The sequence below is a fragment of the Pelecanus crispus genome, chromosome 1 (assembly GCF_030463565.1).
Source record: "Pelecanus crispus isolate bPelCri1 chromosome 1, bPelCri1.pri, whole genome shotgun sequence".
In the NCBI taxonomy this organism is placed as follows: Eukaryota; Metazoa; Chordata; class Aves; order Pelecaniformes; family Pelecanidae; genus Pelecanus; species Pelecanus crispus.
In genome coordinates this window covers 173986720-174058808 of record NC_134643.1, presented here as the reverse complement: position 1 = coordinate 174058808, position 72089 = coordinate 173986720, and positions in this window count along the sequence as shown.

The window sequence follows — 72089 nt, the reverse complement described above, 5'->3', positions numbered from 1 at the left end:
AAGAGCAGGTGGATGAAACAGGGACATGAATATAGGGAGGACTATAACCTCATTGACCTGAATATGTATTCTCAGCCTGTGTCTACATTAACAATTAACTTTGTAAAACAGAAACAGGTCACAGAAGTTTGATATAAGATCCCTGCATCTATAGTGTGCACAGTTAGGGTTTTTACTTTGGGTTAGTTTTTGTCTGCTCTCTGGCCTGAACATTTGGTTCAAAGTTGTCCAATGAACAAGTCACTGGATCTGCCACGGTGCCCTGATTCTGGCTGGAACAGAGTTCACATTTCACTTCATCTGAAAGGAACTTGGCTTACATGCACTAATGCATGTGATTTGCAGCAATGCACAGTAAGAGAGGATGATTAGGGGACTTGCCTCAAAATCACAGTTCTCTGAACTAAAATGCTGACACATTCCTAGCTTCAGCTTGTACAGCTTAACAAATGTGCTTCTAGCACACGGACTAGCACACTACACTTGCTTAAGTGCCTCTATAATGAGACTAAACATAAAAATAGTGACTAAAACAAAATTTTTTAATGGAAGCAGTGATAAGTCATAGCTCCAGTTCCAGAGCTTGGATGGCTTACTAAGCCCCACATGGATATTGTGGAAATACCCTAAATCAATATCTGAGAGAAACTTCAGAACACACCAGCTCTCTCATCTTCTTTTACAGAACAAGATTTCAGAAATTAAGTCAGTCAGGAGTTCTCAGTGCTAAAACTAAGTACTTGGCCTGGCAATTTGGAGGATCAGGCCTCTAGGATGTACAGTAGAGTAACCTACAGTAGTTAAGTGCAACCTGGACAGAAGAAAAAAGGACATTGAAAGTAATGCACACATTATATTGATACTTGTACATGACAATTTTTTTCTAGATTCTTCCATCAGGTCTTTAATTAATACATATTTTTTTTAAATGTTGACAGTTCCATAAAGTTCTGTGAATTAAAGTACCCTCTGAGCCATTAGCATATGTCCTGGGTAACATGATTGTATTTTCCTGTATAATTTCATAGATATATATTTCATGACTTCTATTTCTTTCAAAAGGAGTTTGTAAGTATGAGTGTAAACTGTAAGCAGTAATAATAATTATTAACTACTTATTTATTAGTTGTTTGTAATTAAAGATGTGTTTTGTATGTAATATTATGAAGTGATCTCAACTAAACTAGTGAGATTTTTTTCCTTCAAAGGAAAAAGACAACTTATTTTGCTTGCTTTCAGTTATAGCTTAAACAGTATTTTGTGAGCTTGAAAGTCTGACCTTTTTCACTCTTTATGTTACATGCAACAAGAATTCAAAGTTCTCTTTTGTAGTCTGCAGCAGTCTTTTTAAGTAGCATTTTGCTATAAACAATATTAATGAGTTGAGAATTTTGAACTGCACAAAACCTCTGTTCTAATTAATAACCTGTTCTCTAGTGCTCTGTCTCTAATTGCATGTGATGAATGTCTGTTGATGAGAGCATAGAGAGCACAGGTAGAGGTATTCTTCCTATCATGATCTGTTAATCCTGCATAAGAGCCTGAGAAAGTAAGTTTTCTAATGAACTGTATGGGCTCAGTCCAATTATTGAAATTAATAGAAACACTCCACTGTTTTTGACAAGATATGAATCGTGCTTCAAAGTCATAAAATAGTAGAGTTTGTGATAGCAAGTGTTGCATGAAAGCAGTTTACAAACAAAAAGAGTTTAAGTGTCCTAAATTAGTAAGTGACTAACTCCAGGAGTACAATTTGGAAAACTTTGTTTAACTGTGACTAGTGGAAGATCCTTGCAGGTACTCCCTGAGATTTCAGTGAAAGGAATTCCTTCCCAAAAGTTGACACAACACAAACACAGAACCTGTTGTGTGAAACACAGACTCTCTCTATGCTGTAAATGCATCTCTCACCTACATTCTCCAAGCAAACCCCTTAACCCCCTATCCTTTGTAAACCTCTCCTCATGATATTTTGCAGAAGTAATTCTGCAGATTAACTGATTTCATCATGATTCCTTCTCAGTCTAACACTAGAGAGACTGAATAATAAAACAAAAGCAGATCTATTTACTGAGTCCCCAGGTTTAACACGGAAGTAATTTAAAGCTGAAAGCAGAATTATATTTCTTCATTTTGGGCTTCACGCTTCTTAAGAACAGAGGCCTACAGTAGAAGCTTTCATTTTCTTCTTAAGCCCTGGCTTAAAAAGCCTGATGCACTCTCTCGAAATCCTGAAAGTATGATGTTAAATATTGTTTTCCTGCTCTACTGCATTAGAGGAAGTGCCCACACTCATTTTACATACATTCTATAAAGCCAACAGTCTAGCGTGTTATTGATTTGATAGAAAGCACACGTGGTACTTCTGTCACATCAGCATAAGTAGGGGACGTGAAATACAGCATTTTGCGCAGACAGCTGTAGATAGGAATATATATATTGGCCATACACTATAAAATATAAATATTCCTGGATCACAGTGATCTTTACTATCCTGAGTACCTACGGCAAGGTTCCTTAGTGGCGAAAAAACTATTAAATTGTTCTGTTATTGAATGTGCTGTTATTCAGTGCATGGAAAGGTATTATGCTATTTAAATCATCTCAATGTCTAAACCAGCTAATGATTCACAAGCTGTTTTTCCTTGCATCTGATTCTACTATGCAGCCTAATCTGCAAGTCATGCATTTATAATGTCTAACATACACCAATGGAGAATGTAAAACAGAGAAACCAGCACAAAGAAGAGGCATCATTTCCCTGTTTACATAATAGGGTCATGATTAGAAGTGTCTCTGTAAGTTCTGGATTAAATAATTTAGACTTTAATGGTTGAAAACCACTTCTCCCATTTTCGAGAAGAGTAGCCACTCTAGAGAGATTTGCAAGCAAAGATTGAGATATTTTATCATATTTTCTAGTTTTTCAAGTGTACCATGTAAACTGAATGATTACAGGAATATGACAGAGACTAACTCTGCAAGCTAATGAAGTTTGAGGAACAGCAAAAAGTTGATTTTCAGTCTATATTCTTCATTTTATAGAAGTAGCTTATTCCACATCTCTTTAAAGCAAAATCCTTATGCATTTTGCACAGAGACCAGACCCTCAGCTTTTGTCCTTTCCTTATTTTTAATTCACTGAGTCTTTTTAATTTTCTGAGTCTGGGTTTCCTTTCTGCAAAAATGTTTCAATCTCAGAAGGAGATGCTGGAATAATCAGCATATCACTCCTCCTTCATCCAAAGAACTTGTGTCTCAGTCGGCTAGGATGCCCTGCTTGGAAAACAGAGAGTGTGGGCTTATACTCTGAAATTTAGGAAGACATGCAATACAGGTCTCTCACTTTATGTCCAAAATACTTATGAATGTACACCTTAATTTTTTCCAACAATGATATTAAATGAAAGTGGCTGTGACTGCTGTGTTTTATGCTGAAAGTGATGCTGTCATTTTGTGTTAAGTGAGTTAGTTGCAAGCATGCTGGCTTGATTGGACCCCTTTGGGAACAAACGCTGAATTTCAAATAACATGAGGCAAAAGGTAGGTTGTGAGATGCTAAGCTTTGCCCACATAGTGGCACCTCTCAGCACAGCTGCATTGTGCATTATGGTTCAGATCAGAAGGGGGTTTTTTTGTTTATTCATTTTTTAAGAAAATTGCTCAATTGTCCTCACTGTGCTAAGGTGCACTCTATGCAGTGTTCTCAGAGTGTACACAATGGACATCTTTCAGATTATACCTTACTGCAAGAAGTGACACTAACAGCTAAGGCATTTCAACTGCTGATGAGTTTTCAGTACAGAGAATCAGGCTGCAACTAGGTCAGGATAAAACATTGCAAAATGCATGTAATGTGGACGCCAGGTCCTCAGCACTAGTTGTTTTGCTGTACTCTTCACTGAGTTACATTTACTACTAATATAGATAGAGCCTTAAAATTACAGAAGTTTTGGAGTGTAGGGAAATTCACCAATTCAGATGAAGGTATCTAGGGAATCTCTGTTGTCGAAGTCAGTGAGAGGTGTTGGGTATTTGTTTTTGTTTTGGGTTTTTTTTGTTTTTTAACAATTACTCAGAATTTTAGGTCACTGTATTCTGTTTTGTACAACTTTAGATGTTTATAAGAATATTTATGTCTAAACAGAGATGATTCACCTAATGAGATTATGCTTAAAATGTTATTTTCAAGAGAGATAGCCTTAAGTCTTTTTTTCTGAAAAGGGGTTTAGCTTTCCTTGAAAATAACACATGCATTGAGGAAGAATTAGAAAAACCTCCAGAGTCTGTTAGTTGTTAAGAATCCTCCAGTAGATGGAGACAGAGAATAGGACTTTTTAAATGTTGTATTAAAATACTTTTTCTCAATGGCAGAGTTCATGTATTTCCTGTCAATCTTGTTAGGGTGTTTATCATAACTGTTAATAAGTTGCACTCTGATAACGTGCTCAAGAGAGCACAGGCAACAGTGCCTAGATAAGAATTCAAACAATCTCCACATATAAAAGGTGAGTGGGACTAGTTAGCAAATGCACTAAGAATCAATTTCCTGCTTTTCTGCCTCTCATTTCAGTAACTGTCTTAAAAGGAAATGCACCTTTATTGGATGTTTCCTGTATAGATAGGTATTTGTAAATTTGTAAATTCAGATGAGTAGATAGATTATATCAATTTTAATTTGAAATAGAATCATAGTTTATTTTAACATGCAAACTGTCATCTGCATGATTTGAATCTTCACCATAACAGTGGGCTTTTTTCTTCTTTATGTATGCTTTTCATTACGCATAATAAATACTGTCATAATTTCCTTCATCTTTCAGTTCTTTTATCAAAAAGCCTAAGTTGGTTACTTTACTGGCAGATTACTTTTCTTCTGTGATCTCTGCAGCAGCAGGAGCTTGGATACATTAAAATTAGAGGGAAGACTATGGGAATATAAAGAAGAAAATAAAAAAAAAAAATAATCCATATAGTCATAAAAAGAATATCGTATTGATGGAACACAAAATACAAGGTCACTCCTAATCACATGTATTTTTACATATGCAACCATTCAAAAATACCAGTGGGTGGCTTCCCAAGAAGTGGTATATTTTATCTGATTAGCTTCCTTAAAACACCCACCTGAAGACAGACACCTAGCCTTGACATAAAATATTGACTCTAATGTTATTCAGTGGAAATAGGTACAAACTCTCGTTGGAAATGAGCTTGCTTCTGAAATAAAGAGTCATTTACATGAAAACATCTTAATTTTATATTTTCCATTCATTTATGTCTTGGTTTTGGCTGGGATAGAGTTAATTTTCTTCCCAGTAGCTGGCATGGTGCTGTGTTTTGGATTTAATAGGAGAATAATGCTGATAACACACTGATGTTTTAGTTGTTGCTAAGTACTGCTTACACTAGTTGAGGATGTTTCAGCTTCCCATGCTCTGCCAGGTGCAAAGGAAACTGGGAAGGGGCACAGCCAGAATAGTTGATCCAAACTGACCAAAGGGCTATTCCATACCATATGACATCATGCTCAGTATAGAAACTGGGGGGGGGGTGGCCAGGGAGCAGCGATCGCTGCTCGGGAACTGTCCGGGTATCAGTTGGCGGGTGGTGAGCAATTGCATTGTGCATCATTTGCTTTTTATCTTATTATTACTATTTTTCTTATATTGTTATTATTACTACGATTTTACTTTATTTTATTTCAATTATTAAACTGTTCTTATCTCAACCCAGGAGTGTTTCTCACTCTTACTCTTCCTATTGTCTCCCCTATCCTACCAGAGCAGGGTGGGTGAGTGAGCAGCTGCATAGTGCTTAGCAGCTGGCTGGGGTTAAACTACGACAGTCCTTTTTGGCATCCAACGTGGGGCACAAAGGGTTTGAAATAATAACAGATTTACCAGAGTGTATTAAGGAATCTGTTAACAGTTACCGGTCATGATATTAGTTCATCTGATCTGCACCATGCTCCTTCTTTTGCTGTACATGTTAAAGATTGGTGTTGGGTTTTGCAGCTTGCTGTGCTCTGCAGTGATTAATGATGTTTTGCCTGGGAGATTTGCTATTAAAACACTGACCTTGAGCATTATTTGGTATTTGGGTTTTGTACTGAAGCCATTACTGTACTTCAGGTACCACCTCATGGAGAGAATTAGCAATTATACTTCTTCCTCTGAGAGGTTTGTTGTGGAGGAAATATAGAATGGCACCTTCACTACTTTATTCTATGATGTTTCCTCCCTCATTACAACAACTTTTCAGTATCTTGAACATCCCTGGGTAGTTAAGACACATCTACTGGTATTTCTTGGGAATATTGTTTTGGTTTTAATGAATGTCAGTAAACAATTTAAGACTATCATCCAAAGCTCTGTCCCAAGGCTGGGTAGTTACAAGTGGCAGGGTATGTGGGATAGTACAGGCAAGTACCTAGGACAGTGGGCACCTCCAGTGTTTTGAAACTTCACCCCTGAACAACCGCAGAATCCTGGAAAAGTAGGAAAGTATTTGGAAAAAGTATGTTGTCACCCTGGCAACTCCAGAGAGACATAAATCACTGCAACGTGCTGGGGGCTGGCCCATGCCTATCGAGCCCTGTTCAGCACTATTCAGTACCACCGAGGGAAAGAGGAGGTCTCTGGATCTGAGGACAAAACAACAGGCATTGCAGCCACTCCAACCCCCACCACAGGCACCATGGCTAAACCAGAGAACCAACCCCTGCAGGAATCAGTTGCCCCCATACACAAGAAAAAATACACAAGAAAATCAGCTCGTTTAGTAAGGGATGAAGATGAACCAGGGCTGTCACGAGAACAGGAGGAGGAAGAACCCATAAATGAGATGGTAACCACCCAATCCCTATCCCTGAGTGAGCTGCCAGATTTCAGTTGTCGTCGTCCAGGCAAGGACATTGTCGCCTGCCTGCTCCAATGCTGGGATAACGGGGCCAGTAGCCTGGAATTAGACGGTAGGGAAGCCAAGCAGCTGGGATCCCTTTCCAGGGAAGGAGGCACTGACAAAGCAATTGGAAAAGGGGCACAAACCCTCAGCCTCTGGAGGCAACGCCTGTCAGGTGTGAAGGAAAGGTATCCCTTCAAGGAAGATGTCATATATCGCCCAGGCAAGTGGACCATCATAGAGAGAGGTACCCAGTACCTGAGAGAATTAGCCATGCTGGAGGTGATTTATGATGACCTGAACAATGAACAGTTATCTAAAGATCCAGATGAAGTCAGGCGCACACGACCCATGTGGCAGAAGGTGATCCAAAGCACACCAGCCTCATATGCCAACTCATTGGCAATACTGTCCTTGAACGATAAAGCAGCACCAAAAGTGGATGAAGTGGCTGGCCAAATCTGGCCATACAAAGAAAATCTCTCTTCCTGCCTTGTCTTGGCTGTAGAGAAACTGTCCTGGGAGTTCCAGGAGTTCAAAGAGGATATGTCTTACTCCCTACCTGTATCTCATCCATTAGCAGTAAGCGTTCCTCTGCTCAAGAGAGAGGATATAGTGGATACACACCACGGGCCACCCTGTGGTTTTACCCATGTGACTATGCAGAGGACATGAGGAAGCGGGATGGAAAATCTATGTCAATCCTAGAGGCACGGGTGCGTGAGTTGCAAGGAAAAACTATTACAAAAGGAGGTTCTTCGAGGAAAAGTACTGCTCCAGTTTCCTGTGGACAGTTCCCCAGACAGATTAAAAAGGCTGATTTTGTTTCTGATTTTAATGAAGGGACTCCTGACTCGCATTTCCAAGGAGTGAGTAACCAATACTATGACCAGGACTAGAGGGGCCCTGCCTCCACCCAGGTGCAGGAAAGGGACAACCGGGTTTCCTGGACTGTGTCGGTTCAATGGCCTGGCACATCAGACCCACAGGAGTATAAGGCTCTAGCGGACACCAGTGCACAGTGTACCCTAATGCTGTCAAGCTATACAGGGGCAGAACCCATCTGTATTTGTGGAGTGACAGGGGGATCCCAACAGCTCACTGTATTGGAGGCCAAAATGAGCCTAACTGGGAATGAGTGTCAAAACCACCCCATTGCGACTGGCCCAGAGGCTCCGTGCATCCTTGGCATACACTACCTCAGGAGAGGGTATTTCAAAGGGGTCTCGTTGGGCTTTTGGTATAGCTGCCTTGGAGACGGAGGAAATTAAACAGCTGTCTACCTTGCCCGGTCTCTCAGAGGACCCTTCTATTGTGGGGTTGCTGAGGGTCGAAGAACAACAGGTGCCAATTGCTACCACAGCAGTGCACCGGCAGCAATATCGCACTAACCAAGACTCCCTGATTCCCATCCATAACCTGATTCATCAACTGGAAAGCCGGGGAGTGATCAGCAAGACTCACTCACCCTTTAACAGTCCCATATGGCCAGTGCAGAAGTCTAACGGAGAGTGGAGACTAACAGTAGACTACTGTGGCTTGAACAAAGTCACGCCACTGCTGAGTGCTGCCATGCAGGACATGCTAGAACTTCAATACGAACTGGTGTCAAAGGCAGCCAAGTGGCATGCCACAACTGACAACACTAATATGTCTTTCTCAATCTGTTTGGCAGCAAAATGCATGCCAACGTTTGCTTTTACCTGGAGGGGTGTTCGGTACACCTGGAATCGACTGCCCCAGGGGTGGAAACAGAGCCCCACCATTTGCCGTGGACTGATCCAGATGGCACTGGAACAGGGTGAAGCTCCAGAACATCTGCAGTATATTGATGACATCATTGTGTGGGGCAATACAGCAGAAGAAGTTTTTGAGAAAAGGAAGAAAATAGTCCAAATCCATCTGAAGGCCAGTTTTGCCATAAAACAGAGTAAGGTCAAGGGACCTGCACAGGAGATCCAGTTTTTAGGAATAAAATGGCAAGATGGACATTGTCAGATCCCAATGGATGTGATCAACAAAATAACAGCCATGTCCCCACCCACTAGCAAAAAGGAAACACAAGCTTTCTTAGGCATTGTGGGTTTTTGGAGAATGCATATTCCAAATTACAGTCAGATCGTAAGCACTCTCTGTCAAGTGACCCAGAAGAAGATTGAATTCAAATGGGGCCCTGAGCAACAACAAGCCTTTGAACAAATTAAACGGGAGATAGTTCATGCAGTAGCCCTTTGGCCAGTCCGGGCAGGGCAGGATGTAAAAAATGTGCTCTACACTGCAGCCGGGGAGAATGGCCCTACCTGGAGCCTCTGGCAGAAAGCACCAGGGGAGACTCGAGGTCGACCCCTACGGTTTTGGAGTTGGGGATACAGAGGATCCAAGGCCTGCTATACTCCAACTGAGAAAGAGATACTGGCAGCATATGAAGGGGTTCGAGCTGCTTCGGAAGTGGTTGGTACTGAAGCACAGCTCCTGCTGGCACCCCGACTGCCGGTGTTGGGCTGGATGTTCAAAGGGAGGGTCCCCTCTACACATCATGCAACTGATGCTACATGGAGTAAGTGGGTTGCATTGATCACACCACGGGCTCGAATAGGAAACCCCAGTCACCCAGGAATCTTGGAAGTGATCATAGACTGGCCAGAAGGCAAAGATTGTGGAGCATCACCAGGGGAGGCGGTGACATATGCTGAGGAGGCCCCACTGTATAATAAACTTCCAGAAAATGAGAAGCAATATGCCCTGTTCACTGATGGGTCCTGTCGTCTTGTGGGAAAGCATCGGAGGTGGAAAGCTGCTGTATGGAGTCCTATACGACAAGTCGCAGAAACTGCTGAAAGAGAAGGGGAATCGAGTCAGTTTGCAGAGGTGAAAGCCATCCAGCTGGCTTTAGATATTGCTGAACAAGAAAAGCGGCCGGTCCTTTATCTCTGTACTGACTCATGGATGGTGGCAAATGCCCTGTGGGGGTGGTTGCAGCAATGGAAGCAGAGCAACTGGCAGCACAGAGGCAAACCCCTCTGGGCTGCCACATTGTGGCAAGATATTGCTGCCCAGGTAGAGAACCTGGTTGTAAAAGTACGTCATGTAGATAGATGCTCAAGAGTCAGGCCACTGAAGAACATCAAAACAAGCAGCAGGTGGATCAGGCTGCTAAGTTTGAAGTGGCTCAGGTGGATCTGGATTGGCAACATAAGGGTGAGCTATTTATAGCTTGGTGGGCCCATGACGCCTCAGGCCATCAAGGAAGAGATGCAACATAGATGGGCTCATGATCGAGGGGTGAACTCAACCATGGACAGTACTGCACAGGTTGTTCATGAATTTGAAACGTACACTGCAATCAGACACACTTCTCTAGTATGAAGGACAATGGCTAAAATATAAATATGGGGAGGCCTGGCAGATTGATTATATCATGCTCCCACAAACCCACTAAGGCAAGTGCTATGTGCTCACCATGGTGGAAACAACCACCGGATGGCTGGAAATAGAACCCATGCCCCATGCCACAGCCAGAAACATGGGGCCTTGAAAAGCAAGTCCTGTGGTGACATGGCACCCCAGAAAGAATCACGTCAGACAATGGGACTCATTTCTGAAACAATCTCATAGACACCTGGGCCAAAGAGCATGGCATTGAGTGGGTATATCACATCCCTTACCATGCACCAGCCTCTGGGAAAGTCGAATGATACAATGGACTGTTAAAGACTACCCTGAGAGCAATGGGTGGTGGGACATTCAAACATTGGGATACACATTTAGCAAAGGCCACCTGGTTAGTCAACAGTAGGGGATCTGCCAATTGAGCTGGCCCTGCCCAATCAAAACTTTTACGTACTGTAGAAGGAGATAAAGTCCCTGTAGTGCACATAAAACATATGCTGGGGAAGACAGTCTGGGTTACTCCCCTCTTCAGCAAAGGCAAACCCATTCGTGGGATTGCCTTTGCTCAAGGACCTGGGTGCACTTGGTGGGTAATGAGAAAGGATGGGGAAGTCCAATGTGTACCTCAAGAGGATTTCATTTTGGGTGAAAATAGCCAATGGACTGAATGTTATGATGTTAATTGCTATATAATACTGTATGTCATCTCTTTTATGGTTGCTATATGTCACATCAATGGTATTACAGTAAGAATCACCCAGATTAATGAAGAATGAACTTTGATAAAACCGAGCAAAATGCAGCAGTGTTGGAATCAGAACTGGCTTGAGCATGCAACAGTCCACAACTACACACCATCTCTCCTGCCCTGAAAGACTGTGATGACAAATGGAGCCCAAAGTCGTGGACTAAATGAACTCAATGGGCATTTTAGAGCGATGGCCTATAGACTATGGGAATGATATCTGTTTGTATATATCAAGACAGAGAAAGTGGTGGTGATTAATTACAACTTATCTTCTTTACCTCAAAAACCAGGAGTCTCTGACTAAAAGCTGTTGCAGCATTTTTTTCCTTCTTTGTCCTAACACTCCGTCTTACTACCATTTCTTCAAAGAAAGTTTGCAGAGAGGTTTCTTTTCTTTTTTTTTTAATCTCCTTGCATAATGAAGTAGTACTTTCTGTCAGTAATAAATGAGGAGTGGTGTACAGTGACATAAGGAAAAGGTAGGACCTGGGCATGATGTAGATGGTATAGAATAAGGGGTAGATACTGTCCTGGTTTTGGCTGGGATAGAGTTACTTTTTTTCCTAGTGTCTGGCATAGTACTTTGTCTTGGATTTAGGATGAGAATAATGCTGATAACGCACTGATGTTTTAGTTGTTGCTAAGTAGTAGCACTATTAGTAGTACTAGTCAAGGACTTTTCAGTTTCCCATGCTCTGCCAGGTGCACAAGAAACTCGGAGGGGGCACAGCCAGAATAGTTGATCCAAACTGACCAAAGGGCTATTCCATACCATATGACATCATGCTCAGCATAGAAACTGGGGGGGGTTGGCCAGGGAGCAGCGATCGCTAAACTAAAAGCTGTTGCAGCATTTTTTTCCTTCTTTGTCCTAACACTCTGTCTTACTACCATTTCTTCAAAGAAAGTTTGCAGAGAGGTTTCATTTCTTTTTTTTTTTTTAATCTCCTTGCATAATGAAGTAGTACTTTCTGTCAGTAGTAAATGAGGAGTGGTGTACAGTGACATAAGTCATTATCAGAGAATTTCATATATAAGTATGTATATATATATAAGCAAGGGAAGTGTCTTTAAAGTTATACATAACTTGCCCTCAACTTTTTTCACCAAACATAATAGCCTGGTTTTCTGTCACTTACTGAGACATGAACTATTTTGGCAATAGCAAGAATTGTCATGAACTGATGCATTCTCATCTTAGCAAGAGTTCACTTAACCAGAACATTAGGGATTTGGAATATGTCAAGGACAGCAAATACAGAATGTTTGTTTTTCCCTGTGTCTTGCTGCTCTAAAGGTCAATCAATCTCCCTCTTGTACCATCCTATACTGGGATTCTGGCATGGTTTTACAAGCTTAACAAGTGATCTGAATTTGTTGCCCTCCTTTGGGCTAGAAGCACCTAAAGTAATCAATCAGAGAGGAATATTTGTTGCTTTATTTACGAAGTGAGCATTCAAAATGATTTTCAATACTTTCTGCTGTTCTCTGTTCCCTTTGTTGTTTCAAGCATAGTTGGCACCATCTGATGTTTTCATCAGCTTTCCTGAGCCAAGCCAAAAGTGCAGTCCTGACAAAAGGTCTTTCCGATGACAGAAAGAGATGCAGGAGAGATTGATCACTACAACAGAGGCCTTCTACGGTCTGAACGGTTTCTGTTTTTCTTGCTTTGTCTATGGAGCTTAGATGACTGAACGACCTCCTCCTTTAGAAATAATAAGCCCAGGTCAAATACAAAGCAAAATAACTGGCATGGAGGGGGTGGAAGCTAAAATAAATTGTAGACTTTGAAATCATAGTCCTTTAACAGTCCTCATGGCTGTAATCTAACCTTTTTCAGGACCATATGTCCTAGTTGCATTAGTATAACCACTCAACCCATTTCAAAGTAATGTACTCCAGGTCTTATCAATTACATAGTGAAAGGATTGGCATTTTCCTCTGACCTCAGAGTTCCTCCTTACAGTCTAACTGCTGCACTGTTCTGTGCTGCAGATAACAGCGTTTCTTGTTTCCACCTTCCACCTTTCCAGACTGTCTTCATTTTGTAGCAATTGTTAACTGCTTTGGAAGTACTTTTAGTGTCAGCAACATTGAATATAACGCAAAAAACTTGTAATTGACAAGTTATTTTAAAGGGGCAAGAATGTTGTTTGCTTGGGAGAGCAGAGTACGCTCTCCAGATTTCTTAAGAAATAGCATAATCCTTGTGATCACCTCATCCTAAGTGGATCTGCTGTTTCTAGCTTGTCCTACAGTATCTGATTGCTTTTGCCAGTGAGTTTCTCCCAAGTCCAAAAAACTGTTACTGCTCCTTGTCCTCTTCCTCTTCCTTTCAGTGTCTAAACACTGATGCCCCAATCATACAACGCTACGATTGTCTTCTGCGGAGCCTGGTTTGTGCTATTTTTCTTTAAAGGAAGCAACACTAGTAAAGTTCATAAACATAAATTTTCTATTCTACAATGATCCATGCAGAACCAACCAGAAAAGAAAGGAGCATTTACTTGTATCATGCTGGATATGTATCCTTGGTGTGTTTTTTTTTCCTAAGAATGTCAGACATGTAAAACAGTTTTACATTTGACAGGACAAGGAATAACGGATTTAAACTAAAGAAGAATAGATTTAGACTAGACATTAGAAAGAAATTTTTTACAATGAGGGTGGTGAAGCACTGGAAGAGGTTGCCCAGAGAGGTGGTAGAGGCCCCATCCCTGGCAACATTCAAGGTGAGGTTGGATGGGGCTCTGAGCAACCTGATCTGGTTAAAGCTGTCCCTGCTCACTGCAGGGGGGTTGGGCTAGGTGACCTCTAAAGGTCCCTTCCAACCCAAAGCATTCTATCATTCTATGATTTCCTTACTATAGCTGTGTGCCGTGATAAACACTAATCTTTTCAAAAGAAATAAAATAAAAGATTTTATGAAGGATTTTACAAGATTTCTAGCAGAATGTCACTCTCACTTACAGTAGCATAAGATAAAATATCTATTTTGGACCCTTCCTTCTTGTTCTGGCTCTGCAGGATTTTTATTCAGCTCCTCTATGCTTTTGTTCAATTGACTATAAATGCTTCTTTTAGCATTTCTGTATGCCATAGCAACTTCATGAGCTGCAATAAAATGCACCTTGGAGGTATTATGTTCACTTACAAAATAATTTAACTAATACCCTTGCCTTTATAACTTTGCTAACACAGAGTACAGAACATCAGAGAGAAATGTCAGCTGTGTATTTCAACCAGCTTTGGCCTTTCTTCTATGCATCCTGAAATCTTTACTGCCAATACTACTGAATTTTGTGAACTAGTGATGAGAATAATGCTGATAACAAACTAATGTTTTAGGAGTTGTGTAGCAGTGCTTACATTAAGTCAAGGACTTTTAACCTTCTCATACTGTATATTATTATATTGTTATTATTACTATTTTACTTTATTTCATTTCAATTATTAAACTGTTCTTATATCAGCCCAGGAGTTTTTCTCACTCTTACTCCTCCGATTCTCTCCCCCATCCCATCGGGGTAGGGGGAGTGAGCGAGCGGCTGCATGGTGCTGAGTTGCTGGCTGGGGCTAAACCACGACATGAAGCTAGGACCAGCTAGGCAGAAATGAACAAGCTACAATTCTTCCTCTTCATTGACTATATACAAAATATAGAACGAACAGCTTCTATTCAGACTTCCACAGCATCGAGTGTCTAAAATGTAAATGAAAAACTCTGCACTAACAAACTCATCAAGCATTCATTGGCTAAAAGTAGGGCATCTAGCTAAAACCAGCTGTTTACATTCAATCTGTAGTGAGCAGAGAAAGAAAGGTAAAAATGACAACTGCTTCTCTGCTGCCCCTTCTACATCACAACAAGGCTCAGGAATGTCTCTCTACTCTTTCACATTCCTACAGAAACGAAATTTTACATGGAGGCTGGAAGGGAGTTGCTGTATGTTTCATTCAGATTTGCAATGACAGATGGAGACTATGACTGTGGGAGATGCCATTGAGCAAACCTGCTTATAACGCAGATGTACTCAAACGCATCTATAGAGATAATTAATAAAATCTATTTTTCTACTTATATTTGAAATTTATTGTTCTGGTCTTCTAGAAGTACCTATTTTTAGAGTCAAGACAATTGCTTTAGATTAAATGCCCAATTTTAGATGGCTAGTATTAGGTAAAATAAGCCTGCAGTGACTACACAGCTTTTAAACTTTTAGAGCCTTTCATTGCATGATTTTGGCAGGTTTTCTTTAAATTTAGAGGGGCTCATACTGAAATGTGAATTTCATGTAATTTGTAACTGGAACCTAGTGGACAGATGTAGCGGTGAATTAGTATTATTATCCTGGATCAGATATAAATTCCTTTCCTCACTACTTTTTTTTTTTTTTGGTACACTATCACAGGTCACAGTCTGCTATACTTGTAAAGATTATGTAAATTCTTGAACATGAAAGTAAGTAATGCACTATTTACTAAGCAGAATAAATCCTTGAAAGCTGAAACTTCTGGCAACTGGCACCTGGTTTATATGCTTAGTTTGTGGGGGAGGTGGAGCATCTTGGGGGTTGATATTGATATCATTATGTATATTGCTTACTACAAATTTGGAAAAAGAGTGTAATTACTCTTTTCTCAGACAAAAAGAAGTCATATTAGGGTTTATTCTGGATAAGCCCAGAAGGTCTCTGCTGTACTTCATGCAGAACAAAAGCTTTATGACAGAACTAGTAAACCCTAGCCAAGATACCTTGCCAATGTAGTAGGACTATATTGCAAGGATTTCTCTTAACAGGAGGAAAAAAAAAAAAAAAAAAAAGAAGAAAAAAAGACAGCAATACTCTCAGCCTCATTATGTTTTTCCACATTTTCATAATCTTCATCCTCACAAACTGAGTTTTTACTTGAATATGTATACCTGCAGCAAAAAAGCAATTATGTTCTTTCCACATTGTCTGAATATTATTTTAGATCACATGGAATATTTCACTGATGATGTTTTTAGAGTGTTGATTTCTTAACTCTCACAGCTACCATAGGAAATTTTTAAAAATACTTGATTATGCTACTCCAACAATTTATTAAATTATGCAAAACATTTATCAGCAATACACAATTACTGTGATTCACAGTATACAAGGTGTGATTATGAAAGTCATTTTGTAAAAAGAGCAAATCAGCATTATTTATATTTATGTTGTTTGAGTGTTGACTTTTTTGGTTATGCTGTTATGCTTTAAATTTTAAGGTCAGCCCAACTTATGGAAATTAATTTTCCTTCTTAAGTTCATAAACCCTGAACTTCATTAACTTAATAACTAAATAAACACAAAAGGCCAAAAGTAAAAAAAAAGAAAAAAAATAATTTTTCTTCAAGAAACTTTGGGAATCTCAACATACAATCAAAATTTCTAAGATTAATAGTTAAAATGCAATGAAGCTTTTCATTCCTTCAAGTTATCACAAAACATAATAAAGAAAAACATACAAGATAGAAGCAGTGTTGCAGATTTATAAAAATATTTTAGTAATTTTACCAGGAACTCTATTTCTAGCCCTTCTTTGCATTTTCCTCTCTAAAATGTGCATCAAACAATAAAAATCTTTAAATTCATCAACATCTTGGCTTGACCTTTAGAGACATGTATTTATCAAGATCAGCAAGGAAAAAAAGCTAGTTCATATATATGCCTCAGTTATCTGCTTACTTAATATCTAAAAAATAATTTTTGAGTACTTAGCCTATATTTAGAAAAAGAAGATTCATAGTAGAGGTACCTTTGTTCCCTATGTAGCACATGGAAAGAATTAGCAATTTACAGCTGGTTACAATGGTTAGACAGAAAAATGTGCCTGAGTCTGAAATACAAACGAGGCAGAATGCAGTTGATAAGAGGTAGCCAGTAAGAAATACTTAAGAAGAGGGTGCATATCAGAGGCTTTAGTTCAAAGTTGCAGGGACAAATTTCAGCTCAGCTTAGGACCCTGATATAGCTATGTATTATGGCTACTAAAAAGTTCTGGATTTTCTCTATTCCTTTGAAACACAGACTTGGAAGAGAACATGTTCTGAGTGGCAGCAGACCCTTTTCCCAAAACACACAGGTGGATTCCCATTCCAGGTTTCATGGCTTTTCATGTAAATTTTATCTTGTAACCACTTAATGAAAAGTACACAAGCTGATATGACAACAAGGAAAGAAAATCTCAAGTGTCATACAGAATCCTTCTCCGCTGGCACAAGGAATCTCAAAGATTTTCCCGCATGTAGAACAGCCTCTACAGCACACACAGAGGGAGTGGTGATGGAGCCATGCTAAGAAGATTTCCCAGCAGTGGTATGCGAGTTTCATGCCCGCTGTGTGAGACTTGACATAGCTACCTAATTACCTGTAAAAATCTATGGTTTTAAATCTTAGTGAGAGTTTACTGGCTGTATGGCATTTTGGAAACAAATAACAGCATGTTAGGTCACTGTGAATTGATAATACTCTTGCAAAGTCTAATTGTGCATCATATTTATGACAATTATCAGGATAAAGGAAAGCTAAACAGGATTTTCTTCCCCCTTTTTTATTTCAGCAGAAGGAAGGCAGACTGTTCTATTCAACTCCACATCTTCTTTGTGTTTCAAAGAATATTTTGAGCTTTGACATTCATGGGTTCTGTGAATGAACATCAACCATTACATCTTCAGCATCCCACATGACACTTTGTTATACGCTGCTTCTTTCAACCATGTTGCAAATATATTTTTTTTTTTCCCTGTAGCTTATACAAGTATTAATATGGAGCTCTATAAAAAGCAGGTTGAAATGACATGAAATGGCAAATCACCAGGGCAACAGGGAACTATTCACAACCTTACAGTGCTACTTTTCCATTTCAGAAGCTCTAAATAGATACTCCTGTTGCAGAAATAGCCATAAAGCTGGAGCGAAAAAGAAAATATTTTCAAAAGCCAGTTAGAAGGTGTGAATCAAACTATTGTTAAGACACTTTAGTTGTGTATGTGTTTGTTTACCCAAAATTTACTGTGTCCTTTGTGCAGTTAAAAGAGTGAATGACTTCAAATGAAATTTATGAAAATTTTACAAAGCTTGAGGACTATTCTTGCCACATTGTTGTTCTGCCAGTAGTGAAAGACTGTTTCCACTAAAACATTCCAACCTTGCTAAATCTCAATATGTAAAGCTTAAAACATGCATACTTTCTAAATGTTTTGTCTCAGGTACTTTGAAAGCTTTTATCTCATTAATGTTACATTTGTTGCATGTGACTTTTAAGATAGCTCATTTCTTTGTGGATCTGGGATAAAATTTCCATGTGGTTGTGTTTCCATGTGAGTCTGTGAACACATTAGATAAATTCTTCCAAATCACAAATCTTCACTAGTCTTACAAGTCATGAGCTTTGGATTTAAACAAAAGACACATGAATGGACTGAACAGTGAAAGAATGGGTAGAATGCCTGGAGGCTAGAATACATATCCCCTGGACAGGCATGAGATCATAACTCAGTATAATGTCTTTTGCATTAGACAGCCTAATTACTACTATCTTTAGTGAGAATCCTGCAGGCAGATAAGAAGAAAGAAAGTCCTTATATACTGATTTGAATAAAGTTGCATTCAATGAGCTGTAGGAAAGAAAGGCTATGGAAAGATATGTTAGAGTCCGATGCGAATTTTCTGAACATGTTAGTGATTCTTGTGGATTTAGGTGGGCGACAGAGATGCTGAGATTTTATTTTCTTTAAGGAAAATGAGAAAGTCATTAACAAAAAAAGTGTATGTATATCTGTGTGCAATATATACAAGAATATATTAAGACTGAAAAAAATAGAAAACAAATAATTAATGTTATTTCAAGCAATACATTTATGATCAATATTATTTTAACCTAGAACTGAGTTTGGGATATTAGGTTAGATCTGCCCTCAGATGTTGCCAGTCCAGATCCACCTGAGCCACTTCAAACTTAGCAGCCTGATCCACCTGCTGCTTGTTTTGATGTTCTTCAGTGGCCTGACTCTTGAGCATCTATCTACATGACGTACTTTTACAACCAGGTTCTCTACCTGGGCAGCAATATCTTGCCACAATGTGGCAGCCCAGAGGGGTTTGCCTCTGTGCTGCCAGTTGCTCTGCTTCCATTGCTGCAGCCACCCCCACAGGGCATTTGCCACCATCCATGAGTCAGTACAGAGATAAAGGACTGGCCGCTTTTCTTGTTCAGCAATATCTAAAGCCAGCTGGATGGCTTTCACCTCTGCAAACTGACTCGATTCCCCTTCTCTTTCAGCAGTTTCTGCGACTTGTCGTATAGGACTCCATACAGCAGCTTTCCACCTCCGATGCTTTCCCACAAGACGACAGGACCCATCAGTGAACAGGGCATATTGCTTCTCATTTTCTGGAAGTTTATTATACAGTGGGACCTCCTCAGCATATGTCACCGCCTCCCCTGGTGATGCTCCACAATCTTTGCCTTCTGGCCAGTCTATGATCACTTCCAAGATTCCTGGGTGACTGGGGTTTCCTATTCGAGCCCGTGGTGTGATCAATGCAACCCACTTACTCCATGTAGCATCAGTTGCATGATGTGTAGAGGGGACCCTCCCTTTGAACATCCAGCCCAACACCGGCGGTCGGGGTGCCAGCAGGAGCTGTGCATCAGTACCAACCACTTCCGAAGCAGCTCGAACCCCTTCATATGCTGCCAGTATCTCTTTCTCAGTTGGAGTATAGCAGGCCTTGGATCCTCTGTATCCCCGACTCCAAAACCGTAGGGGTCGACCTCGAGTCTCCCCTGGTGCTTTCTGCCAGAGGCTCCAGGTAGGACCATTCTCCCCGGCTGCGGTGTAGAGCACATTTTTTACATCCTGCCCTGCCCGGACTGGCCAAAGGGCTACTGCATGAACTATCTCCCGTTTAATTTGTTCAAAGGCTTGTTGTTGCTCAGGGCCCCATTTGAATTCAATCTTCTTCTGGGTCACTTGACAGAGAGTGCTTACGATCTGACTGTAATTTGGAATATGCATTCTCCAAAAACCCACAATGCCTAAGAAAGCTTGTGTTTCCTTTTTGCTAGTGGGTGGGGACATGGCTGTTATTTTGTTGATCACATCCATTGGGATCTGACAATGTCCATCTTGCCATTTTATTCCTAAAAACTGGATCTCCTGTGCCAGTCCCTTGACCTTACTCTGTTTTATGGCAAAACCGGCCTTCAGATGGATTTGGACTATTTTCTTCCTTTTCTCAAAAACTTCTTCTGCTGTATTGCCCCACACAATGATGTCATCAATATACTGCAGATGTTCTGGAGCTTCACCCTGTTCCAGTGCCATCTGGATCAGTCCACGGCAAATGGTGGGGCTCTGTTTCCACCCCTGGGGCAGTCGATTCCAGGTGTACCGAACACCCCTCCAGGTAAAAGCAAACGTTGGCATGCATTTTGCTGCCAAACAGATTGAGAAAGACATATTAGTGTTGTCAGTTGTGGCATGCCACTTGGCTGCCTTTGACACCAGTTCGTATTGAAGTTCTAGCATGTCCTGCATGGCAGCACTCAGCAGTGGCGTGACTTTGTTCAAGCCACAGTAGTCTACTGTTAGTCTCCACTCTCCGTTAGACTTCTGCACTGGCCATATGGGACTGTTAAAGGGTGAGTGAGTCTTGCTGATCACTCCCCGGCTTTCCAGTTGATGAATCAGGTTATGGATGGGAATCAGGGAGTCTTGGTTAGTGCGATATTGCTGCCGGTGCACTGCTGTGGTAGCAATTGGCACCTGTTGTTCTTCGACCCTCAGCAACCCCACAATAGAAGGGTCCTCTGAGAGACCGGGCAAGGTAGACAGCTGTTTAATTTCCTCCGTCTCCAAGGCAGCTATACCAAAAGCCCAACGAGACCCCTTTGAAATACCCTCTCCTGAGGTAGTGTATGCCAAGGATGCACGGAGCCTCTGGGCCAGTCGCAATGGGGTGGTTTTGACACTCATTCCCAGTTAGGCTCATTTTGGCCTCCAATACAGTGAGCTGTTGGGATCCCCCTGTCACTCCACAAATACAGATGGGTTCTGCCCCTGTATAGCTTGACAGCATTAGGGTACACTGTGCACTGGTGTCCGCTAGAGCCTTATACTCCTGTGGGTCTGATGTGCCAGGCCATTGAACCGACACAGTCCAGGAAACCCGGTTGTCCCTTTCCTGCACCTGGGTGGAGGCAGGGCCCCTCTAGTCCTGGTCATAGTATTGGTTACTCACTCCTTGGAAATGCGAGTCAGGAGTCCCTTCATTAAAATCAGAAACAAAATCAGCCTTTTTAATCTGTCTGGGGAACTGTCCACAGGAAACTGGAGCAGTACTTTTCCTCGAAGAACCTCCTTTTGTAATAGTTTTTCCTTGCAACTCACGCACCCGTGCCTCTAGGATTGACATAGATTTTCCATCCCGCTTCCTCATGTCCTCTGCATAGTCACATGGGTAAAACCACAGGGTGGCCCGTGGTGTGTATCCACTATATCCTCTCTCTTGAGCAGAGGAACGCTTACTGCTAATGGATGAGATACAGGTAGGGAGTAAGACATATCCTCTTTGAACTCCTGGAACTCCCAGGACAGTTTCTCTACAGCCAAGACAAGGCAGGAAGAGAGATTTTCTTTGTATGGCCAGATTTGGCCAGCCACTTCATCCACTTTTGGTGCTGCTTTATCGTTCAAGGACAGTATTGCCAATGAGTTGGCATATGAGGCTGGTGTGCTTTGGATCACCTTCTGCCACATGGGTCGTGTGCGCCTGACTTCATCTGGATCTTTAGATAACTGTTCATTGTTCAGGTCATCATAAATCACCTCCAGCATGGCTAATTCTCTCAGGTACTGGGTACCTCTCTCTATGATGGTCCACTTGCCTGGGCGATATATGACATCTTCCTTGAAGGGATACCTTTCCTTCACACCTGACAGGCGTTGCCTCCAGAGGCTGAGGGTTTGTGCCCCTTTTCCAATTGCTTTGTCAGTGCCTCCTTCCCTGGAAAGGGATCCCAGCTGCTTGGCTTCCCTACCGTCTAATTCCAGGCTACTGGCCCCGTTATCCCAGCATTGGAGCAGGCAGGCGACAATGTCCTTGCCTGGACGACGACAACTGAAATCTGGCAGCTCACTCAGGGATAGGGATTGGGTGGTTACCATCTCATTTATGGGTTCTTCCTCCTCCTGTTCTCGTGACAGCCCTGGTTCATCTTCATCCCTTACTAAACGAGCTGATTTTCTTGTGTATTTTTTCTTGTGTATGGGGGCAACTGATTCCTGCAGGGGTTGGTTCTCTGGTTTAGCCATGGTGCCTGTGGTGGGGGTTGGAGTGGCTGCAATGCCTGTTGTTTTGTCCTCAGATCCAGAGACCTCCTCTTTCCCTCGGTGGTACTGAATAGTGCTGAACAGGGCTCGATAGGCATGGGCCAGCCCCCAGCACGTTGCAGTGATTTATGTCTCTCTGGAGTTGCCAGGGTGACAACATACTTTTTCCAAATACTTTCCTACTTTTCCAGGATTCTGCGGTTGTTCAGGGGTGAAGTTTCAAAACACTGGAGGTGCCCACTGTCCTAGGTACTTGCCTGTACTATCCCACATACCCTGCCACTTGTAACTACCCAGCCTTGGGACAGAGCTTTGGATGATAGTCTTAAATTGTTTACTGACATTCATTAAAACCAAAACAATATTCCCAAGAAATACCAGTAGATGTGTCTTAACTACCCAGGGATGTTCAAGATACTGAAAAGTTGTTGTAATGAGGGAGGAAACATCATAGAATAAAGTAGTGAAGGTGCCATTCTATATTTCCTCCACAACAAACCTCTCAGAGGAAGAAGTATAATTGCTAATTCTCTCCATGAGGTGGTACCTGAAGTACAGTAATGGCTTCAGTACAAAACCCAAATACCAAATAATGCTCAAGGTCAGTGTTTTAATAGCAAATCTCCCAGGCAAAACATCATTAATCACTGCAGAGCACAGCAAGCTGCAAAACCCAACACCAATCTTTAACATGTACAGCAAAAGAAGGAGCATGGTGCAGATCAGATGAACTAATATCATGACCGGTAACTGTTAACAGATTCCTTAATACACTCTGGTAAATCTGTTATTATTTCAAACCCTTTGTGCCCCACGTTGGATGCCAAAAAGGACTGTCGTAGTTTAACCCCAGCCAGCTGCTAAGCACTATGCAGCTGCTCGCTCACCCCCCCTGCCCCAGTGGGATGGGGAAGAGAATAGGTGACAGTGTCCTCACCTGGACTATGACTGAAATCTTTTTGGATATCTCGCAGCTCACTCAGGGATAGGGATCAGGTGGCTACTGTCTCATTTACAAGTTCTTCCTCTTCCTCCTCCTTCCTTCCTTATGATGACCCTGATTTTTCATCATCTTTTACTAAATGAGCTGAATTTCATTTCCAAGATTTCTTCTTGTGTATGGGGGTGACTGATTCCGGCAGAGGTTGGTTCTCTTGTTCAGTCGCAGTGCCTGTCATGGAGGTTGGAGTAGCCACAGTGTTTGTCACGGGCGCTGGAGCAACTGCTGTGCTTGCTGGTTTGTTTTCCCTCTCTTCTCCCTGAGAGTGCTGCATAATACTGAGCAGTGTTTGGTAGATACTAGCCAGCGACCAGCACAATGAGATAAGTTGTGCCTCTTTGGAATAACCACAGCATTTTTTTTTCAAGAATTCTATCTCTTCATCAGGATTCTGCAACTCTTGTTAGGGAGTGATGTTCCAGACCACTGGAGGTGAGAAGTTCTGTAAGCACCTGCCTGTATTCTCCCACATGCCATGCCACCCATGACCATCCAGCCTCAAGGTAGATCTCTGAGTGATTTTTTGAAATAGTTGTTTAACCCTAAGCAAGACCTGAAATACATTCAGGAGACATAGCAATAGGAGCTGTCTTGAACATCCTAAAGATATTCAAAATTCTCGAAAGCTGGTGTAACTAGCCTGAAGGAGAAAGGGAAGGTGAAAAAGGGGGGGAAAGCATCCCCCACATCTTCCTCATAGATTGTTTCTTCCAGGAGGAAAGGTGAAAAGTGTGATTACTCATAGTTTCCGAGAGATGGCACCCAAGGTACAGAGATGACAGCAATACCAAGTACCAATACCAGAGTAGTCTGTTGACCAGTAATGTTACCATATCATGTTACACAGTACAACGAAAGAATAATCGTGATCCACCTCCCAGAAGTGATAAACAATACCGCAGGGAATATGTACTGAAAGTAAGGATTTATATATTACAACCATGCAAACAAATAAAACAACACTGTGACCAGTGACTGTTGAACTAATATAATGAATGCTTATAAAAAAATATGTCTTAGCATGCTCTGGTCAGATCTGTCATTAATGCAACCCTTCATGCCCCATGTTGGGTGCCAAAAAGGACTGTTGTGGTTTAACACCAGTCAGCACCCAAGTACCACACAGCTGCTCACTCACCCTCCCCCCTGGTGGGATGGGAGAGAGAATCAGAAGGGCAAAAGTGAGAAAACTCATGGGTTGAGATAAAAACAGTTTAATGATTGAGATAAACAAAACAAAACAAAACAAAACAAAACAAAGTAAAATAAAATAAAATAAAATAAAATAAAATGGTAATAAAAAGGGAATCAACAAAGAGAAAGAGCGAAACAAAACCCAGGAAAAACAAGTGATGCAACTGCTCACCACCTGCCAACCGACACCCAGTCAGTCCCCAAGCAGCAATCACTGTCCCCCTCACCGACTCCCCCCAGTTTATAATCTAAGCATGATGTCATATGGTATGGAATACCCCTTTGGCCAGTTTGGGTCAGCTGTCTTGGCTATGCTCCCTCCCAGCTTCTTATGCACCTCCTTGCTGGCAAAGCATAGGAAGCTGAAAAGTCCTTGACTTAGTGTAAGCATTACTTAGCAACAACTAAAACACCAGTGTGTTATCACATTATTCTCGTACTAAATCCAAAACACAGCACTATACCAGCCACTAGGAGGAAAATTAAGTGTATCCCAGCCAAAACCAGGATAACACCGTATTAAAAACTGACCTGTAGGACATCAATCTAGTTAAGTTTGAGGATGTGTCTCTGTAGAATCCCCTAGGATGTCAGAGGGAAGAGTATCTCTGCACATCATTGCAGATTCTTCATAATTACTGCAGGGATATTACCAGGAGAACTGCTGCAGGGAACAAAAAGCCTTTGGGTCACATATCTTGTATTATTCACCTGATTATATCAGTGTGACACACTGTTGCACAGCCCATCACACTGTCGCCTGTGGAAAAAATGAAGTGCTATGAAAATGAACATTTGAACATATGGAATGATTTTCAAATGTAGTATAATATCCATCTGAGGAAGCAATTTGCATAATGAGTCTCAGAGATCATGATTCCCATTGCACTTTATCCACAGGATCTGTAGGGCACACACACATTTAAACACATTATAAAGAATACATTAAATTAACCAAAAGATAGATTATGGCTGATCACAGTGGGAGTACGGATGTTCTTAGCACTCACAAGGAAAACACTGCCCCTCAGCCTTCAGCTGTTCAGGTGCAGAAATTAATATTCATTGTCAGTTTTCAGACTGAAAATTGATTTCTAACTGCTTCAAGTAGCATTGCATATCTGCTTTTGCTTTAGTTAAAATCACCAAGTAGCAAGGACAATAGTTCTGCATCAGGATTAGTGTGTTGTCTTCTAAATGTTTGCTTCTAAATGTTCATGCCTAAAGAAAACAAGGATAATGGTGTATTGGCTCAAAGGCATTGCCTGAGGCTGAGGAATTTACAAGTCAGTATGTACAAATTCACACCTCAGGATGTCAGGTTATGTGACAAAAGCTCATCTACACATCCACAAAGGAGCACAGGGGCACAAAGGCAGGTGAAGGGACACCCTGTCTGGGCCCTTCCCAGGGCTGTCCCAGGAGACTCCCAGCCCCAGGGCCAGGTGTGAAACCCATCAGGAAGAGTCAAGGGGAGCAGCTCTCCAGACCACCTTTAGGACTGCGGGGGGGCACTGCCTAGAGGTATGGGACACATTATGGGATGCAGGGGAAGAGCATTTTGGGATTGCACAAGACTTACTATGGCATGCTTAGGGGATGAAGAAAAGGTGGGGAAAGGGAGGGAAGTAGGTGAATTAGGGAGGATCAGAAAAAGGAAAATAAAATGACAAGGTGATAAAAAGGGCTGGTTGCATGTAAACACATGGCTGGTTGGTGTGCTTGTCTGGCAGCGTTCTGCGTCTGATCAGTGCAGTCTGTCCTACCTTATGAAATGCCATTTCTAACTCCTTTCCAGTTGGATGGACTCTCAGTTCAGTGTTAGGGGGAGAGGGAGGGACGGAGTCTGAGTGCCAGCCACTGGAGTCAGACCACAGGTGAGCGGGCCCCGGAGTCATGGTACCAGGAACTGGAGAGACTGGAGTGAGTGGACTTATGTGCCAACAACTAGAGTGGGACCTCAGGTCATAGGGGCCTGTGTGTCCATGCTGCCAGGAACTGGACCAGGTGCAGGGGTATAAGTGAGTGTGTGATCACTAGCAAAGATCAAGCCAGAGTAGCCAGAGAGTAGATGAAGTGGCCCAGGACCCAGGGCTGTGTGTGTCTCTAAGGGTGAAACCATGGTGGAATTGGCTATCAGGTGGACCAGAGATGTCCTGGCCATCTCTGGGTGTGCGAGTGTCCCTCTGTGTATCTGTGTGTCTGTGTGTGTGTGCGTGCATAAGTGAGGCAGTCTGTACTGGCAGGGGCTGCAGCCATGGAGTTTCATATGTCCATGTCCCAGCAACTGGGGAGACTGGGATCCAGGGCCAGCTACTGGGCAACTAAGTGTCAGAGCCCAGCTGTCGGGGGGATCCACCTTGTACTTATATTTGCTTATATATTCTCAGTGGCAGATATCTTGCTCAGCCAGAGAAGGGAGCAGGATGAGGTCACTGATGCTGTCTGTGTTCCTGTGAGTGCTGAGTGTGTCTGTCTGTGATATCTGTGCCCAGCTGTGTGTAAGTGTATGCATGTGGTGCGTGCATGAGTTCGGTGCGTACATGAGTTCTGTGTGTGTGCGCCTATTGGGAATGAATCCTCAGCCTTCCTACTGGTTGCACCTGGGGGCATGGAGCTGCAGCAGCCTTGCCTTGGGCTACAGATTCTGCAACCTCTGATACAGAGTATAAATGAGATACACACAGCTTACAGAACAAAGGATCCAGCTTAATAGTTATGAGAAAGGCAGTGGAGGTTTGTTAATTTCTCATTGTATTTATGGTTGTAGGTAAATAGTGGTGTCTCAAAGACTGCTCTAAAGCCATTAAAATCAACAAATTTTAGATGAATAAAAAAATTGGAAAACACAATAGAACAAATAATGTTGACCTCTAAAACCAAACAAAAAAATCATCAGTAATATTGGAGTTCAACATTTTAGAAACTTGCATTCCATTCATAAGCATCTGTCGTATAGAAACACTTAAATGCGCACTGAATCATATCAATTGATCAACCTTGTAAAGCATATCATTAATTTTGGAACTATTTTTAGAATAGACAAGAGGCAAGGGTTGCAAAACTGATGATCTTTCACTGAAACAAAAAATCTCTAGCAGCTGACTGTTTAAATCTGCACATTCTTATTTTCCTACCAGCATCTTTCTAATGTGATTACTTCTCAGGGACTGAGAGTATCTCAGCCTGTATCTCCCTTTTATCTTCCTCACCCCAAATGAAAAAGCAGTCTGATTCCTCACAGGGCATTTTTTTGCAAAACATGTTTAATTCTTGGAACAGACTTTTAGCACCTATGCCTTTGAGGGTGCTGCAAGACATTCCATTTTTTAAGAAGAAAACGTGAAGTTTGGTTAATGTTTTGTTTAGGTAACATCATTGGATTTTAGCTTTTTTTTTTTTCTTCCCCCTTGAATATGTGTTTCTTAGAGGTATCCAGAATGACTTTAAAATCAATATACGTAAACCCAGGACAAAATTATTTATCTAAGTGACCGTAAGGACAAGGCTTGGGATTTTTGGCAGATCCTGAATAAGGAGCACAGTGTGACTAAAGTGCTCAGAAGTATACTGGAGACTTAACTTCTTTTTGATTCAGAGTACTACGGGCAAATTGAGAGCAGAGTGATGAGAATGAAATCCAGGGAGTGAGCTGGAGTTCATTGCTTTCTTAAAATCAAGTGTTAATAAAAGTTAAATTATCCACAGTAAAATATGCTTTCTTCTTTCTTTGTGCTTGTTCAGAATGAGTTCATTCAGTGGTCATTATATTCAACCGTCAAATTTATCTTTGAGTCAGAGAATTCCTTGTAACCTGACATGGATCTGCTAAAAAAGAAATTAAAACATGGAAATGTGATACTATTGTTTGAAAATAACCCTTTTAATAATAGCTTTCAGTAACCATTGTTATTTTGTAGTTAATACCAGATAGCTATAAACTAATTTTGTGTCTAATTCCAGAATTATGTAGTGCATGAAAAGTCTTATATAATCTTCACTATACTTCTGTCCTTAGGAAGACCTAAGGATCTGTTGTATTGGCTCATTCAAACAGACAGTCCTTCCTCTGTAAAGGTGTGATTAACATATGAACTTGAGACATCAACTTCACTGCAGGAATTAACTAAGAAGTACGATCATACATTTTGCTATCCATGAGTTCTGACTGACTTTGTCAGCTCTGTACATTTCCATTTACTACATAATGGTTGCCAATAGTTGGACCGAAGTCATAGCTTTAAGAAGTCTTCACTAACTTCAATGAAAAGGTTTGTCTTAATCAGCAGTGACACTCTCAAACATTTGTGTCTATAAACCTTTGAACACGTTCTTTAAAATAACTCCTGTACGACACATTTTTTGAAAAAACTGCATTCCTAATAGAAACCTTCATACAGCACAGCATTTTGACTCCCAGTTTCATCAACTCATACTTATCTATGGTTTACATATAAAAAGTTTTGTTCAAACTTTCCATAGAGACATAAAGGACCAAACAAGTAGATAGATTTTCAGCAGTGCTTAACATAACCTTAGAATTGCAGAATCATATAATCATTTAGGTTGGAAAAGACTTTTAAGATCATCAAGCCCAACTGTTAACCTGATGCTACCAAGTTCACCACTAAACCATGTCCCTAAGTGCCACATCTACACATCTTTTAAATACCTCTAGGGATGGGGAATCAACCACTTCCCTGGGTAGCTTGTTCCAATGCTTGATAACCCTTTTGGTGAAGAATTTTTTTTCTAATATCCAACCTAAACCTCCCCTGACGCAGCTTGAGCCCATTTCCTCTCGTCCTATCGCTAACTACATGGGAGAAGAGACCAACACCCACCTCACTACAACCTCCTTTCAGGTAGTTGTAGAGAGTGATAAGGTCTCCCCTCAGCCTTCTCTTCTCCAGACTAAACAATCCCAGTTTCCTCTGCCACTCCTCATAAGACTCATGTTCTAAACCCTTCACCAGGTTCATTGCCCTTCTTTGGACACACAAACACCTTGTTTAACTTAATTTCTTAAAATCCAGATTTTTTTGTACAGGTAATAGAAGATGGACTATGATAAACCACTGAAAAACCTGGATTAATTTTTTTTTTTCCACCTGAAGAAAGGTGGTTTTGAACTGCCATTAATACTTTTGTTCGTAAAGTTTTTATGTTGATATATGTAGCAGGATCTACACATTGTACATTACATAATGGATGTTCCAAATCTATCTCTCTGAAATTTAATCAAGTTAAACATCTCTGCAGACCCATGAATCTCCGTGATATTGCCTATTTCTGTATATTTGCTTTGTTTGCTTTCCATCACATGATGTTACTGTCCTGGTTTTGGCTGGGATAGAGTTAATTTTCTTCCTAGCAGCAGGCATAGTGCTGTGTTTTGGATTTAGTAGGAGAAGAATGTTGATAACACGCTAATGTTTTTAGTTGTTGCTGAGTACTGCTTATGCTAGTCAAGGACTTTTTCAGCTTCCCATGCTCTGCCAGGTGCACAAGAAACTGGGAGGGGGCACAGCCAGAAGAGTTGATCCAAACTGACCAAAGGGCTATTCCATACCATATGACGTCATGCTCAGTATATAAACTGGGGGGGGTGGCCGGGGAGCAGCAATCGCTGCTCGGGAACTGTCTGGGTATCGGTCGGCGGGTGGTGAGCAATTGCATTGTGCATCACTTGCTTCGTGTATCATTATTATTATTATCATTATTATACTGTTACTATTAGCATTACTATTTTACTTTATTTCAATTATTAAACTGTTCTTATCTCAACCCAGGAGTGTTTCTCACTCTTACTCCTCCAATTCTCTCCCCCATCCCATCGGGGTAGGGGGAGTGAGCGAGCAGCTGCGTGGTGCTGAGCAGCTGCCTGGGGCTAAACCACGACAGTTACCAAGGGAGAACATTTGGATCTATAACATCCAGAATTTCTCCTTAAAAGATAACTCTTTACAAAGTTAGTTTTCTTATGTTTCCAATGCTGCTGATACCTAAATAATGAATTCTTTTTAATTTAGATCCTGTGAAACCAAAGGAGCAAGGGGGTGCTTGTACGGATCCCAGTCATGAATGTTTCAGTGTAAAGAAACATCCTTAGCAAATTACAAACCATAAAGAAAACTGCTATTTTAATGGTATCACACACAGTTCTTCAGCAAAACATTCAGTAACCATATAGCTCCTACCTGAATGAAATTTCTTTCTTAAAAGTACTATTGCATCAGCATGAAATTAAATGAGGAAAGTGAAAAGTAATTATATATAATGATATGCCTTGTAATTAGTACTTTTTGACTACAACAATAATATTCTTATATATATGTAGCAGGGCATATTGGCCAAATTTAATACAACAGCAAGCAACAGAGACAATTAAGAATGGACATCCAAGTATCCAGTGAAACGCGATAATGTTTTTAGATTAAGAAGCACAAAGGGCTTCTATCCAGACCATCTTAGAGGAGAATTCTGTGGACAATTATGAAATAAGCAGGGTCAGGTCTGTTCTCCTACTTTGTTGATTATTGTACATCTGAGGGCTGATCAATACCTGAATAACACCCTTCAACTGAATTGCAAGAGTATTTTTGTCTTATTTCCATTCCTTGCTATGTAGTTGTATTAAGCCAAAGTGTCAGCATGGGGCTAAGAGCTGGTAAATATCTTCATTCAGAGCTGAATGTGGTCAAGACACTTCACCAGACCAGGCAGAGGTCCCTGAATAGGGGATATCTACAGTGCTAGGAATTGTAGTATCAAAGTCAGAGGTAAGAGGCTGGTGTGAATGCTGTTTTGTAACTGTCAGATCTGCCAGACATTTAGAGTGTAACTTGAGGGAAAAATGACAGTTGTTTAGGGGGCAACAGGAAGGAACAGATGCATTTATGATTCTGCAAAGTTCACAAGTTTTATCTTAGAGCAGCACTGTAAACACTTTCAATGTTCAGTTTGTCATTTTTCTCTTTTGTTCTGCACAGTATTAAGCTCACAAGAAAGATTTTATAAAGATTAGGAAATACAGGGCCTTTTTGAATTGCAGGTAGATAACAGCTACTCTGAATCTCGAAGTGACAAAAACAGGAAAAAGGGAAATGGCATGTTTCAATGATGATAGTAGCTCAGCTGAAACCATCAAAAAATCAACCTGTGAAATATAGTGAAAGCTGCTGATTCTCCAGCTGTTCCTTCTTCAAAGTGAAACAAATTACCTCTGGAAATGGCATTTCTGTTCCCAGGTAATGTCAAAGAGTGAATAGATTTAGTCCCTCTAGTGAGGTGGTACCCCATTTTTTTTCCATGTTGGATCAGTATATATCATAGCTTTAAGGAAAAGTCTTCTTGTTTTTGTTAATATTTGTTTTTGTTGGCGTTGGACAAATGCAGTTAGGTTCTTCCTAAGTTCAAAGCTGTGTTAAACTGGAATGGCAAGAAGGGTGTCATGCTCAGAATATTGTTGTCAGCAAAAAGCAGAGCACAACCTATATGTGAAACCATGACTATTGTTTGCCTAATAAAATACGTTAGCATTGTACCTGAAATACAGCAATTATTATTACTACTTCAGTTACAATAATACTAATACTCAGAATCAAAATTATCTATTTAATAAAACCCAAATCTCATCAACAGTATCACAGTTGAAAATTATGGGACAAAAAAGGCCCTTTTAGTATCTATCCCTTTTTTTTCCTGCTGTTATGTTCATCCTTTCATTGGCACTCAATGACACCAGACATCCTTAAAAGGAAGGCAAGGGGGATGCCGTGAATCATCAGTGTACAGACTTCTTTGTATGAAGTAGTGTGATGCTAATGACAGATGCTGCTGCTGCTTCTTTCTTCTTGTTCTTGTTCTTGTTCTTGTTCTTGTTCTTGTTCTTGTTCTTGTTCTTGTTCTTGTTCTTGTTCTTCTTCTTCTTCTTCTTCTTCTTCTTCTTCTGTCCCATTGATGTCCTCATATATTTTCTAACATGATTTACACCATATTCTTTTTCCATTGGCCTGCAATTCTACTTTGTATCTGACATTGTATGATCTACTTTACATATGTTGGATTCTCTTTCTTTGTTCTTTTTGTTACCCCTAAAATCATCTTTTCCTGTTTTGTCTCGGTGAGCCTTACTATCAGTAACTGATCACTGCTGAGTTGCTGAGTTAGGACCTTCTGTATCATTCTGTGCCCTCTTTTGCAAGGCCTCTGCTGTGACCCCTGACCTGTACTGCTGTATGCTTCATTGTTCTATGGTCAAAGATAGTCATTCTGCATAGCACAATTCCTTGTTTTTATTACAAAAATTTTTATTATCAAAATTACTAAAAAGAGAGATTACAACAAAAAATATTAAAAATACAAATTATATCCAATTACACCATGCTAAATAAAGCTAGAGCAAACTAGATAGCAGTATCCACATTGTCATCTCATTATTCCCATATCAATTATGGTCTCTTCTCCCAAGTAGCTAGTGATAGGACAAGAGGAAATGGGCTCAAGCTGCATCAGGGGAGGTTTAGGTTGGATATTAGGAAAAATTTCTTCACAGAAAGGGTAGTCAAGCATTGGAACAGGCTGCCCAGAGAGGTGGTGGAGTCACCATCCCTGGAAGTGTTCAAAAAATGTGTAGACGTGGCACTTTGGGACATGGTTTAGTGGGCATGGGGGTTTTGGATTGATGATTGGACTAATGATCTTAGAGGTCCTTTCCAATCTTAATGATTCCTACTTTTTACTTTCATTATAAATGATCCAGCCACCAATCCAGGAGGCATGGGGTTGCTACTTTACCCTGAATTGGTTTAGTGGTGGACTTGGTAATGTTAGGTTAATGGTTGGACTGGATGATCTTAAAGGTCTTTTCACCAAGACTTTAGTTTATATGTATTAATTTAATGGAATTGATTTAATGGAAATGAACTCTTCTTCATTTCCTCTTTCTTTACAAATGTTCAAAAGATAACCAAAGCTATGTCACCATTTTACATGACCTTATTTCTTGAGGTATTTCTTTTCTTCAACTATTATTTCAGCAGTTTTATCTTCTTCAGAAGAGTTTACATTCACAGTCTATATGTAGTCTTTTTGCTCAGGTAATCTATGCTCAGCCACAGTATTTATAAAGATTATATAATGTGTATGCATAACCATCATCACCTCAGTTAAACTCCTTTTCCTCTCAGCTCTATGTAGTTCTGCCAATAAGAAAGACTACAATAAGTTTCTTTCTCCCTTGGTGATGACTCACTTCCCTTGGTTGACATGATGTAGGGGCAAAAATATGGTTCCATTCTTTTCCTGATTGCTTGCTTCACAGTTGTAGTAGGACAAGCATGAAAACTTCTCTTGTTCTATAAGATGCATATTCATTGTTCCTTTATCTAGTTACATAGGAGTAAGGTTGAAGTCCTTACTCTGTCTACATAGAGAAGGCAAGAAGTGTGGTTTTCAAAAGGCTGAATAACTTAGGACCGTAAGATTCATTATTTCCCCCTGAGATTCAGGCTCCTAAGCACACAAATCACTTTTAAAATGTTATGTTAAGTTATATTCTGGGCCTCTGAGATCAGAAATGCAAGCTGCATGGAAAAAAGTTATGGCAAATTCGATTTTGACCACCAAAAGAAACCAAAAGGAAACAGTAGGATGTTTTTCTGTGACTCAGATGCATTAAATACCCGTGCTTCTAGCACTGACTTGGGTAATATTTCTGTAATATAACAGTGGAGGGTATCTCAAATTTCATGAAGACTAGGGGCTTACTAGTCATACTTTGCATCATTATCATATATATTACAGTCTGTAATGACATGCTGACATAAAAAATAGTTTGGAGACATTAGCATTACATTTATGAATAATGATTGACAAAAAACCCAAATGAACGAACAAAAAACCCGCACACCTAGACTAAGGTGCATATGGGGAAATACTGTAACTAATGAAGGATAAAATGTTAAAAATACCTGTTTCATGAGATTTCTTTTGCTTTTATAAGGTAAGCTGATCCTCTTTGTGCCCTCTGAGAAAGAAGTAGAAGTGCAACCCTTGAATAATAAATACTTGGTTTACTCAAGGACCTAGTGTAACAAAAGATGTAAAGATACCTGATTCATCAGTGTAGCAATGCATCCTCAAACTAGGGTATATGTGCTAAAGTTTTGTATCAACCTTTGACCCTAACTTTTGAAAAAACAAAATGTATAGCACTGAGAATCCTGAAGTGGCAATTTTTTCCTGAGGCTGATCTTCTATCTAGGCAGCTGATACCAGGCGTGATGTTATCCCTGTGCTTTGCCTACAACCAAAGTTTCAGTGCAGTCTGGAATTTGATCTGGATAAGGATATAAGTCAAGTTTAAGCTACCTTGTTTGCTGTATTATCTAGTCATATTTAACAATTATTCCACACAAACATAGAAGCTGAAATATGGGAAAATAAATATATGGGAAAATAAAAATATGGGAAAAAGTATCCCATGAACTACAATGTCCATGTATTCATCAGGAACATGGGCTAAGATACTTATTTTTTTTAAAAAAGGGAATTTAAATATCAAACTACTTAAAAATACACATTAAATATGAGGATTTATATATTCTCTATTAAAAATATTATCTGGAACTAGTAGCCTTCTTTATCTTTGGGAACTATTTGCATTTGTCCATTGAAACAGACTCATTTTGAATACTTTTTAAATAGATACACCACGTCCAAGGGGAAGGGAAAGAAAACAGTTAGAAGTCAGGATATATAGCTCTGTGGTGATTCACTATGGTTGTCTCCAGTTTTATTTCAGATAGTGTGTCTTCATAAATTTAAAGTGTTAGCCTCTGAGTTCATCTTTCATTTCCCTGGAAACCAGAGCATTGTGGATGAATACTTGGCTCTGACCCAGAGCTGAGTCATAAGCAGTTTCTGCATCTGGTATGAGAGTCCAAGATGTCTCCTGAAGCTGGCAGCACAAACATAATTCTGTGTATATCCTTCATAAGTCACTTTTGATAGGATTGTTCTCATGTAGCATAGGGATCTAAGTGATATGTCTAAATTAGAGCCTTCTTTTCCTCGTCTGTCAGCTGAAATGAATGCAAAGAGAAAGAAAAACCAGAAAAGAGGAGTGATAGTTTTGAATATTTGGGCAATCATGCCTATGTCCATGTTTAAAACAGTGGACTCCTGGTTCCACCTGTGTGTCACCTTCATGTAGAGAGGAGACGTGGATTTGTACTTTTCCTTTGTGAATGCAGGGCCCTTACATAGGGACTAGGAAGGGTGACTGGGGGACCTGAGTTTTTGGGTATGCTGTGGCCACATACAAGCTTCTACTTCTAGATGCAGTGCATTGTTCTCCTTAACGGAACAGAGAAACCTATCTCCTAACTCAGGCATTTTAGGAGTGCCCAACTAGCTAGCTGAGTGGGTGACATAAATATCTTTGCATTTTATTTTCCTCATCTGCAAAATGAAACTAATGTACTTATTCATAATACATTTATGGAACCAATTTAAGTTTTCATGCAAAAGAAACCGCTGCTGTTCATTTGCACGTGAACTGTAGCTCACTATAGTTACCAAACATATACATAATACTTTGAATTTATGATCTTGGCTGTAAACACTACATTGGCTGTTTAAATGCAAAACCAGGATGAAAACTAAGAGACGGTTAGCATTAATCATGAACATTATGTTAAATTCCCAGGCAGCAGAGCACTATATATACACTGAAACTTTTTTTCATTTATCCTCAGCACTCAAAGTAACAGTAACAGATTTTTTTTTTCACTGAGGTATTTTACATATGAACCAGTTTTTAAGTATATTTATGTATAAAATTATTTCAATGTTATTAAAAAAGTTTTGCTGTCATCATAGTTATTGTGAATAAGCAGCTCATTTTTCATTACTGGTATGATGCATTTTAAATTGCGTGCTCAATTTCAACAGTATTTGAAAAAAGGAATGTCCTTATGAATTGTTTGGATTCAGTGATACATCTTGTTGTTCTTTTGTTCTGAAAATTCATAGGAAAAAGAGCAGACCAACCCTCTTTTGTTTGTTGTGTATTGTCTGAACAGGTTTCGAGCAAATTTATTATTGAATGTCTGAAGTTCCTTAGTGAATCTCAAGGTAATCTCATCTCTAATGCTTTTATACAGTAGCTATTTAATCTTCTTTATGAAGAGGACAGAATGACCTTATCCTTTACTTTTCCTAATAAAACTTCTTATGGTTCAGAATTTCAATGAGGTGAAAAATGAATTTTGCCTTACTGAAAAACACAAACATGGAAATGTCTCTGAAGTAGAAAGAGCATTTTCCTCCTAGGCTTTAACTGAAAAATAAAAATTATTTTTTTTAAATGATTATTCTCTTGCCATTTTAGAGTTATTTTCTGGCAATGATTGGCCTATAATGAAGAAAATAATATTTATTTTTTCCAGTTGATTAATTCAGAGATCTTAAAAATAAAGGTATGTATAGTGAGGCTGCAATGTAGAAACGTGCCCTAAAGTCTGTTTTCATCAAATAATTTATTTTATTCACTGAGTTTAACTGCTTAGTGTTGGGTCTAGTTTTGCTTTTAAAATGACGGATACTGTCACCATTTGTATTAAATTCCTTTCTGTGAACAGACAAAATGTCTATTTTGTCAGGGCCTCCAAAATAAAGAATGATTTCAAGAAAAATCCTTACAGACAGAAATATATATTTAAGGTGAATCACTGCTAGTATTTTTGACAGAAAAAAAACCCCCACTTTTGGTTACTGCTTCACTTTCAGCAATGTAGTATGAATGCATACATTAATCTGCACAATGGACAAAAGGATACCAGAATTTTAAGCATCATGGTATTTACCCTAACTTACAGAATATTTAGAGTAGAAGTACTTGTGTATCTTTTTATATATCTGTCACTATCAAAAAAATTTTTTTTAATCAGTACCAGTCTGACCTCTTTGAACTATGATAATTTTGTTATAGTGAGTGTGCCTCCCCATATTTGTGTATCTGTGTGTGTGTGTGTGTGTGTACATACATACCTATTTGTGTGGGTGGAGGATACACACAGAAATAGTGAAGAGTAATAGAAATAACTCTCTTTAGTAGAAAGCAGACATATCTGCACAGCTTTGCAAATGCTGAATGTTGGAACAGTGTGTGAGGAAGAATCAAGTACCCTTCACTCCTGTTCAACCTTCAATATCAAGCTTTTCTTTTTTCCTTGCTGTGATATACAAAACTGAGGGGAATATGTCATTATTTGGGTACTTTACAGAAGTAAATGATAAACTTACCCTCCAATATTTCAAAGATCCCCACAACAACCTTTATTATTTAAAATCATAGAATCATAGATTTAAAATCTTTTATTTGATTTTACTAATTACCTTGTAAAATAGACACAAGAGGTTTTTTAGAGGTTTTATGAAACAATGTCTTTTAACTCCTTGATGGCACAGTTCTGTTTTGTGTGTCCTCCACTGTACTTCCACAAAGAACACATGGCAGATCCGTTCACCATATCTACAAAATCATAGATTTCAGTCTGCAATGGAAAAATATACACAGATAGGCTGAGATCACTGATATTTGCAAATCCTGAATTAAAGATGGCAATGTTAAAACTAGAATTAAAACACATAGAAACAAGCCAGTTGGTGACCTTCATCATTCTTTCAAAAGCACAACATTGGACTTCAGCTGAGAGAGGGCAAAGTTGCTTCTGAAATCTTCTTTATCTCAAAGTCTTTCGTACATATTACAATGTTATTTTAATCAGTATTAAGTGGCCATTATGTTAATATGGACAAAATTAACCAGACCACTATTCTTTCAACAACTCAACATATTCAGCAACTGAATGTGCTTATTCAGCTACCCCCTTCATCTCATCATTCCCTGTTCTGGCATGTTTTGTGGGATATGATGGTCAGTGGCATCTCCAATTCTTGAACTGGGAAAAATCACTCTTGGCCAGGACAATTACTCTTAAAACCTTTTTATGCAACTGAAGTTTTTTACCTAAGGGACAGAAAGAAGAAGGATTCTAGGAACCTTAGACATAAACTTTAGTAGATTTTGGAGGATTTTAGTCCTAGTTGGCATAAAAGTAGATTTAAAGATTTTATAGAGTGAGTAAAAGCACAAACCATGCAGGAAACTTATGAACTATGGAAGTTTCTCAGTTTGAGAGTCATACTTAATCACCACATAGATCCTATTTACGCTGCATTGAATGAACAATCTTCAGATCAATAATCAGACAGCTGTTTATAATGATAAATATGGATTAAAAACCCTTTCTGTTTTTTTATCTGCATATATTGTGTTTCTTAACCATTTATTTGTCATTTGAAATTTTTCAGAATCGATTAAGCATACCAAACCACTGATAATCAGACTTCACAAACACACCGTATTGAGTTGGGATCAAGGCAATTTATCCCTTGATATGAATTAACTTTACTAGAATGTGTAAATGAGTAGCAAGTGGAAAGTCTTATCTCTGCAGTTCTAATTAGGCAGTGACATTTAACATTACAAGAATTTGAGACAGTGGAAAAGACAAATAATTGAACTCATGTTACTGTGCTTACATGAATATTAACATGTTTGTTGGCATATTTCAGAGTGATTCTAAACAAGGTTTTCTGCAGTCATTTGGAATATAAGTATTAATAATATCATAGCTAGACTAGTGGTAAGTATTTGTTGTATGTTGGCTAAATTGTTAAGATTATAATTAGGCCAACAAATCCTTGGATCTTCAATTACATAAGGTCTTTTCCCTTTTGCCCATAATGAGATTCTGAGTTAACATTTAAAAACACCTAGCAACAAGGTCAGCAGCAGTTTGTATATTTTCATGTTGAATTATATTTAAATGAATACAAAAATACACAAACAGTCATTAATTGGTGGGGGGGAGTGTTGAAAAGTGAAGTGAAAAGAGGTACTCCTGAGTCCTTGACATTAATTAGGGTCACTTCATTCACTTCTGTGACTTGAAAATTGACCAATGATTTGGTAGATTATCACACATTTGCACCATTGACCCAGACATTTTGACAGGGCTTGAGTGGGGTTTCACATAAACAAAGAAAGTTTTTGTCTTATTTTGCAAGGGGATAAAAGAAGTGTTTTGTTGTAATTTTTTTTTCCCCACTCAGATGACACATAAAGACACAAATGATATCAAAAGAGATTTAAGGAAGATGAAATATGAGACAGTTGTTAAACAAGTGCTGTTGAGATCTACAGAGGTAGGCAGTGTCTTAGCCTTCTGTTGATCAGGGAGGGAGGAGGGGAAAGCTAAAATCAAACACAACTGTATGAAGAGGAGAGAAAAGAGGAAAAGAGTGGACCTATGGATCCCACTTACCCAAGCCGAGATAATCCATTTTCTGTCTGTATAACAAAAGGATACCTGAGGAAGTCCAAGGATTTAACACTGTTAAAAAATGTAATTAAAGTATTTCTAAAAAAAAAAAGGTATTAACCACTGAAATTAAATATGGACCCATACCAACATGTAGGGCTATGCTTACACTGCTAAATGAAAGGTCAGATATCAACCCTCACACTGAGGTTAACTTACTTTTTTTTTTTTTTGCTGCTTTTTTTTTAATCACACTGTTTGGCATCAGCTTTTTCCACAGGGAGATTCATCTTTGAGGAAGTTAGTTACCCAAGACAAACCCAGGGAATGACTTAACAGTTAAACCACGGATCAGGGTTTCAGTGCTAAACTCATTCCATGGTACTTTTATTTCATTGTAGAGACGTATCACAAATTGCTTGCTAAGTCATTAAGGAAAAAAAAAAAAAAAATCATGCATTAGGTAAATAGGATCAGGTTGTAATACCCTGAGCAGAAACTAGCTATGCTATTTTAAGTTGTTATGCATGTGTCATAAGGTACTTGTCACAATGAATAGGAGTTCCAGAAATTCACCTATAGACAAATGCTCCTTAAAGAGAGAAATACTCTGACATGTCAAAATAGCTTCAAATAAAGACTCAAATAAACATCAAAAGACATTTACTTTCTATAACTTATTTTTATGAAAGCAAGAAAATTCAGAAAGCTTGACATTTTCACTCAGTATGTGTTCTTTGTATCATCCAGTTTTCTTTGGATAGAGATTAACCGCATCATATGAAATTTTCTTCTAAGATTTTCAGTATTTTCAAATTTAGACCAGAAATACCATATGAATAGTCTTAGAAAGCAACATATGTCCAAGCAGCATGTGTTGAAAATTTTTCATAAAGATAGATTTTATGTATCACAACAACTGTGAATTTCCTGGATGCAAGCATGGCTATTCTGAGGGTTGTATTTTTTCTCTGTTTATTATGTATTGCTACAAACTAAGTTCAATGGTGGGAAGTATGAGCATTTTCTTTGGCAAAAAAAGAGGTATTAATCTTTTATCAGACATTCCACAATACAAAGCACAAATTTCAGGTTTCTAAGAATGATGGCAAAAGCCCATAACCAACTGAAGAAAGACACATTGATAAATTAGATGATTTGAAGAGAAAGAGGGTGGAGAAATTGTATTTTAATATAAAATTTTTGATTACCCAAGCAATGAAATTCTTATTGTTTGTGTCCTTATACTGATAATCACAAACCAGCTTTCCTTTGTTCTTTCTAGGAAAACATTTTAATAGATGTCTGTTAGAAATGGAGTTTATATGTTTGGAGAACACTGAAACTGAAACATGCTTTCCCTTCCTCTCTGACATAAACCCCAACATAAAACAACTATATTGAAACAAACAAAGCAACCAAACCAAACTAAACCAAAACAACAAACCACTTCTGGGTTTTTTTGAAGAGTAGTCTCTTCTACTCCCAGGTCTTAAAAAGAAAACATTACATCTTTCACTACAAATTTTTCAGCTGTTTAATGACAATGTTATAATGCTCTGAATTTGGCTAAACAAAGATGCACACAATAAATTAGTCAGGTAAAATATAATTTTATTAATTGCTTATGTCTTTGAAAGGAGCAGTAACCTTGGACTTGGTAGCTTTTCTATATAGCACTGAAACATTATAAAAAGTAGATAAAAACTTTTGCTGTCAAAACATCACTTTGAGTGATTTGTAGATGGAACATTAGCTGAAAGGTTTGTGTTTGTGTTATGGAGTCTGCCATCATAATATTGAGATACAGCAGAGGTAGCCTTCAGATGTATCTTCATAAGATTTTTTATAGCTATCCAAACTTAGAAATTTTTAATACAGATGGATAGATATCATTGCTAACAACATAATTTCAGTCTGGAGAGAGGAAAGCACTCAGAAAAAGACTTCTTATTTATACCCCTTATTCTTTTAGGCACTAACAATTTATTTCCTGTCATGTTGCTATGAAATTATGTTTCTTATCTTCAGTTACTTACCTTGTCATTAGTTTTGGAGGAAACTAATGTGTTGGACTAACAGAATTCTTACATTTATTTCCAATAGATTTTGATTTTATCCCAATCTAAGTGGGTCGATGCTTGTTCAGAATAGTGTAAAATGCATCACATTCATACGCATATAATCCATGTGTGGTGCATACATGTCAGCCTCATTTGGGCATATACTTCAAGTTTTTTGTTTGGAAACTTTTTTTAGTCCATACTTGATTTCTTAACTGCTAAAAATAATCGTTCCATGATAGTCATTTTACCTACCACTAATATTTATACATTAGACCCTATTTTCTTCATAAATCAGTGGATTCCCACATCTCTTAAAAAATAGAAATTAGCTCACTGGTGCCTAAATATTACAATCTGCTTGCATTTGCAGTCCTATGTCTTTAAAAGCAAAATGAGTAAGCCCACAGTTTATCACACAAATTTATGTCACAAGTATGAGGCAAGAAAGCACGGCTGTGTTTTTGTGAAATTATTATATTTAATTATATATGTTGTCCACTATGAGGTTACCATCACCAGAAAAAAAGATTTACATAAAACTGCTTCTACGTCATCTCAGCTAAACAACCATCTTTCAAGACTTCTCTTTCCTTTTTATGGTATTTTTTCACGACTTTGCTGAACATTGTTACCTGAATCAATGGTATTTAAGTCTTTGTTTTTCAAAGGCCTTTGCCATTCCTACTACATGGAATGGAAATGATACTTTTGGTTCTTAAAACACAGTAACACTTGTTAATGTGACAAGATGCTCTGTTAGCAGAGGGTTTTCTTTATTTTTCTTTCTCTTTTTCTGTTTCATCTTAAACTGTCGCTGCCACCTCTGAACCTTCATTGTTGTATCTTACCTTTCATTTTACAGTCTTGGATGTAGAAAAAGTTTCTTAGATGAAAGCTAGAGACTGAAGTCATGAACTGTCCAGACTTCATTATTTATTTGTCTATTGTCTAAGGACAGGTGTATTGTGCAGTATGCAGCCTGCTAAGAAACCTATTTAAGTAAATAAATGCCACTGGATATTAAAAAAATCCTCATAACTCTAATGTCTATGGAGTTCTGGGAAAAAAAATTACAGTAAAACTGTCTTTTGGTCTTCCAAAAGGAGTTTGCTAACTTCATGAAGGGCAAGAAACAAGAACCGGTGTTTCAAGGCATCACTATAATTCTGTGCTCCTATGTCTCCAATAAAAACAATGGAGGATATTAAAAAACATCTGTTCCATAGAATCGTCAAATCATAGAATTATAGACTAATAGAATAGTTTGGGTTGGAAGGGACCTTTAGAGGTCACCTAGTCCAACGCTCCCCCTCCAATGAGCAGAGACATCTTCAACTAGATCAGGTTGGTCAGAGCACCATCCAACCTGACCTTTAATGTTGTCAGGGATGGGGCATCTACCACCTCTTTGGGCAATCTGTTTTGTGTTTCACCACCCTCATCATAAACAATTTCTTCCTTATATCTAGTCTAAACCTACCCTCATTTACTTTAAAATTATTACCCTTTGTCCTGTTACCACAGACCCTGCTAAAAAGTTTGTTCATACCTTTCTTATAAGCCCCCTTTATGTACTGAAAGACTGAAAGAAGGTCTCTCTGGAGCTTTCTTTTCTCCAGGTTGAACAATGCCAACTCCCTCAGCCTTTCTTCACAGGAGAGGTATTCCATCTCTCATCATTTTTGTAACCTTCCTCTTGACCCCTCTATAAGGTCCATCTCTTTCCTGTGCTGAGGACTCCAGAGATGGATGCAGCACTCCAGGTGGGGTCTTACCAGAGCAGAGTAGAGAGGCAGAATCCCCTCCCTCGACCTGCTGGCCACGCTTCTTTTGATGCAGCCCAGGATATGGTTGGCTTTCTGGGCTGCAAGCGCACATTGTTGGCTCATGTCCAGCTTTTCATCCACTAGTACCCCCGAGTCCTTCTCCACAGGGCTGCTCTCAATCCCTTCATCCCCCAGCCTGTATTGATACCGGGGCTTTACCCCTCTGGTCCCCATCTTGTGGTCCCTCCATTCAAGAGGTGTGGCAAGAGACATTGCCAGTGAAGACTGAGGCAAAAAAGTTATTGAGTACTTCAGACTTCTCATCCATTGCTATCAGTTTGCCAGTCTTTCTCATCAGGGGAGAGGGTAAGCTTTCTTTGACCTTCTTTTTCTGGCTGACATACCTGTAAAAGCCCTTCTTATTCTTTGCATTCCTTGCCAAGTTCAGCTCCAGCCATGCCTTGGCCTTCCTGGTCACATCCCTACACACCTGGGCAACATCTCTATACTCTTCCCAGGATACCTGTCCCTGCTTCCACTGCCTGTACATCTCCTTCTTGCTCTTTAGTTTGATCAGAAGGTCCCACCTCATCCATGCCAATCTCTTGCCTTCCTTTCCTGATTTCTTACATCTGGGGATCAAGAATTCTTGTGCTTTATGGAAAGCGTCCTTAAAGATCTGCCAGCCATGTTCTCCTCCCTTGTCCCTGAGGGCAGTGTCCCAGAGCATCCTGTTGACTGTCCTTGAACATCTGGCAGTTTGCTTTCCTAAAATTCAGGGTCCTGACTTTACTCTTCGCCTGACCCATATCCCTCAGGACTGTGAATTCCACCAGTGCATGATCACTGCAGCCTAGGCTGCCTCCAGTCTTGATGTCACCAATGAGCTCACTTGCATTGGTGACCATTAGGTCCAGTATTGCATCTCCTTGGGTAGGGGTGTCTATTACCTGGCTTAGGAAGTTATCCTCAATGCATTCTAGGAATCTCCTGGATTGCCTACAGCTTGCTGTGTTGCTTTTCCAGCAAATGTTGGGGTGGTTGGAGTCCCCCAGCAGGATGAGAGCCCACAAGCACGATGCTTCCTGTAGCTGTAGTAAGAAGGTTTTGTCAATAGGCTCCCCTTGATTGGGTGGCCTATAGTAGACACCAACCGCAAGGTTCCCTTTGTTGCCTTGGTCTGTAATTCTTACCCATAAGTTTTCAACCTGCTCATGGCTATTGTTCAGAGACAGCTCTTCACACTCTATCAATTTCTTGATGTAGAGGGCAACCCTTGCACGTCCTTCCTTGCTTGTCCCTTCTGAACAGCCTGCAGCCATCAATAGCTGCACTTCAGTCATGAGATTCGTCCCACCAATTTTCAGTAACGGCAACTAGGTTGTAGCTTTCTAGCAGCATCGTGGCTTCCAACTCCTCCTGTTTGTGGTCCATGCTGTGTAGAGGCACTTCAGCTGGGCTGTTGGCTGTGCCACCTTCTTAGTGGAATGCAAGGTATTTCACTGGTGTTTCCCTGTTGGCTCTTATCACCTCAGGAGCCCCTGGCTCATCTCTGTAAGACTTCAAGTGTGCTGCAGTGTAGCCAGCATGTCTCAGAGCAACAGGCTGAGGGCCCTCACTGTCATGCTGTCCCTCTAACCTTGGTGTGTCATCCCACAGCTTGTCACAGGCAAGCCTGATATTATACCCCTCCCCCTTCAAGTCTAGTTTAAAGCTCTGCCAATAAGCCCAGCTAGCTTGTGAGCAAAGATCATCTTCCCACTTTGAGAAAGGTGAATCCCATCTGACACCAACAAGGCTGGTGCCATCTAGGCCACTCCATTATCAAAAAACCCAAAACTGTGGCGATGACACCAGCCAGGGAGTCATGTATTAATAGACTGGGCCCATCTATTTCTTCCAATGTCACTGCCCGCAACTGGAAGGAGAGAGGAAAAAAATAACCTGTGCTTCAGATTCTCTTACTAACCTTCCCAAGGCACTGAAGTGTCTTGATCACCCTTGGACTATGTGTTGCAGCTTCATCCTCACCGACATGGAAGAGCAATAATAGGTAATAGTCCAAGGGCTGTACCAGGCTAGGAAGCTACCTAGTGATATCCTTAACCCAGGCCCCAGGGAGGCAGCAGACGTCCCTAAGAGGAGGGTCTGTCTGGCATATTGGACCCTCTGTTCCCCTCAGAAGGGAGTCGCTTACAACTGCAACCCATCTTTTCTTCCTTGTGGAAACAGTTGTGATACAGGAGTTAGGCCTTTCTGACCTTGGCAACACTTCTGGTGTAGAAGAACCATTCATTGACATCATCCATTGACTGGCCTTCCACATTCAGAGCCTCATACCTGTTGCACAGAGGCACCTGGGAAGGTGAGGTGGGCAAGGAGGGGGTTTGCCTGCCGCCCCAAGTCTGGACTTGCCTCCATGTTCTTCTGTAGAAACATACTTCCCTCCATATACCCAACAAAGAATGTTAACTATTCATCACTCTGATTCTTTTTTTTTCTTATTCAAGGGCTTTTTGAAAACTAAAATCCCTCCAAATTTTGAAAGGTTGAAGCTATCAGACTTATTAGCTGCTATTGAAATTGAGAGCATGGGTACTTTGCCTGAATTCATAATCTATCCTTTTTTTTTTGGATCCAAATAGTTGTATTAATTCTTACCTTCAGGTATTACGATATTAATGGGCACTGCCTATTTTTTTTTCTCCAGTCTAAATGTGTTGCTAAGCTGCAGTATTATTCTTGCAAGTGAAACTAGTAGAATTTTAATGGAGTTATCTTGAGACACTGTGTATCTAATTTTTAGCAAATAATAAAAATTTGAGATCAAATTAATATTTAAAATAAACCGTGCTTGGAAATAGAATCACCATCTTTTTTCCTGTCTTGTATTGTGGTAGACGTGCATATGGTACCTTAATATTTTATATTAATGAGAAATAGTTGATTATAGATACAAGTTGTCTCACAGAGAAATAATACAGAAAAAAAATCTCTACATAAATACCTTTTCAAGTGGAAAAAATACATCAGATACGAGGTATTTTTTCATGTGGAAAGCATGAGCTAAATTTTTATAGTACTAGTCAGAACTCTGTAGGATCAAGATCAGAAATAGAGGCATCATGCTGCATGCAGGAGCAGAGTATTCTATTCTCACCATGTCCAGTGTGACACTGCTTCTCAGGGTTGACCTAGGGACTTTTCTAAGAAAGCACTGCAGCTTTGCAAAATACAGTTGCTTTATGCTCTAGATACATATATCATCTTTCTGGTGAGATAATTTTTCTTCTACTTGGCTACGTTGTCTGCCTGTTCTCAGTCAATGAATTGCAAAAAAATGTTTACTACTCTCACTAAAAGAATTGCAAAAAAAAAGAAAAAGTTCCCCTAGCAGGACAGATAAAGGAAGGAATTAGAAGCTTTGCAGGAGATCATCTATTTTACATAAGACCAGAAGGAACATTATTTCAGTGGCAATGGTAGCAGACAGCTCAAGAGATGTAAATAAATAGAGGTTTTCCTGTTCCACTTCACAGTGCTTTCAAAGTGCATGTTGGAACCTCCTAACTCACAAATTTGGTATTCATCTTGAATAAACCCTGATTCAGCCTTGACATGTGCATGTACACTTACATTTTTGTTCCTTGTGTGAAAGACCAATAAAACTCAGATATTCTTTCTATGCTGCAACAGAAGCTAGCACAATGGGAAATGGATGTTCATGGGAGCTAGGATTCAAGACAGCTTTATGATGATCATCAATGAATTAGTAGCAACGAAGCTGACTGTGAATAGCACAGGACCCTATACTCCATGTCACATTTCCAGTTCTTTTGAATCCTGTGCACCGTCATTTGTATATAGGAAATGCAGATTCACCAATCCAAACTCACTCCTTCCACATCTTGTTCTTATTATTATTGCATGGTAGTATTACCATGTACATAACTTAAATATGAGTAAATATCAGGTTTTATTTTACAGCAAAATGGACTAGATTGTCAGTGAAAGTCAGGACACTGATTTTTTCTTTTTCTTTAGTTACATTATTTCTTCTTTCCAAGCTTATTTTGCTACAGAAATCCTAACTTTAATCTAAACCCCTCATCTTCTTTGAGATACCTTTAAAGCATTCATGCTGCTGCAACACTTGAGATTTATGATTCTCTTTTAATATGGGTATATTTCTGGTCCACAGTCACTATTACTAGCTGGATTTCCAAAATCCTTACCAATATGTCAATCATTTTTGGAACATATATGACTTATTTTTATGTAACCCATAGGCTTAGAATAGATTTTCCATGTATGTCCATCTATGACCTGAATTTGCACTTCGTATCTTAAAGTATGTGGTGCTTGGACCTAAATCTGAATCTAACTCATTCAGATGTTGTAACAGAAAACATCAACTTCCTGTACAGATCATCTCTCTCCCAAGTACCTTGTAAGTTATATATCAACCAGATAATTTCAGTCTTTCAGATCAATGTCTTGTGAATTATGTTGCTTTCACATGAGGAAATCTATGACTCATATTTTTCATGAGACTTGCTGTGTTCTTCAGTGTCCCCAGAATTCACATCATGTGGCCAAATTTATGACATCATGTAAAGTACACATTTTTACTTTGTTTTTTTTAAAAAAAAAAAAATCTGATAAACAATACAGTGTACTAAGAGAAACACATATATCAAATATGTTACATTTAAAGTTATAAATAGATAGCATATACAGTTACCTTTCATATTTTATTATCTCTGTATAGGTAAATGTCTCCTTTAAAAACAAAACAAATAAAAACCAATGAATCTGTATGGACTATAGAGAGGTTTTATGTAGCTTTGTGTATCAATCCCTCAAAGGAAATAATTCATTCTAGAAACATGGATTGGAATGGGAAAGCTGGTCAAATGGGTAGAAGGCGGCACTTGCTAAAAGCTATCAAATTTTTTATTTCTTGAAACTATTGAATTATTTCAGCTTAACATGACTGAAGTCATGTCAGGTGTCCTGATAGTGAAATGGACATATTCTTTACTACTGACCTGAACACTAGCTACAGCGTGAAATGTAACTCTTCTGTGTTGCTGTTTTGCCTTAGCATATGCTATTGCAGCAATTGTATCTTTCTACCCAGCATTTCTGAGCCATGGTTTCATTATGCTGTTCATTTTTGCATAACCTTGTCTACAAACTCAACAGTATCAACACAGGACAGAACCTTCCCTGATATTTGAAGGATGTGAAAGTCCTCTGTGTGACTTTCCTTCTACCTGCATACAGTTCATGCAGCCTTGGAGTGTGGCTGACTTGGTACCATGGTTTCTGCATGCCGGTGTAACATTTTACAGTCTTTTTCACCAATTAAAAATGTAAGCAATCCAGCAATTACTATTAAGTGCAGGCATCATCTCTTATCTCTCACTGCAGTGGGGTCCATTTGTCTTATTGTCAGATGCTATGAATCTTGGCCTTTCAGTCCTTCCTATAAAGGGAAATTGTGGTGCCTTGCGTAGGAAAGGGGTGTCCTTACCTCTGTGCTTTGACAAAAGTATGGCAAAATTTCAGTTTTAGAATTTCAAAACTATCAAGTGGCACTTAATATTATTTCTTGCCCTCACATTCAACTCAGTTTTGAAACAGCCACCTAGAGATATGAAATTTTCTTTGGTTTTACATTGGGCATGTAGAACATATTAACCAAATTTGAGCAAAGTTCCTTCAAGTCACAGAAAAGGCTTTTCGTTGTCTGAATACGCACCTTTATATTCTTCTCCGAAAATTGTTAAAGAAATCTTCATTGAAGTTGAACCTCAAAAGCTGAGGACTGAAGAGACTTTTCTCCACCTCCACCACCACACCCAAGGCATTTAGGCTTTACCTAGAAAGTAATGTCATGAAAATATCCACATTTACCCACATACTTTACTTACATCCAGCAGTGATCTGGCAGGGAGAGCAGAACCAGTAAATCCATTTCACCTCTGCAAATGTACAGGCAGTGCCGAATGGCACATCTAGGTTTACTCTCATTTCTGGATTAGCCTGCAATATCAATAGTACTATATTGCTTCTTGTACCTAAGTTATCTCTACATGCCTGAAAGAGAAGGGAAAATCTTTTGAAGGTTTCACCATGAGCTGGCCTCCAATTGTCACTCCATGCTTCTAAATATATTATCAGACTATGAGTTTCTAGTTACTTTCCCCCAAAAGTTTTCATTTTAGGAGTGACACCTTGCAATCCACCTTGTAGGAAGACCATATGCAGTTGTGCTTCACAGGGTTGTAGTTGAAGTGGAACAATGGTTATTAGTGTTCAATCTTTTCTTATAGGATAAACCTGTGTCGGTTTGTTTGGCATATCTTCTTTTTCTCTCTGTCTCAGCTTACTTCACAGACACTTGACAGCAACCTCTTCTTGAAGTGGTTACAGATAACTCAGTGGTGTCTGCTGTTTACCCCCAATAAGTGTGTCCTCTAGCTTGCACAGGAAAGTCATTGTGTTGACACAGAGGTAGGGACATGGCTAAACCTTCTCTGTTCTTCAGAACATTCATGGACATCTGAGTGACTGGGATCTCAGTGAACAAAGGCACTTAAGTGCTCACATAAATACTCAACAACAGCAGGACTGCAAATTGTAGTCTCAAAAAAGAAAGAAAGAAAGAAAGAAAAAAGCCTAAATATTAAACCTTCTGAAGCAGAAACTCAGAATTATCTACAGTTTCAGACTGACTGTTTTTTTCTAGCCCCACCACGAATAGATAAAAACATATTTCTTAAGAAAGGGAAAAAAAAAAAAAAAAGTGTAATTTGATTACTTTGTTTCTCTTTTCTTTTCTCTGTCAGCCTCTTATCATGAATAAAAATGTCCAGCTAAAATACAAAATATTGCCTTGAGGTGACTGTAGATCCTCTACCAGTAGAGTGAAGATTACTATGTTTCATAGATTTTTTGCACTGAAAAATAGATCCCCGAAAGTCTAGACGTCTCTATTTAAGTCTGCATTTAACATAGATTTCTTTGAAAAGTTTGCAAACCTCTTCAGACTTTATTATGGCCATGGATAATATATTCTTTTAGGGCTGAAACCACAAATTTTTGAGTGATGTTATTGTATCTTATGACATTTTGCATGCATGCTTTTTGCTGTTGTCATTGTTCTTGACTTTCTAGATGTATTTGGTTTGCATCTGGATAAATGCCCTGCAGGCATCTCCTTTATATTATACTTTTATCCTTCAGGTTTATTCACATTTTCAAAAAGAAACACTTAAAGTCTTCCTCATTTTCAGTGCATGATCTCTTTCCGTATGTTTTGCTTTCCATTCATGTGATTGTCCTCTTTTCTAATCAATTTAATCAATTCTCTAATCAATTTAATCAATTTAATCCTAGAGGACAGCACAGTCTGGATCTTCATGTGAATCCCCAACATAGAAACCTCTATTGGATTAATATTACTGAATATTAGAAATACATACAAATATAGCTTATCTTGGGTAAAATTTATACAGTTGGTGCACATTTTGATTTTTTTTCCCAAGGGAAGATTTTATATATTTATTAAAGCCATATTTAAAATAATGTTACTTCTGAAAACTGGTTTTTTATGTATTTGTGTTGTTAAAATGAGTTCTTAGATAATGTCTGCTCTTTGTAATTATGGGCACTGTTTTTCCCAAATCTTATCTCAGTTGAAGGAAAAATAATTCAACTGAAAATTAATCCACAAAACACACAGTAGTCTTGGGTATGCAATGAAATTAAAATATTTCCATGCTCCTGATCATCTTGGAATCTGCAAATGATGTCTATTAATTAAGGAATATTGGGAATTCAGTTCCCAGATGTTTCAGAATTTATGCTAGAGTTTTACAGTATATTGATATTATTATGTAACAGTATATTGGCTTCCCTATATTTTACCATCAGTGAAAATAAAATGATCGGAGTTCCAGGAAGCCTACTTGCCTCTCATGATGTGAGGTGTAATGTACGTGGATTCACATTCCAGGTCTAGTGCAAGTACTCAGTCTGAAGGCAACTGCCCACACCTGCTGCTAAAGGGACACTCTTTTTCTGTGTTCATTACAGCATTGCTGGGGCCAGCTAACTGTAGCAGCTCCTTGATGCAGCTGATCCACATCTCCCTCTAGACAGCAATCTTGATGTGTGCTATTAGATTAAGCTATCTGAAATTGTGATTTTCTGGCTCCTAGATACATTTTTTGTCCACACAGGGGGCTTTTGTGGCTTAATAATGGTTTGCAGAATTATAATACTTAAGTGAAAAAACACTCAAATCAAAAGCTTGGAAGAAGATAGATTCTGAGGTTTCTTGACTTTGATTAGGTTTTATATTAAAAATATGAGCTGCTTTGCATCCATTAAAATGTTCCCAGACTAGACTTGTATTTTGTATGAGGTTTGCTGTTGTTGCTTTCTTTGGACTATGAGGATTTTAATAATTTGTGTATGTCTTCAGACTTCTTTTACATCAAGAAATGTCTGAAATTTCTGTCTTAAGGTCTCTGGTTCTTTTCTTTCCTCCTGATTCTATCAACTTTTGCTAGCATTTGGGAAGAGATTGCTGCTAATATCTGTTACACTTCTTGGAAGGAGATCTTCCTTAGAGAGTCATTATTGTGAAAACTCACAGGTAGTTCCCAACAGGAAAACAGGGCTGCTGTCATGGCTGACATCAGCCTTTTTTTTGGCTGTTCAGCAGCAAGAATGTGAACTTTCTAGAGAAAATGTGGACGTTCCTAGTTTTCCTTAATAGTATAATTATATTTTCCAGTCATCTCCAGTGCTTATGTTTGGTTGTCCCACAAACTCAGTAGAGAAAGAAGCAATAGGATCTGGACCTTCATTCTTCATCCTACGGTGAATCCTCAAGTATCCTGGATTTTTATTATCCAAACTTTCATCCAACACAGAACGGGTGCATTTAGTTAGTCCAGCAGTGTAAAGGTACTATACAGACTGATAGGGCACTCATATGAGCTGCCAGAGATCCAGATTCAAGTATCTACCTTTATTACTATTAATAATTCTGTAAAATGGCTAAACTCCAAAAGATTTAAGAACATTTTCTATTCCAGAATAGCTGCCTTGAAACTGTAAATTCTGCATTGATGTTAATCTGAAATAGAGCATCTGGTACAGTCAGAAATTCAGTGGGCCTTCCTTCTTCTTCCTAGATCAGTTTCATATTCAGTAACATTATTGCAGGGTGATCAGTTTCTAATTTTTGTTTGTTTCTTTTTGTTACATCTTTTTTTCTTGTCAGAGGAGGAAGGACCAATATGAGGCATGAGTATTTATTTTTCATCCATGAAGAGATGGAATTTTTAACACCACTATACCTCTGTAGCAAAATCAAACTAATTAGGTTAAAACACCAGCTAAAGTGTCACTGTTATAATTAACTTCAGTTTAAGCAAAGCTATTTAAGTGAAAGGAACTGGAGGACAAACATTCATGTACTGACCAACAGCTGAAGAGGAATTAAAGAATCTCTGATTTACAGGTATTCTTTATTGCCTTCAACCTGAAATTGGTACTTGAAGGTAACAGTTTGCATGTGAAGTATTTGACATGCTAATGAAACAGCAGGAATGGGCTCAATAGCAGCTGAGATCCTTATATGTGCAGGGTCTGTCACTTACTGCACAAGTGTTCAAAGCATTAGGTTACTGTACACATCTAATTTTTTAGCGTACTCCTGCTCTCTTCCCCCTGCCCAATGAATAAGCTATATTTGGAAGAATTTTCAGAAACACACTTTTCATCCAAGTCTGTTCTTCTCTCACTTAGGCTTAGTAGTGATGTGAATCTGAGATACCTAAATATTTCACGTCTTAAAAATAGATTTATAAATTTAATTCTGACTACTGGGAACCTATTGTTTAAACTAAGTTGTACAATTTCCTCTTATGAATTGGATTCTAAATATATTTCTTTTGCAGATTTTCATGGCAAAACTATTTTATATATATATACACACATATATAATTACTACTTACATGGGTCTTCTGAAGGGCTATAGGGAAAGAGAAGACTCTAAAAGAAACCCTATATGCTTGAGCTATTCTCCACTGAGAAAATACACTGAAATAGCAGATCATAGTTGCAGCAGCAGCTGCTACTGAAGAAATGAAAAAAAGTAAATACAATGCTATAGTTTTTTTCTGCTTCTTTGATTGAGGAAAACATAAAGAGAACATTATGTACACTTTAAAAGGGTTTGCAAAGAGAGATGAGATTTACATTTCATTTCACACTTCTCTTTAGACACTCCTTTGTCCACTTTCTTTTCCCTTATTCTTCCTGAATATCAGATAAGGATAGCATATCAATGAAAATAAGGAAGAAAAAAAAAGTTTTTCAAAAATAGAAATTCAGGAGAAAGATCAGTTGAGGAAGGTTTTGAAGGTAAGTTTTCTAATAATGAATGTGAAAACCAAGCAATGCTTATAGGTCAACAAGTGGTTTGCTGTGACAGTACATGGCATGGCTTTTTCCTCTCTTCTCTAGATGAAATCAGTAAAACTATTTTACTGTCTTGATTTCTCTTCCATAGTAATGAAGAGTTGATTCACAATACACTCTAAGTGCTATGTTTTCTCTGCTCTTAAAAGGTGGTATCACTATATATGAGAATATGTGGGGTATTTTTTCTTCTTAATAGCCATGGCACACTACTAATTAGAAAATAATTCTCTGCAAACAAAGGAAACCCAAAGAAAATTAAATAATGAGTGTTATTTGAATGTTAATATGACTAACATGATGGCTTTATCACTATGGGATGACTGAAAAAAAGCACTATAACAGCAATCTCATTTACAAACATGACAGAGCTAGTAATGATTCTGAGATGAAGACAGTGTTCTTAGATCCAGAAATGTTTAAATTAAAATGTTTTTTTAGCTGCAGAATGTTTTCTTGCAATGAAATGATGTGCAAACAAATACAAGCACAATAAACACAAAAACAGAAAGTTAAGATATGCTAGAAAAATGGCAAATTAGCACTTTGCATATTTATGATTCATAAATCAACAGCACTTTGAAGTAATGCAAAACAGTTTAATAGAAATAAGAAGTGTGTCAGAGACATCAAAGAAAAGCTCCATTAAATCAATATTAATCCAAAGTGTTCTGTTATTTAAAGAAAAGAAAATTGTAATGAAACTTTAATTTAAAACTTGGAAGTCACAAAATTCAAAATGCTAACTTTTCCTCTTCATTTAAAACACAGGGAGACAGATTTTAGAGCTTCATATATAACTATAATAGAATAATAACAAGCACAATTTGTGTACAGTAACTTGTGGTACTGGCAAAAGGAAAGTTGTCATCAATCAGATGAGAGCTCAGTTAAAGTGTAGAATTTAAATATATAGTAGTTTCAATAATTTTCTCTGTCTTAAATATTATGAAAAAATAATCTGAATTAATTATCTTTTCCCAAACTCTAAAGTTCCAACTGATTATAGGGTTGCTTTGCTGACACACTGTTCAAATGCTTAAAACCCTGATTTGCCTACCTAGCCAAATGCATAACTGACATGCATAATTCAATCCGTATAAACTCAAACATTAGATCACTAGAATTGCTGTTTTTCTAAAGTAGAAATGAGAGTTGCTAAATTTTGGTAACATTGATCTAAAATGCTTCCAACTGTATTGAACTAGCTTTATTGCTAGAGTATGGAATATGAAGTAATATACTTTGAAGCCCTTTACCTGAACCTACAGTAGCCTAATACTGTTGAGCTGACAGTTCACTGAAAGGCACTCTTTCTTGATTTCACCAATTCCCTTGTGCTCATTATGCTGTTTCCTGGACCCCTAACTGGCTGATTCAGTTCACTAAACCAGCAGAAAGCAAATCTAGAAAAAAAAGTGTAAGTGAACATGTTTCCATTCAGCATTGACAAATTGAACCAAAGAAGAGTCTTATGCCCTATAAGAGCCAACACAAGAGAAGGGCACATATTGTTGCTAGCAAGGAAGTAAAATTCATTCTCAAGTATTTCTTGCTGGCAAAGTCTGAATTTATGACAAGATCTGTATAAGAAGGTTTCATAATTCATTTGTACAAATACCATTTTTCTGTTCTTGATTACAATACAGCCTCACAGAATTATAGAGCAAATACTAGCTCAAACTAATCTAAGCATATTGACATTAAAGAGCATGGCAATAAGCCAGAGGAAAAAAAAGCATGAGAGCTAGAACAGACTGTTTTTAGTAAATTTGCAGTGAAAGAAGAACAGTGAAAATAAACAACAATAGCATTTTTATTTATTCTTTTTGAATATTATCTGTGCCAAGGAGTAGGGTAATACAGTGAAGGCACCTGCTAAAAATTAAGGTAGCTCTAGAAAGGGAAGAAAATGGGAAGACTGAAAATGAGAAAGTAAAATAAAGTGAAAACTAATAATGCCATTATATAGAAAATATAAATTTAGAAGAAGGTAAAGGATGAGAAATTTTTGAACTGAGCCAAAACCAAAAAGGAGCATTGACACTGAGCTTAATAATATTTCTGATATGACTCATGACAGGTGTTATCTTTTGAAAAATGAAAGTAGATAGTAATTTTCCTTTGAAATGTATTCTGACTTTTATGACCCCCAAAAATAACATAAGGAAGGAAACAAATAAATCTGGTCTTACTTTAAAATGCATGTTAATTTTGTTAATTCTGTATAATTTAAATAGTGACCTTTTCACCAAGAGAAAATTAATGGATGCAGATACTTGAGGGATTCCACAACTACTTTCATGTCCAGTTTTCTCTACTAATCTAAGTGGAATACATATGATTCCACATTTGGGTTTTGGTGTTTTTTGGTTTGGGTTTTGGTTTTTTTTTTTCCATGGGAGTGAAATTTATTTTAAACTGCCATCTATCTATTCTGAGCTGTAGCTTCTGTATGACAGAAATTCAACATCTAGACTGTTTTTTTTTTTTCTCTCCAAAACATGCAAGTTCCTCCAAAGGCATAAAATGGGATAAAATACCACTTTATTAGCTAAATGAGTTTATAGGAATACTTGTTGTCACTATTCTGAAAAGTCAGTAGCAGGTAAAAATTAAGAAATTCTGAGTAAACCCACAGAAAATGGAAGCTCTCTTACAAACAAGTATTATGTTATCCTTACTAGTGGAGTTCCTTTTTTAAGTAACAGTTAGTTACTGTTCCAGAGGGAGGGTCAATGCTATGTAGAATAGTACCACTATTATGCAAGGCTATTTACTTTCTTTATAGTGTTACCTTTCCTGCTTTCACAAAGTCAGAAAATAGAATCTCCATGGGCAGTTTTCCTGGGATAATTACAGTCTTAGGAAAGGATAATATTTTTCCCCCAAAGTCAAGGTAGATAGATAAAGCCCAGATAAAAATTAAGTTGTAATGAAGAAAACCCACAAACTTAAGGTGATTAATATCAGGATTCTTTTATTTGTGTATTTAGAATTTTAGAATAATTCCTTTAGATGTGTTCAACTTGATGCTTCTCAAGTAAAGAGAATTAAGCTCAGAATCTTCTTAAGAAATTCTTGAAAAATGTAGTGGTTTGAGGTTTAACAGACATGGTTAAGAAGAGATTGCCATGAATAAAAGAGCCTGTAGGTGAAAGGGGATGAAAACGTAAAGGTTGAAATAGGTTATGCAATAGCCAATAGAGAGAAAGAAATGACTGAGGACTGTGAAGTTAAGAGAACAGATGAAATATTAAATAAAAAAAAATACCAGCCTTCTTCTAAGTTGTATTACAAAAATGTAAGAACTAGAGATGTACTTTCGTAAACAAAACATGAAGCCACAAGCTAGTTGGAGGTAACCACTATTTGTCATGCTCTCTCACTGAAAGAAATACATTAGTATCACCCTGCTGAGCTAGCAGTCTACGAGAGCACATTAGATAGGCCGGTGAGTTTGCTTTGCAGGCAGATTTTCCAAGGTTCATCCATCTCTAAGATTAATATAGCCCTCTGTTATAGCCTTTACGATGTAGTAAGGCTATATTTGCAGTCAGGTATTATCTCCTCAGTTTTATATTCAAATCTTAAACTGATCAGTCACATTAGGCTTTAAGTCCCATGTCTGACATATATTGATTATTTTGCTCCTTTTACAGCAAAAACACCAATGCAGTTTTCAGCTGAAATCTGAAATCTGGTTCTGTACTAAACCAGAAAATGTTTAGTATGACTACTATCCTGGTCACATCTCAAAAGACAATGAGATTTACTTTTTGCTTTATGGCTTCTTTCTTTCTTCAGTGGAATTTATAATCCATATGTAAAATATTTCAGTTATAATTGATGTTATCAACAAGATGGCTTTGGTTGTTTGATTTTTTTCCTCCCTTTCTAATAAGATCCTCTTTTGAATTTATCATAGCAAAATGGCTATGATAAACGATCAATGTCTGAATGTCTGGCCACAGAGGGCCCAAATGAGGCATGATTTTTGTTTGTTTGTTTGTTTTCTATATGATAAATAAGGAGAAGAGAAGAAAATAAGGACATCTGGAGAGAGCACCGAATTTCAACATAACTGAAACTGAAATTTCATTCTGAGGTTTGAAGTATTTTAAACTTTGGATCTTGTCTTTTGTGTGTAAACATAAACGGAGAATCATTTTTATGAACTGGTGACCTGCCTGGTAGATGATGGAAAGGCTGTGGATGTCATTTACCTGGACTTTAGCAAAGCTTTTGACACTGTCTCCCACAATACTCTGCTTGGGAAGCTGGCAGCTCATGGCTTGGATGGGCGTAGTCTTCGCTGCGTAAAAAACTGGTTGGGTGGCTGAGCCCAGAAAGTAGTGGTGAAGGGAGTTAAGTCCAGTTGGCAGCCGGTCACGAGTGGTGTTCCCCAGGGCTCTGTTTTGGGGCCAGCCTTGTTTAATATCTTTATCGATGATCTGGATGAGGGCGTAGAGTGCGCCCTCAGTAAGTTTGCAGATGACACCAAACTGGGTGGGAGTGTCGATCTGCTGGAGGGTAGGATGGCCCTGCAGAGGGACCTGGACAGGCTGGACCGATGGGCTGAAGCCAACTGTATGAGGTTCAACAAGGCCAAGTGCTGGATCCTGCACTTGGGTCACAACAACCCCATGCAGCGCTACAGGCTTGGGGAAGAGTGGCTGGAAAGATGCCTGGCTGAAAAGGACCTGGGGGTGTTGGTTGACAGCTGGCTGAACATGAGGCAGCAGTGTGACCAAATGGCCAAGAAGGCCAACAGAATCCTGGCTTGTATCAGGAATGGTGTGGCCAGCAGGAGCTGGGAAGTGATTGTCCCCCTGTACTCGGTGCTGGTGACGCCGCACCTGGAATACTGTGTCCAGTTTTGGGCCCCTCAATACAAGAAAGACATTGAGGTGCTGGAGCATGTCCAGAGGAGGACAACAAAGCTGGTGAAGGGTCTGGAGCACAGGCCTTATGAGGAGCGGCTGAGGGAACTGGGGTTGTTTAGCTTAGAGAAGAGGAGGCTGAGGGGAGACCTTATCACTCTCTACAACTCCCTGAAAGGAGGTTGTAGTGAGGTGGGTGTTGGTCTCTTCTCCCAAGTAGCTAGCGATAGGACGAGAGGAAATGGGCTCAAGCTGCATCAGGGGAGGTTTAGATTGGAAATTAGGAAAAATTTCTTTACAGAAAGTGTGGTCAAGCATTGGAAGAGGCTGCCCAGAGAGGTGGTGGAGTCACCATCCCTGGAAGCATTCAAAAAATGTGTAGACATGGCACTTTGGTACATGGTTTAGTCTAGTCTACCCATGATTGGCTTAGAGTAGACTTGGTAGTGTAGGTGAATGGTTGGACTGGATGATCTTAAAGGTCTTTTCCAACCTAAACGATTCTATGATTCTATGATTCTATTTCCAAAGACAGTATATTCTCTTTACTTGGCAAGGTTTTGGTAGCAGGTGTGTGGGTGGGGGCTGCAGGGGTGGCTTCTGTGAGAAGCCACCAGAAGCTGCCCCCATGTTGGATGGAAACCAGTGCCAGCAGGCTCCAAGATGGAGCTGCTGCTGGCCAAAGCCGAGCCAATCAACAACGATGGTAGTGCCTCTCTAATAATATATTTAAGAACTGGTAAAAACCTGCTGTGCAACTGCTGGGAGAGTGAAAAAATGTGAGAGAAACAGCCCTGCAGACACCAAGGTCTGTAAAGAAGGAGGGGGAGGAGCTGTTCCAGGCTCCAGAGCAGCGATTGCCCTGCAGCCCATGGTGAAGACCATGGTGGAGTAGATATCCACCCTGCAGCCTGTAGAGGGTGCAATGCCAGAGCAGGTGGATATGTTCTGAAGGCAGCTGTAGCCTGTGGATAATCCGCACTACAGCAGGCTCCTAGCAGTAACTCTGGCCCATGGAGAGGAGCCCATGCTGGAGCAGCGGGTGTCGGGAGAGGGTGTTTTTAGATTTGCTCTTATTTCTCATTATCCTACTGTGTTTAATTGTCAATAAATTAAATTAGTTTCCACAAGTTGAGTCTGTTTTGCCTGTGATGGTAATTGGTGAACAATCTCCCTGTTCTTATCTCAACCCATGAGCTTTTCATCATATTTTCTCCCCCTGTCCTGTTGATGGAAGGGGAGCGAGAGAGCAGCTTGGTGGGCACCCGGCAGCCAGTCAAGGTCAACACAGCACAGACAATAAACCACACCAGCACAAATCTCACTTGGCCCAGCTGTGGATCTAACAAATGTAATCAAAATCCACAATCTACACTTCTTTGAAAAATCCCAGACTTTCTCACTTTAAGTTTCTTTTCTTCTAGGAGGTTAAGCTTGGAATTTGTGTCTCAATTACATAAGAAAGAACCAAAATGTTGGCATAAATGGATCTTATTCCATAGACTTCAGAATATTTTCAAATAAATCTGAATGTAATTATGCAAAACAAAAGTCTTAATCAAGTCTATATTCTTCAGGCATTAAAACTTAAAACTATCAAAGAAAGCAGAAAATAGAATTGAACAATGTGGTAATATTTTAGCCAGTTTAAACATGATTGTGGGAGGGCTCTTTCATCATTGTTTACATTTAGTTCAGGATAATTGTATGATTGGATTATAAGTACATTAAATAGATACTGCCATCCTGAGAAGAAGAAATACTTCATCTCAGAAGTTATGTAAATATACTAAAAGTACTTATTCAATGAGTATTTGTTTTAGGAGAAAGACAGGAATACTGAAAGTTTTATATGGGAAAGCTCAAATGGGTGAATATAGAAAAGGTTAACATTCTGCCTTTACAAATTATTACAGTATTCAGGGCAATTTATGTTTCCCATTTCTAACAAGTCTTTGGAAATTTCTTAGAATATTTAGTACTGTGTTATCTATGAACATGCTCTCTAATTTATTCAAAATTTATTGCTGAATAATTTCTATAAATAGCTTGTGATGGGTTTGTTGGATGCACTTACTTGAAACACAAGCTGCTATTGGAATCATCAGTCACAACTTTCTCATGCTCTAGCTCTGTCATTATAATTTTTTAATCTTGCATATTTTCAGTGCTAACACTTCCTATTTCCAGTTTGAATAATTTTGCTAACATCTTGTGATACTTAATGCATCTGGAGCTTGCTGCCAGTAAATTATTCACTGGAATATTAGCAGAGAACAAGCACAAATAGCACAGTTGCTACAGAAAATTTTAAAACTAGAATGAATGGATATTTTTAGCAGTATCTGCTGTTTCTCCTTTTTTAACTTCCCAGTAATTTGCTATCAGTCACAAAATATTGGCTTAACTAATAACTGCTTACCTATCTCATTACGTGCTTGCTTAAGGGAAGTAAGTTACAGCTTCCTTAAGTGAGAAGTTATGAATGAACCCTATGTAATTTTTCCCTAAGTCTTCATTTCATTTTGCCTCAAAATAAAAGATATGGCACTGAAATGAACCCCAGCTTCCCCCTTTCCCCAATTAACTATGATTAACTTTTCATTTAGTTTGCTACATATGTTATTGTAGGTGACATGATTCCATAATAATTTTATAATTTTTTTTCTTCGATGTCTTATGAACTTTGCTCTGCTGTGTAAAGAGACATCCAGAAGATGCTGTTGTCATTGTTTTTTGTCTGACTGTGTCAGAGATTTGGGGCTCACTAAGGATTCAGTGACAGATTTACTGAGCGCCCTGCTAAAACTAGACTGCTTAATTTTGTAAAGTCAGATGAGGCTGGTAGCTGAAGAGACACTGTCTTCAATTCAGTTGCTTAAGCGTAGGCACCTGAAGCCATTTGAGAAGCTTTGGTTAAGCTGTCTGGCCCAACTCTGCCAATTCAGGAAGATATAAGCCTCATACAGGTCTTTTGTCATATCTACCAGCCCAAAAGAATGCACTAGATATACTAGGGTGTCTCAAATGGCAGCAGAAACAACTTTTACATAACTAAATCAAGTTCAATAAATAGATTTTTTTTTTTTAATCACCAGGAAAATAATATCTGAAAAATGAAATGGGAATCTATTGTGGAAGACACTTTTTATGCAGACTACTCTTGCAAGAATACTTAATATATAGATAGGACTTTTTCAGCTTTTTTAAAACAAAAACTTAAACAATTCATGTCTTTGTAGTCTTTAGACTACTGCAGTAAATGTTACCAGAAAAGATAATTCAGACTAATAGCACAGAATGAAACTCTTTGTTAGACTCAAAATATAGACAGAAGATTACAAATCACCGTGGCTTAATGACTTATTTATCAGCTTAGTTTCAGCAATTATCTGTTCTTAGCTATTTCTGCACTTAAAGCAAAGTGTTACCCTAAGTTTTTTTGAAGCTTGTTTTGCTATGGCTTACTTTACAGTTTTAGTGTGTTACATATGTAAACACAATTAGCTCCTGTGATTTTCTGAAGATCAATTAACTGACTGTAAATTTGGGGGGGGGGGGGGGGGGAGGAGGAGGAGGTTTTGGTGTGGAGGGGAAGTTATGACTTGCCTTTGTACTGTTTGCACCAGCAGCAACTAGCCAAATACCTTGATTAAAGAATGTCAGTGGGATCAAGCTTCAAAAACTTCATAGTCTCTTTTTCAGTAACTGGTTCCATTTTCAAAATACTAGGAGGCCATGAAGGATGAACCACTGAATGTGAACATGAGTAAATCACAGATGAACTGAAACAAAATTATTAATGTAGACTAGAGAGCCAACTTTCTCACAGCCAATAAGTTTTGACTGTATTTTCGGTAGCACCAGGTAGAATAGCACCATCTGGAGCTATACAGCTGCCTTCTGTGCCAGGAATAAAGTGAAGGGAATGGGAAAAAAACTGAAAAGCTGTTCCTACAGGAACACTTTTTCCTGAACAGTTGGAACTGATAGGCAAGTATGCTGCTTTTTCTTTTTGAACCCATCTGACTTCTAAAATAGTCTTACCATAAAATTTGATTAAAAGTAGTCATTTACATCTGAGTTTGAGTATATACTCAGTGGAAAGAAAAGGACAGTTTGAGAGAGTAATTTATGTGATAGTAGAGTATATCTCTAAAACACATCAGATACGTTAAACCTTCCATTTCTCTCCTTTGGTTGTTAAAGGAGCTCAAGCCCACTCCACCAGACCTTTGGAAATTTAAGCATCCACACAAACTAACTTCCTTTTCTCTGTGTGTGTGTTTTGTCATACACTGTCTTGTTTTACTATGTCAGATATTTTGAAATTATGGGGAGCATTTCACAATGACTTACCTGAAAAAATTGCAGTCTGCTGTGATTTCAGTGTTGAAGTGGTTCTTAGGCCAAATAGAATTTATGTTATGATGATTTTGGACATTTGGAAAACAATAACAAAGGAACTCTGTTAAATATATCTATGGTTTTAGCTATAAAACTTATGATTTTTATAGTCACAAATCCTAAATCCACAAGTATTACTATTGATACATAATTTCTCCAAATTTAAGTCTAGAAAGTATCATTTTAGATAACTCAGGAAATCTACAGTTGAGGATGTACCTCCTCAGAATAGCTCTGCCTTTGAAGTGGTGCTCTAATAGTAAAGGTGTATACGGTTAAAGTTTTGTTAAAAGAGATATTTGAGAGGAAAAGGGGGGGGGGGGGGTGTTTGTTGTTTTGTTTGTTTGGGTTTTTTTCCTTCAAGATGCCTTGCTTGTGCAAAATCAGTAACATCTGCCAAACAGTGACTGACAGAGTAACTGGTTCACTAATACTGCATGGCTCTTTCTCAGTCTTGAACCTCAGTACTTCTTCCTAAGATCTCTAAGAGTACCTCAGTTAAATCTGACAGCTTATAGGAATTTTTTGGAAGACTGAGAAACACTTGTTTTGTACATTCTTTTGTCATTATTATTATTGTTATTATTGCTATTATTAGTAGTAGTATTACTTTCTCTTCTTCTGATGTCCTATTAAACTACCTTTACCTCAGCCCATGGGTTTTACTTTTTTTTTCCAATTCTTTCCACCATCCCACTGGGGATGAGAGGGTGAGCAAACAGCTGTGTGCTTCTTAGTTGAAACCAGGGTTAAACCATGACAACTGTACACTTATGAAGTGACAGCTGGATGGATCAGATAGTTATTATATCCCAAGTGGCACTAGATCTCTATGTATGACTGATTCAATCAAGTCTCTGCAGTAGGAACATTTTCTTTTTTTTTAAGAGGAGATATCTAATATAGTCACTTCCTATGAATAGTGTAGAAATATAGACTTCTCATGACTGTAGTGCATCTTAACATAGTTGATTATATGAGGATAGCATGTTTTTCACCAGAATTATCCAACTCTTTTCACTGGCTGCATAGCATCTAAGCAAGTACCTCAGATTAAACACCAAGATCAGGATTTGACTACCTAACCACATGCATCCAAGTGTAGTTTGGAATACATGAGTTTCCTGAGTGACTCCATTTGCTGATCTAGTTAAGAATGGCTCTCCTGTCATCTTGCATCATATTTGCCCATCCCGTGCAGATATGTCCAAAACATGATGTCTTCAGAAATTACCTTAGACATTCTCACATAGTCATATAAATTGTACTCATAGTGCGGAATTCAACTGGGGAGGGAGGAGAGAGAGAAGAGAAAGAATGAAAAAGAACAAAATGGACAAAATTATGAAAGAATAAAATAAAAGGGAAAAATAGAGCACTGTTATTCTCTGAGCATTTCTAGTGGTGATGCTTCTGGACTCATCTGCTCACCTTATTGATCAATTTTATTTCTTCCAGTTTTCACAGGATAAACAACTGTCTTGCAAATTTTGTGAATGATGAATCAGAAAAATAAGTGAATATAAAAAGGGTTAAATAGCTTCTTGTTAATCTTAAAATAGTCTGACAGCCAGCGAGCAATTTGGACCTTTACCTTGAATTCCATATTACAGTTTGACAATTGGTCAAAATTGTTTCATTATCCCAGGCATGGTTTTTCCCATTTCTATTTATACGGGCCAAGACAGTGTACCCAAAGAATAAAGTTATCCACTGAGGATTAGTATGATATATAACTAAAGTAAATCTTGTCTTTTTCAGAAAATGACATATCTGTGGGTGAACGTGGGATGAGTTAAGCACAAACTCCCTAACTTCCATATTAAATGGAAATATATTCTTCATTTCTGTTTATCTGAAAAATATATACTTTAAAAATATGCATGTATTAGTGAAGTACTAGGCATAATCATGGAGAAAACTTTTTTGTAGATCATAATTCTTTTAAAATTCCCACCTGTCACACATTCCTGAAAATGTAAGCATCAATATATCTTCTTCTTGGATTATATATTGATATGGATGGAAAGCAATTTTTAGACTAGAAAGGCCACAGATGATACATATAACCAGGCAGAAATACCAACTGAAGGTATACCTAAGTACTTCTGTTTTCTGAAGTAACATAATAACTGTGGAAATGTAAATTTGTAGACACAATAGCACTGACAGAATTGTGTAAACCATATGTGAAGTACAACAAAAGCAGTGTGTGTGTAGGATAAGAACATTTCAAAGAGGTTGCCTGACAAGGTTACAGGAATTCAGAGAATAAAAATAGCTGGGCTGAACTTCCATTAGCATTTAGCTAAAAATCAGCTTCATTTTCACCAACTGACAACAGTGTACTGTGGCCGTCTAAGGAAAATTAAATTGTTTGATTTGTTTCCAAATTAAGATATAATGTATCATCAGTAATAATTGTCATTCAGCCTGTATCTACTGGTACAATCAGAACCATTGGTCTGATTAGCATTAATCAAAGATTTAGTCATATGATTTCTATTCATGTTAATGAGATACGACTATGGTGTCTGAAGGTCTGCACTGAGCAAGTTTGGAAGTCCTGTACTGAAATCTATCTACTCTAGGTTGGTTTACTGGAGGAATTGGTTTACTTCTGTCCATAACACAAGCATTTACATCTGATGAAATCGTCTAATCTGATGAAATTGATGAAATCATCAATTTAAAACTAAGGAAAAGAATCAGGCATTTTGGAGGAATGATTCACAGTATCAAAATATTGATACAAAAAAAAAAAAAGAGCAAATAATTAGCTCTACCTTAAAATTGCTTCTTTGTATTAAGTAATCATAAAATGAATGAAATACAAATAATTCAGTTGTCCAAATGTGTTGAAACCTTCTGTCTGTCTGTCTATCTAGTTCCTCATATCTGTCTCAAGAGCATCTAGAACTTCTCTTGAATTCATTTTTGATAATCACATCAGTGCTTATGTAATTGTATATCTTGCATAAAATGTAGCAAAAACCCCCTTTTCTCATAAAACAGTTCAAAGTGTGGAGATTTTTTTTTAATTATTATTATTTTTTGTGCTGTACAAATAGCATGTTAATTGCAGAACAGTCAGAACACAAATTCAGTTCCTTTATTCTCCATGTGAGAAGATTCAAGGAGAAAGCATATTTTATGACCAACAGATTATGAATGACACAGCTAGACGGGCGTTTCAGCTCTCTTTGAAGGTTTCTATTAAAAATGTATGAATAGGGAGTCCTACTCCTTTGGTTGGAAGCCTTGCCCCCATGGCTGTGCTTAGTAAATACCTTTCTTATAAATCAGGTTGGGAGAGACTGTCAACAATTGCTGTAAACTGTAGGGTTTGTTCCTCATCCTTCCCAATGAATCTTAAATTATTTTATACACATTGGTGCAGCTACAATGTTGGGGGTACAAATCTGAATGGTTATGATTATGACAGTTGAATCCTAACTTGTGTGATGATTTAAAAATATGACTAAGGATCACATTGTACTCCTGGCTGCTATTTGCCTGTCCATCTGAGACAGTGTTTTCAGTCTTATGGTTCTATTAGTTAAAGAAAAGTTTAAGTAATGAGAAACAATAATGTACAGAGATATCCGATTTTGATTTAAAAATGTATAAACAGATGCAATCATAGGATGTCTACAGGTTATCTTTTTTTCCATTGCATTGACTACAGCATGTGTGACTGTGACAGTTGCCCAAAGACTGGCCATGACAGGAAGTGTCAAGGAAACTAGTGCAACACTCAGGTTGCCACATCTTTCATAATTATATGATCATGAGCTTGAGGAATGGCCATTGCTAAGCTATTTGTTAGCCTAACATGAGATGCTACCAACAACTGATATGTTATATTACCATACGGTATGGTAACAACATATGTTGGTATGTTGGTATGATACTAACGGTTCTTCTGAATTTCTACCTAGAATTATCAACTAGGTAAGGGTTACATTATTTTTTAAAGCTATTACAAAAAGCCAAGTTAAAAGCAAAACTTTCTTTTGCTCAATACAGGTTAAACTGCAGAAAAAAACTCAGTTCACACTAACAAAGATAAATTCCCTTATCAAAAACAAATTACTTCCTATTAGTCACTCTTTAGATAAGAGGAATTTTATAAAGATTCTCAAGGATGATAAAATGAGGCAAGTGATATAACTTGCCCAGAATTCATGAACCCTTCCTTCCAGTTCTGTACAGTAAATATTAAAAAATGTTCTATACTCACTCCAAAATTGTGACCTTCTAATGAATTTCATAGCAATACTTCTCTTAGGATGAATTGAGTCTATTCAAATGATTTTCCTCCAATAACCAGAACTATAAATTAAACCTCTGTAGATGAGAACAAATTTTTGCTTTTTCTCCTGACCAGTATTTATCTAGCATTCCTTCTGAATAATTTGAGCTGTACCATTACCACAGTACAGTAGGAGCCACCACAAGAAGGGATATACATCCTATCTGAAGATGAACAAGCATAGTTACTTGTTATACCTCATAAATAAAGTAATTATTCCATAACAGAAGTTCAGGATCTCCCTCTAGTGGTTTTCAAAAGCGTACAGGCTCTTAGGGCCCAGATCTGTTGTCTGCACATAGGTGTCTAGAGGTATCTATGGGAAACCTGTGACTTCTTTCAGAAATACTTAGAAAACAGTTGAGAAACCATAGAGAAACTCAAATGGTACTGTATACCTTCCTATATGCGAACAGCTGACTCAAGCCTGGTACGTAAACTGCTTCTAAAAAATCTGCAGAATTGCTCTGGGAAATCACTAGAGACACTGCAATGTATATTTTAGTAATAACTGAGAAATTGTTTCTTCCCAGATACTTATCTTCAAGTTGTAACAATAAAAATGTTAGTCAATGCCAGGCTACACTAGAATGCTACAGAGAATTAATCTAGTTTTACTGTTATTAAATTTGGGGGGTTTGCTGACATAAGAAAATAGTTCTATAAATCTTGGTTGTGAAGTGGCTTCTAGAATAATTGCAATCTAAAATAATTTTTGATAACTCATGCTATATGCCTGACGCCTAGCAAAGAATAAGCAAATATTAAAGTCTTCTACCCAAATGGTTACAGCTTTAGGCATTAACCAATTTATATAGTAAGGCTTAATAAATATAGGCAAAAGTTGACAGGGCAGGGATGAAAAAAAATTCACTTAATCACTGGCCATGCCTTTTTCCCCTTGGAACATAGCATTCTAAAGAAAATTGAAAGAAATCTTCATAGGAAAACTTTGTTTTTTGACACAACCATAAAAATGCACTGGTAGCTCCATTCAGCATTGGTTAGAAGGTTTTTTTCTGACTGATAGCATATCTTCTAACAAGATCACATATAGCTAGGCCTCAGAGTTCCCTGAAATGCTCAACACCTTTCTGCATAGCATTAGTATCTTAAAATAACTTTTGTTGACTTTAAGGTCCCTGAAAATTATATACATACTTATGCATATATATACACAAATATATATATTCTTCTGGAAAATGGTTTATGTAAAAATTTAAATGACCTCTAGAATACTTCCTGAAGCAAATTAATCAAAAAGAGTCATCTTATTAAATGTTACTGCCTTTACGATTAAGTTTTTAAAATTAAGACAAGCTATCAATAACACCATTTACTATTCTGTTAGCTTGAATATTTATGTCTTAAAGTATAGACTAAAATACAAATAAATTTTTAGTTGTGGAATATTAAGAAACTAGAATACCATAGTAAATCATAATGGGACTAGAAGAAGCCTTCTGAGTCATCAGTTATAATCTGCTGCTGCAGGCAACCCTACTGTATAATCTCTTTGCTAAACTGATCAAAATCCATTTATTCACAGATACAGTTTTGGGGTTTTTGTTAGTTTGCTTTGTTCCTCTTTTTTATTCTTTATCAGGATAGTGTTATGTAATTTTTCTTCTCTAATATTTAAAAGTAGTCACTTAATTCTTGTATAAATTCAGTGGTAGGTAAGGTTTCCTTTTTTTAAAAAAAAAATTTCCTCCCCACCCCCCTTTTTTCCTTTTCCTTTTCCTGTTCCTCTTTTTTCTTTTCCTTTTCCAATTTGTTCTTTTCATCTCTATCCCCCCGCCTTTTCTGTTTCTCTTCTTTTTTCTCCTGTGCACAAAAGTTGCACTTATCTTAATTATTTCTTCCCTTTGCCTTCTTGATGTAGTTACACAAAGTAGCTGCACCTTAGTCATCATTTTGGCAACTTACTCTTGCCAAGTTGCTTGAGGACACATATGCTTTGGCTTCAATGATTCCAGAATAGAAAATATTTCAGAAAGGCTGATGCTAATATCAACCAGACCTGCAAAACAACTAAGTTACTAAGTGGTCTGAAGTTTAAAAAAAAAGCTGGAAGATAAATGGCATTCTGGAATTATTATCTCTGCATTTTACATTGCACATGAAATGGAAATAGCAATGGAAGTATGTCCCTATTCTTTCAGGAGTATATTCTAGCAATTATAGCACATGGCCAAACTCTTATTTGCTGGATCTTTTTCCATCTTCAGAAATTTTTCATTTCTGGCTACTCAGTGGCACAGTTTTAACAGAAGAATGAGAGAATACTCATTGACTTGTGGTGGCTGTCCTCCTTAAAGACTGGAAAATGTAATTTCTCATCATTCAAGGTGAGAAATGTTAGAAACTGTTCTTCTATTCCTAGAGCAAATGTTCTCTGATCCCTCAATGAGTGCTATGCAAAAGGGTGCAGCACCATCAAGAGTTGATATATTTTAATCAAAAAAAAACCCAAGTGTTCCACAGCTGTGCAGATGAATGCATGACTTAAGTCTGCTTTGCACGTAATTTCTTGAACTGTAGATTCCTTGCACTGACAAAATTGTAAACCTTCTTGCACTGACAGAATCATAAACCCATACTTCACTGTCAGATGCTGACAGGTGTCTACAATGTCTGCTAGGATCACCACTGTACATTACAATTCCAGGTGCATATATAAATGCAACGTTGGTCTACTTATATATAATACTAAGCTACAAATCAGTGCATTCCAGATGTAGCTGGCTACGTTATCAAAAGCTCCTTTTAAGCTTCTCTTCCACTCTACATATGACATTTGGGTTTACTATTGGTCAACAAGTCTTATTGACCTCTTCAGTACCCAGGCCTTTTTTCAGTTGTGAGGTATCTATCCAGATATGGACATGTACCATAAAGTATGAAATTGATCTACCTCTAACTTAGAAGTCTAAAAACTCCATGTGTGATTTGGAGCTCATAAGCCTAGTCAATGGATAAGTACTGCCAGAGACAGTATATTTCATTCTTCTGTGCTGCATTTTCATGAGCTAAAATATAAAAAAAAACCAGCTATGGAAAAATCCCTGGATACTTTTTCTGAGGTCTTGTTAAGTTTAAATGGACCAAAGATAGGTCTGGTGATATGCAGGGGAAGGCAGACAGTGCAGCTGGGAGCAGGACAAGGAAAGTGGTAGGGATGGAGAAAGCTCTGAGAGGAGGAAGGAAAAAGCAAGCTTATTACTCAGCTTCAGTGAGATATAAAATTGAATTAGTTGCATGCAGAATGACTCATCTGGAAGTGTTTCCTATTAGCAAGTTGAAGGGTCTTTCTGCTCACAGTAAAGTCTTTTTACCCAATTCTAAAGTATAATTACATGAACAGATAAAGTCATGTATTCTCTCCACCTACACCCTGATCTATCTGATGTAGGAAGCCCTCATCACTGGCTTGAGCTGATACCTCCTGCCTCTCACCTAACTCATATCTCATGGGCAGTGATCAGTTCTTAGCTTTTTTTATCTAGTATGTGAGGAACTTAAACACTTGGGCCTGTGAATTAAACCCCTGGAAGTAAAGTCCTCACTTTTTTATCTGTAATGTGTTCCACAGCATTAAAACCCATTTTTAACTGGTTTCTGTTAGCATGCTAGCATTCTTCATAAAGTCTAGTACTTCGTTTTTCTTCAGACTACCACATAATGGATGAAATAAGAGAATTTCTACACTAGACACTTTAACAACTTGCATGTGTCCGCATTTGTATAAATATGCTGGTTTTGGCTGGGCTAGAGGTAATTTCCTTCACAGTAGCTAGTATGGGGCTATGTTTTGGATTTGTGCTGAAAAGCGTTGATAATAGAGATGGTTTTTCTTTATTGCTGAGCAGTGCTTGCACAGAGTCAAGGCTTTTTCTATTTCTCACACCACCCCACCAGCGAGTAGGCTGGCGGTGCACAAGAAGTTGGGAGGGGGGACAGCTGCGACAGCCGACCCCAACTGTCCAAAGGGATATTCCATACCATATGACATCATGCTCAGCATATAAAGCTGGGGCAAAAAAAAAGAATGTGGGGACATTCAGAGTGATGGCATTTGTCTTCCAAAGTAAACATTATGCGTGATGGAACCCTGCTTCCCTGGAGATGGTTGAACACGTGCCTGCCGA